Here is a 67,500-nt window from a genome sequence, read left to right as displayed (position 1 = left end):
AATCCCCTGTGGACTAACCTTTGTACATTCTCTCTCTCTTTCTCTCTCTCTCTCTCTCCCTCTCTCTCTCAGATGCGCTCCACGCGGAAGGTCTCGGTCTGGCCCGTGGCGTTTGTGGGCGGCCTACGCTACGAGTCGCCTAAGGTCAATGCTGCTGGCAAGGTCTACGGATGGAAGACCGTGTTTGACCCACACCGCCCGTTCGCCATCGACATGGCCGGCTTCGCCATCAACCTGCGCCTCATCCTCTTCAAGCCCCAGGCCTACTTCAAGCTGCGGGGAGTCAAGGGGGGTTACCAGGAGAGCAGCCTGCTCCGAGACCTGGTCACCCTCGACGACCTGGAGCCCAAGGCGGCCAATTGCACTAAGGTGAGTGGGACGCTGGGAGGAGGGAACGGAACGGAATAGGAACCAGGACTCTACTGCAGAAAGTGTGTTGCTGTGTACCTGAGACTTTATGAGACCTGACCGCCCTCGACGGTGTGGAGCCCAAGGCGGTCAGTTGCACTAATGTGAATGAGGCAGAGAGAGAGAGAGAGAGTGAGAGAGAGAGAGGGCTGGAATAGAAACTAGGCTCCGGCTGAAAGTGTGACTCCTGTGTACCATAGACTTTATGAGACCTGACCGCCCTCACCACCACCGAAGGCGGGCAGTTGCACCAAGGAGAGCAAGACAGAGGGAGAGAGGACTGACTGAAATAGAAACAGGACTCCGTTTAGAAGTGTGACTCCTGTGGACCTGAGAGTTTGGTAGTCAGGTGACGGATATCGGTGTCTTATTTACGGATGCCGGGAGAGGGATTAACACTGAATTCTTGTGTCAAATAGCATTTTCATAATGGTATACTACTTTTGGTTATCTCCGTTTGAGATTAAAAAAAAATTTCAAATTTTATTTGAAAACACTGGAAGGGTTGACAGTGAGAGGAAAAAATAGCAGTGACAAAGATAAAACATTGCACAGATACAGACCAGATATAAATATAAATATACGTATATCTCTGTATCTGTATCTGTGTATATATATATAGATATATATCCTGGACATCTTAAGCTAAAAACAGTGCTGTAGACCCTGTACCAGAGACTATAAAAATCAATCGAGGTCTCATAAACCACTTTTTTATTCAACTGGAATAGCTTGTGAAAGAAACTTAAACACAACTCCCTGAAAACTTTTACAAACTTGGCAGAGTGTTATATATATTCACTTTCCCCAAACTATTTTCCAAACAGCTTAGTTTTCAAAAGATCAATAGCACACTGCTCAGCTCAGCACAGTGAAGTACAAAACCAGGCACCACCTACATGCTGGCATATCTTACCCGACGAAAGGGCACTGGTGGGCTATTCTGCATCACTGCCCATTTCTCTCCCTGCCTGCCCATTCTGATGACTCACTCAGTGGGCATTAGGGTGGCACAGATGCCCAGTTTTATCACCAGTAACGTGTATGGTTCTGATGTACGCTAGGCTAGGCTACATACGCACTCACAATCGTTGATCCTCTAATACAATATGAATCTTTGTTGTGGCACACTTACTAAATTCTCTATACTTGTGTTTGTTTGTTATACAAAATTTTAACTTCAAACCATCTCACCAAAATACTAATGTTCACCACTAAAGACTACATTGTGATTACCAGCTTATTACAGCTGTAATGTATTATGAAAGTTCAAAGTACTGTACCTGAATCATATCCTAATCTGGCCCCTGTCAATTTACAACACTATAAACTACAAACCCTACCTTTAAAGTCTTTGTTATTTATCATTATTCATTAAAACATTAGTTCATTGGGTTACACTTTACTTGACAGTGTCGACATAAGAGTGACATGCATAAACAAGTCATAAACGTTTATGACATAACGCTTCTGTTATTAAGTGACATTTGGTTTTTGTCATAACAAATTAGGATTAGGGTTAGGATTAGGTTTAGAGTTAGGGTTAGGTTTAGAGTTAGGATTAGGGTTAAGGTTAGGTTTCATGTGTCATGACAGTGTCATGTCACTCTTATGTCGATACTGTCAAGTAAAGTGTTACCGTTCATTTTTACAGTACTTATGGACACTGAATTTAAAGTGACAGACCACTACTGTACGCAGTGAGGCCGAGCGGAGCGCAGTGTTCTCTGTGGCGGAGGGGCGGTGGTGAGGAGGTGCAGAGGGACGAGCGGGAGGGGGAAACTGGGTCACAGAAGTCCCCTGCGGGGCCGTCCGGGCTGGGCTTCTGCCGCTGCCCCTCCCCCCTGCCCTCATCATGGAGCCAGTCTGGATGACAAGCGGAGACTGTTAACCTTCCTCTCACCCGTCTTAGTGGCAATGGGCCGCTGCCGGGTCTTAAATGTGCCCATGCATTATTCAAACCTCAGACCCACAGCAAAGGGAACGCCAGGCAAGGCGTGGGAGGGGAGGGACAAGGGGACAGGGAAAGTGGGACAAGAGGAAGAGGAGGATGACGAAGATTATGATCATGCTTATGATGATGATGATGATGATGATGACATTTACATTTAGTAATTTTAGATGATGATGACGTTTACATTTACATTTAGTAATTTTAACACTTTTATCCATAGCAACTTACAACGATGAGGAATAACATTCAAGCTACTAGCTACTAGGTATTAGCATCATGATGGTGATGATCATAAAGATAATAAAGATGATGATAGTGGTGATGGTTATGGTAAAGATGGATGAAGATGAACATAGACACATGTTGGTCTGTATTTTGTCTGTGTATTTTGAGTGTGTGCTGTTTTATGCTGCTGGGTCGTTCTGGGAGCTCACGCTCACTCAAAAGTTCAACTTTATTTATTTTTATCTCTTCATTTCAAATCTGTCACACGTCAAAGACACATTTCAGTGCACATGTCCATTTATAGAACACCTAGGCTATATCAATACCTCAAAAAGCAGAGGAGAAATGATCTACCGTATATTTCAACTGTCTTCTAGTTTTATCTCCCACACAAGATGGATATGAGGTACACAAAAATACTAGCCTGGCTCCGCCTGTCTATGTACTGACGCTCAATTACATTTCCCTACTGTACAGAGAGTCTGGTATCTATCCAGGCTACAAAAATACCAACTCTTGCGTCAAATGCAACCTCAGAATTAGTGCTTTCACCGCAGTGTTGTGCTGTGTGTAGAAAGTTGCCCTTTTGGACCATCCACTCAGTAACTCAGTAACCCATTGACTCAGTAACTCAGTAAGTCAATAACTCAGTGACTCAGTAACTCAATAACTCAGTAACTCATTCTCGCCTCTAAATATGGAGCAAACACCTTCAAAGAGGAAGAAAGAAATGGGAGGAAAAGTCATCAGCAAGAAAATCAACATACTTGTGTAGATTAGGAGGTGTGTGTGTGTGTGTGTGTGTGTGTGTGTGTGTGCGTGTGTGTGCGTGTGCGCGTGCGTGTGTGTGTGTGTGTGTGTGTGTGTGTGTGTGTGTGTGGAGAGACAGCATTACAGCAGCATTACAGTGTGTACCTGAACCCAATGCTAAACAAACTAAGAAAAAGTGTTTTAGTTTCGAGAAGCTCTCAGTGTTTCATACAGAATCTCAATAAGTCTTCACTACAGCTTGTTCTTTTTAATTTAACATTTTGTATTATGTATGTAAATTCATTTTACACATTAGTATTGTGTCTTCTCTGCATATTCTACACATCCACTGTGACAATCGTAATGTTACAGCAATTAATTGTCCTATTCTTGTGTTCTTGCAGATTCTTGTTTGGCACACCAGGACTGAAAAGCCGGTGCTCGTTAACGAGGGCAAAAAGGGATTCACAGACCCCAATGTAGAGATCTGACATTCGCCATCTCTAGCGATGGTGAGGAACCACACACGATGCCAAATATACAGAATAGTGTGCGTGGTGTGTCTGATACATTGACTGACTTCATTACAACTTCAAGATGTTGTTATTAAATCGTAGAAGCAAAACTCAATTCAGTTGATTTCTGATTAAATATTTTAATTCATACACAATATCATTACATATATGTACACATATTCTTGTTCTAAAACCTGAAGACATTTTATTTTGCTGCCGATTTTTGGAACATGCAGGAAAGAATACAGATGTTCAGTTCTGACGTCACATATTAAACGTAATCTGACACAGGAGGTGGTAGACTGTGTGTTAGCGTCCCTGGTCTCCAGAGGCTAATGTGATCACAGCCGCCTGGAGAGGCATCATCTGAGAGCCGCTGAAGAGAAATTAGCATAAACGCTCTGTTGTGAAGTCTGCAGCCAGACTAACAGAAATGTGGCAACTGAGTTAGCGCATGCTAGCCCAGACGCATCTTTGCTTTCAACTTTTATGAAATTTCAAACAGCTTATGTCATACCATTACATTTTTTGCCAAAGTACAAAAAGCAAATGAAAAATAGGAGAAAGGATTTATCTCAGAGCAGTGCATAAATCAGAAGTACCTGGTGTTCAAGCCACTGTAGCTGACGCCATGTGAGTTGGGAAATGAATGTTTCCTAAAGCATTCAACTTAGATTACTTAAATATGTAAACTACAACTTCTCTGACAGTTAGGCATTGAATGAAGTGTGACATGTAATTGAGAAAGAGAGAGAGAGTCACAGGCAGAGATGGGCAGTGGGTCAGATAATAAAGCGAGACAAAGACATGTTAGAAAATGTGAATAATGTAATAAGATAGATAGATAGATAGATACTTTATTGATCCCATAATGAGTCGTCTGTAAGGCCACTGGGTTTAAAAATTAAGCTTCATAGTTAGTGGTGTTCTATTTTGCTTATCTTTGGTCTTGTTTACACAAAATAATTATTTGTTTACTTGCAATACACACTAGGTTTCGCTTCCTCTCCATCCTCTCTCTCTCTCTGTCTCTCTCTCACTATCCTGGTTTTCAGGTACCTGGCTTTGGTAAAGCTTTCAACAAACTAGAGAGCACTCACCTCAGACTCACCTCAGAAACACAAGGACGTGGACACCGGACATATCCAGTTGTCTTTGACCTAGACTAAACTAATAACAGTACAAATGTACAGTATTTCATTAAAGCACAGAGTAGATGGCAATATTTATCAGGTTTAATGAACTACAAACAAACAAGCAAACAAACAAACACACACACACACAGATTCTAGGTACCACACGAGGACATGGAAGAGGAAAGGACCTTTTTTGGCACACCACCCCAACGAAAAAACTCCGCCTTCTGGCAGACAGCACAACGATGAGGGCCCAGGGCGCTCCATGTGGATGAACTTTGAACTCTGACCTGTGTAGAGAATATGACTGATCCCCAGCGAGTGGAATGTGTTCTCGGGCGACTGTGCAGGGGACATGTTGACGAAGACCGGGCCTACGTAAAGAACAAACAAACTTTCAACGTTGCTCTTTAGCAAAGCAAAAACTAAACAAACAGCATCAATAACGACGACAACAACAAACATTTGCATCACAACAATGGCCATTCTGAGGTGAAGAGAGAGATTATGGAGTTCTAGAACAAATCATCCGTTTAGATTGTTTTTTTTCATCCTGAAAACACTTAGAAGGGAAGAAGGTTTTATGTTTTAGTTTGTTACATAACTATATCTGCTTTTAACTGAATGTTTCGTTGTTTACAATCATTGTCTTGCTGTTTCAGAACTACTGATATTTACATCCATCTCAAACTCCCGTTCCCTGATGCGATTTTTTTTTTTTTCAGTGTCCTAAAAAGCTTGTAAGAGTACTGAAGCACGCCCACTCATATCAAGTGATAGATCCCTGGAAGAACACTTTGAAAGAGAAGAACCTAACATACTTCAGCAGCACTTAAAACTGTTACTCACCGTGTTCCTGTGTTGGGAACCCCTGTAAATAGGAACTTTTTAAAAAAAGGAAACAATCATAGGCTTCAACATGGAGTAACCTAAAAGAGCGAGCAATGTAACTACTGTATTTATGTAACTGGTAGGGGGAACCGAGAAATAACTATGAAAACACATTAAATCATTAAATACATACACATGAAATATTCGACGGAACGCCTTGTATACATAACGAGCCAAACTCCCACCGTGTGGAGGGAGCCATCCGTAAGGACGCAAGTGCAGCCATAACGACCCCCTGGTTAAGCATAGGCCAGAAGGTCAGAGGTCACTGTAGGAACCCCAGCACATTGAGCACCGCATCCTGTCACTGCACTTTGGCATAGTCGTGAAAGGAATGGCCAGCTCGATCATGCAGAGACTACATTTATGCTCATTCGTTTAGCAGACGCTTTTATCCGAAATGACTTACAGTACTTGGTACAGATGCATATTTACATCAAAACATATGTGCTTTCCCTGGCTACCAAACACATGGCCTTGGTGTTGTGTTAGCACCACGCTCTTACTCTATCAGTCGAGTCAGACGGAGAGGCCTTCAAAAGCCAACTGCTCTTGTGAATACTCAGTTGTGAAATATGTCGAACGTAAGCCATGGGATTTGCTTCGCACGTCTATTCATAGTCATCTCCCTCAAGGATGACGTGCGTACGCCAGGAGCTTACGACAATAACACCAGTGTTAATACGGCATCTACTGGATCTGCACGGGATCTAAACACGGAGGGAGGGAGCCAGATGGAGAGAGATGGTCATTTTCAGCCTTCACGTGGATTCCACTAGGGGGCGCTCCATGTGGGCACCTCCAGACAGGCTTCCAAAACAGTTCCACATCCCTGTTCTGACCAGCGCATATCTTGGGCCATGGCAGTGACCGGTTATCCTCACGCAGAGTTAATGAAGGTGTCGCATGTGGATGCTGAGGGTCAGGCAGTCAGTGTTTCCGTTGTGCCCCTGGCTGACCACCGAGACGTAGACGCTGACATGAAAGCAAAGCTGTTTTCCTTGTTCATGATCAATCCAGTGTAAGTTGATCACCAATATGCTCATATACCATGCATTTCACACAGCATTTGGTCTGGTTAGGTTTTTTTTTTCTTAGATCCACAAGTTGTCTTATGGCAGTTGAGCGTAGCCTGTTCATCCAGTCATTAAAAGGCCATCTCTGCTTTGTCTGTGCCCAGGATGCAGTACGTTCCTACGGGTAAAGGTCACCTCTGTAGTTCATGTGGAAGTTAATTTTGTTTGCTTGTAAGGGGCATACCGTATTAGTCACACAAGCACAAAGACATGAGAGGTGTGTTCACTGACATATTGGGCCAATTTTAACGGGGCATTGGCATATTGAAGGTACTGAACTATCACAATGTTAAAATAAGCAATGTTTCGATGTGTAACATGTAATTGGCCCCTGATTCCTCTTATGTAAGTTTGAATGCACAATTCCCATCAGATCTTTTAAAGTAGAGACGTGACGAAAACCCTCCACACCCAGCAGTGTCTAGAAGTCAGAGTTCCCACCTTCAGTTTTATAATTAGAGGAAAAGTTTTCACCCCATTCTGCTGAAGCAACCCGCAAGGCATTTTTCAAAGACCCTTGGCATTACAGATGCTCAGTGTGTGTATGTGTGTGTGTGTGCTCCCGCTGCCTCTTGTTTGAGAGGCAAATGAGTGATGGAGGACGAGAGAAGAGAGTCGTAGGCAGGGAGAAATACGCCAGGCGATGGGCAAAGAGCTTTCTGCAACACTCTGTAAGAACACATTTCTCTTCATGTCTTCAGAAGGAAGCTTTTGAAACATGCATGGCAACTACAGTATATGTTCCTAACCTTTTGTAGAAAAAATGTGTTGCATTAATGTTTCAGCTGGGAAGTTGAAATGGTAGCCATTGTAGGACTTCTTTCTGTCTTTTTAAGTTTCTTCAGCAGTCTCCCCCTCATGATGGAAATGGTGCACAATGTCAAAGGAAAGGAATGATATATACATACCTATATAGGAAAGGAATGATATATATATATATACATACCTATATAGGAAAGGAATGAATGATATATACATACCTATAAAGGAAAGGAATGATATATACATACCTATAAAGGAATGTAATGATATATACATACCTATATAGGAAAGGGATGATATAAACAAAGCACACCCGTTACCTCCTCTCTGCATGAGTCCATAAGCATCTACAGAACGTTTTAGCAAATATGGCTTCCTTTCCACCCTCCAAACCCCTGTGTACGACTCCTGAAGACACTCCCTGGATGGCTAAAAGAGGACCGACTGTAACATTTATTTTTCCCTTGCTGTTAAACTTGACAATATGGCTGCTCCTTGCAACTGAGTTTAGATATGAATAGGGGAAATTGGGTGTCCACTTCCAGATTGCAGTGTGTTACTACTTGACGTATTTGTTTTCATCCAAGAGGAAGATAAACATGAAATCATCTTAAGTGTGATTACAAAGCCAGTCAATTGAGGCCAGGCCGAGCCCATAGAATCATCTGATGTGAGAAAGATGGGACTCACACCAAGGCTTTGTGAAAAGGGTTTACCAACATCACCACATGAATCACATGCTCAAAAATCCTGTCTTATTGTCCTGTAGGTTCAATGTCAACCCCACAGCCTCACCGGCACACACACACTCGCAGTCAAGCTGAGAGATGTGATCCGATTGCAGACTGCGATATTCAACACTGGACACAGTGTTAAATATCTCACTGAACTCGGTGATATTCAACACTGGACACACCTCATGTCTGGGTGTCCTCTCAATCCAGAGTCCTCGCTAGCCACGTGTATTTATTCCACATTAATATATTTATTTATATTATTTATTTTGCATCCTCTTGGCTTCTCAGTGATGCATTCCTATTCGTATTGGCACGTGGTGTGTGCTCCCCTGCAAATTGATGATATTGGTTCAGCTCGTTTCAGCGCCAGCCATCAAAAATCATCTCAAGTCTTTTTTTGGGGAGTAGTACATAAACTTGTCCACTTGCTTTACAGAGGTCCAACTGCTTTTAACTGGGGGGAAATGCAAAGCTCATGGCAAACAGTGGTAGGAATATAAACATTAGCATTTATGTAGGCCAATCTGTTAATAGGCTAAAAGTGCATAACGTTATCTGTCTAAGGTTCCTCACAGAGCTTACTATGTCTTCTCTGCTCTTGTGTTTTCACGTCTCCTACAAGTACACGACACCAACCATTTAAACCATATATCCCCCTCTGTTGTTTGGGGTTATGGGTCGACAAATGAGTTGCGTTTAGTTGTGTTTTTCTGGCCGTATCCTTTGTCTTCACATGGCATGGCGTATTGGGTCAAATAGTTCCTTGTTCACAGTCTTAAAACTTAAGACAATAAGAAAAGATTCACAAAGAATAACTGGGTCAGACATCGTTTCAACTCAAAAACTCTCGGAAAGGGATTTGCACCACGTTGTAGTTCTCTAGTGTTCCCCAGATAGTATAGGCTCAGTCCTTTATCTCCTCCCAGAAAGCAAACACACTAAATTGGTTCAGCTATTCTCAGCTAGAATAAAGACAGCACATGGTTCACAGAAAAAGAAAAAAAAAATGTCCCGAAGCAAACGAACAATCTCCACACCATTTTCACAAAGTTAAACACTTTAGTCAAATAGAGAACAGTGGAACACACACACACGGTACAATGACAACAATGGCGGAGCAAGTGTGTTCACATTTTCTTGTGAAATCTCAACTATTCCCATGTGAGCCATTAGGCCTGTCACAAAGTGCTTTTAACAGCTTGTATTGGTCATTTGGTTCATAGTGCCATACAAACAACCCCTCACCACCCCCACAATCCCTGTCCATTCTGCTTCTACTGTTTGTAATACACAACCATTATTCGCACCCATCCACCCAAACATACACATATAAATACCAACACACAAACACATACATGTGTACACACACACACACACACTTTGAAGTGATAGGCCAACCATGTCTGCATGTTTCTAGAATAAAGGTTGTTCTGTTTTCTTCACAATACCCATTTCGGAAATTAAATTAAATTAAACACGTTGGAAAATGAGAATGTTTACTGTCTTGAAATATATGACACTGGCTTTGTGCTCAGTTGCATACAAACACTGGTATTGTGTGTTTGCTCTCTCTCTCTCACACACACAGGCTAAAGGTACCATGATGTACTGTATATGAAAGCCCGTAGATCATAGGCTAAAGGGACCATGATGTATATGAAAAACTAATGGGGAAGTTGTTGTTCCTATACTTTACAGTAATGTAAAATGTATGATTGACTGTATGTTGCAAATGCATTGCCAATTGTATTGTGAAAGCGACAACAGTACATTTCAGAATGCTATAAATGTACCATTCAGTACATCAGTGTGTCAGTTTCAATTTTAGGCAATTCCTAATTCAGTTAGACAAGCAAAAAAGACATAAAATAAAACACCACCTTTCTTATCAGCTGAGACAAACAAGTGGTAAAGCACTGAGAGGTTTAGCACAGGACAGCACTCAGTGTAGAACAGAGAGACTCTGAAGTACAAAGTGCCCTTCTACACAGCACACCAACTCCAGTGCCCCAAATGGTTAGGATGGAACCTCAAATGATGAAAGTCCTACCACTCAATCTGTCAGAGAAGAAAACATCTCTCCTCACATCTAAAAGCCTTTCATCATAACGTCTACATCAAACTTTGCTTTTAGCCTTGACTGTAGTTTCAGCTACTTAATATGTATCTCTCTCTCTCTCTCTCTCTATCTATCTATCTATCTATATATATATATATATATATATATGTATATATACAGAGAGAGAGGGAGTTTTTATGATCAAAAATTGTATACAACTTAATGTAGTATGCATCAGTTAATATTATTCCCAAAAAGAGTGCTTGGAACAGTTTGGGATGACACAGTCAACTGAAGGTCAAGGAATATTGTGATTTTGTGTTTCTGCCACGTAAAAAAAACCCTGCCATTATCAAACTCAGGAGAGTGTGAAACACTTCTCTGGGCTGTGTGCCTTCAGGGGCCAAATGCTGAGTCAGCTGTATCTGCAGGAAACACAGCCAGCAGTCAGTACAGCACGGCAGGGCAAGACGATATTGAGTCAGCTCTATCTGCAGGGAAAACACAGCCAGCGGTCAGTATGGCATGGCAGGGCAAGACGATATTGAGTCAGCTGTACCTGCAGGGAAAACACAGCCAGCGGTCAGTACGGCATGGCAGGGCAAGACGATATTGAATCGGCAGCACGCCCAGCCGCAGCAGAGATTCATGGCAGGACCACTGGTGACTGACCTGTGCTATTCAATCGGAGGTCTTCGAGGGGAATCCAAAACTAAATTATAACTCTCAGGGAGCCTGCCACTTTATCAGATGAAGCAGCATATCCCCAAAAAAGGTGGAGGTTGCAGGGAAGAGTTTGATATTTTAGATAATGAAAGACACCCCTGAGAGATACCTACACTCTTAAAGCAAATGTGTTGTCCCAAACTGGACACAGAGATGTGTTTAAAAACAAGTTGTGTTGTTTTCAATACATTCGTTTTAAGAGTGTAGGAAGACATCCTCAGCATAGTGCAGTCCTGTAGACTTATCAGTCATTTCAGGCTTCAAGAAATGAAACTTCTTTTTTCATTTATCATTATTTTTATCATTGCATTGTAGAGGATCTATATAATGGCGTAAATATTATTCTCATCATCATTTTAAAGATGAAAGCATTGTGAAGTTTTGAACTTTCACATACATCTGAAGAGTGTATTTGGAAAAACAAAGACAAAAAGAAATTTTTATACAGATATTTATAAGTCATGTTTTTATAGTGCATTCCAGGTAATATCATTAACTGCTGTTAGGTTGTTTCGATCAACTAAAAAATACATCGAAAACAAGGAAACTGCAGTTTGATTGATATGGATAATACACACAAAAAAACAATAACAGAGATGTTTGCCACATGAGATGGTGAATGTTTCAGAGAGTAAAGGGTTAGAGGTGCAGTAAAGAGCAGGAGGGTTAGAGGTGCAGTAAAGAGGTTATAGGGGTGCAGTAAAGAACAGCAGGGTTAGAGGTGCAGTTAAGAGGTTAGAGGTGCAGTAAAGAGCAGGAGGGTTAGAGGTGCAGTAAAGAGGTTAGAGGTGCAGTAAAGAGCAGGAGGGTTAGAGGTGCAGTAAAGAGGTTAAAGGTGTAGTAAAGAGCAGGAGGGTTAGAGGTGCAGTAAAGAGCAGGAGAGTTAGAGGTGGAGTAAAGAGGTTAGAGGTGTAGTAAAGAGCAGGAGGGTTAAAGGTGCAGTAAAGAGCAGGAGGGTTAGAGGTGCAGTAAAGATGTTAGAGGTGCAGTAAAGAGCAGGAGGATTAGAGGTGGAGTAAAGAGGTTAGAGGTGCAGTAAAGAGCAGGAGGGTTAGAGGTGCAGTAAAGAGGTTAGAGGTGCAGTAAAGAGCAGGAGGGTTAGAGGTGCAGTAAAGAGGTTAGAGGTGCAGTAAAGAGCAGGAGGATTAGAGGTGGAGTAAAGAGGTTAGAGGTGCAGTAAAGAGCAGGAGGGTTAGAGGTGCAGTAAAGCGGTTCGAGGTGCAGTAAAGAGCAGGAGGGTTAGAGGTGCAGTAAAGAGGTTAGAGGTGCAGTAAAGAGCAGGAGGATTAGAGGTGCAGTAAAGCGGTTAGAGGTGCAGTAAAGAGCAGGAGGGTTAGAGGTGCAGTAAAGCGGTTCGAGGTGCAGTAAAGAGCAGGCTTTTAGAGAGCCACACCAGTGCAGAGTGAGCGTAGTCACACCTCCCCCAACACCACCGTCTCTTTGCGCTCTTGCTGTTGCCTTGTCTGAAAGCGTGGTGTCAGGTTTTTATCTCAGCAACTCTCCGCTTGTCGCACTTATCAGCATCTATCACCACCAGCCTACCATCACATCTGGAGCTGAATATTAACCAGCTGAGTGAGAGCGAGAGAGAGAGGGAGAGAAAGAGAGAGAGGGGGAGAGAGAGAGGGATGTTAAGCGGCATCTTAACGGTTGGATCTCTACAAACACTCATGGTATATTCAAGCCCTACACCACCTTAATCATTCATAGTTTTGTTTTTAATTTTATTTACAAAAGCCATGAATTTAGAATATCAATATAAATAAAACATCTCAAATATCAATAACGCAGCTGAAAAATAAAGTGAAATTCAGTAATAATGCTGATGTTTGACTGTTAAATGTCACATGAGTTTTATTTGTTGCTTTGACAAAATTATATTTACCAAAATAAAAGTATGAACATCAAAGACCATTTAAAAATTAATATCACAATAAAGAAAGCACACACACACAAACACACACAGAATCACAAAAAAGTGATGCCGATGTTACCAGTTTCTCATTAAAGCATCTCTCCTGAGACCCATGAAATGGGTTATTTCCTCAAAGGAGAACAAATTACAGCAATAGTGAGTGAATAATTAATGGGGTGCGCAGCTTACAGACACGCTGCATCTGCCCAGGAAGTGGAATAAGTGCTCCTGAGAGAGCGGCAAGGCAGCGGTACTGATGCGGAGGATGAGGATGAGGATGCTGTTGTTGCTCTCTTTGTCTGTGGAGACCCAGACAAACCTACACTCCTGGTCCTCACAAGCACACGGACCCCAGTGGAGTGTGTGTGTGTGTGTGTGTGTGTGCACCTGGGTGAGTCCTCAGCTGTTGCTATTATTACAAAGTGGTTGTGGGTAGCCTATTTAATAACCTGGGTGTGAAGTGTGATCTAGTGTTTTCTAACCAGGATACAGCATTACAGTGTGTGTGTGTGTGTGTGTGTAAGCACTGCATGTTTTGTTCTGTATTTAAGTCTTCATTATGCCCCATTACATCAGTGTTACAGACAATTCATCATCTTAGTGATCTTTGACCTCAAATGTATCCATTAAACAGATGATTTGATCAAGAACAACATGCACAGTATACAGTATATATATTGTAGCGTCGGTGGATGTACATGTCTAACGTTGAATGAGTGTCTCCTAGAATGCAGTGCGAGTGAATGCTATAAGGTGTAATGTTGATTATAATAGTTGTAGTTGCGTGTACCATGTTTTGTATTTGTTAGCGTGTTAGTCTCTTTGGTTGTACCTCATGTGCTTATCCCCGTGTTGATGTGTGTGGTAAACCCTTATTGTGTGTTGCATGTGCGGCTGAGACTACCCCTGTGTTGCCCTATCCTAGTAAGTCTAATTGTGTTTGAGTCTTCCTGTTCCAATAAATGGCCGTCCTGGCCAAAGGTGAATCTTGTCTGAGGGTGAGATCGCTACATTGGTGTCAGAAGTGGGATGGGCCCCTCCCGGGGCGCAAAGATCTACGCCAGATCAAGATGGAGAAGAAGGCCGAAGACCAGACCAGCAAGATAGCGGCGAACCTCAGCAGATGTTCCAATGGTCCTTTTAAGGACTAGCCAGCTCGCTGAGCTCACCATTGCGGAGGATGGAGGCAGTGGTGGAGGAAGTACTGAAACTCAGTACTTAAGTAAAAGTACAAATACACAGAGAAATATTTACTTTAGTAAAAGTAAAAGTACCACAATGACAACCCTACTTAAGTAAAAGTAAAAAGTACCTGCTTTTAAATGTACTTTAAGTATTAAAAGTAAAAGTATTTGCATAATGATTTATATACTATATTCTAAAACGAAAAATCAGTATGGGCTGTGGCATTTTAATTAAGCTAGTTTTAGGTTATACTCGACTAGATAGTTTTAAGCTAATGCAATTGTGCTTACCATCTGTGGCCCAGTTTACATTCTGACCTACAATTCTAGAGACTGTAATTCTGGTTATCTAACTAGGGTGATCTGCTGAGTAATATCAGTCAGCAAAACACGAGAGCTTGAAGTTTAACGGGGTAGACAAGGGAAACGTCGGGTGGATCGTAATGCCAATTATGCTGATTGAACAGAAAAGTTGCTGAGAAAGGTGTCTTTATGATTAGGTTCAGACGCATAGACATTGAATGAACGCTCACATTACTACCCCCCAATTGTAGGCTATGTATCTTTATTTGATCACACACAATTAAGGAATATTTCCTAATCTGGAAAATGTTACGTTTTTTTCCGGCCACCGGCTCATTAGTCTACCATTCATTTGTGCCGCAAATGATCAGACGTGTGACAGAAGCATGGGCATAGCCTGTAACTTCACTGTGTTATTGTTGCGGATGGCAATCTCATCGGAGAGGAGGCCCTAACGCTGCAGATAACAGACAGAGAAAGGCACAGAACACAGTTGCATGTACAGTGTAGCCATGGGTCTGGTGAATATAGCCTACCGAATGCAGATGGCTACAAGCTCACGCTTTGCCTGGTCTAGACTAGAAGCTTATGTTTCTAAGAATGCACGTAGCGCTCCAGAATCTTTGGTAGCAACCCCGCCCCCTGGTAAAACAAACGTGTTTGTCAGAGAGAAAAAAAAAACTGATCACAAAATGTATAGTAAAAAGGAACGATGGTGTTGTAGAAATGTAGCGGCGTAAAAGTACAGATAATTGCTGTAAAATGTAACGAAGTAAAAGTCAAAAGTATGCACTATAAATTTTACTTAAGTAAAGTACAAATACGTGGAAAATGTAACGAAGTAAAAGTCAAAAGTATGCACTATAAATTTTACTTAAGTAAAGTACAAATACGTTGAAAATGTTTAATGAAGTAGGCTATCAAACCCGTTTTAACCATGTCATGGTCCATCCATTTCAATAACCTGGCAGCTTTGAAAATCTAAGGCTGAACGTTCATAACATATTCTGTTTAGGTTAGGCTACTATGGTATAGTAGCTTAGGTTAGTAGACCTAGTTCATAAAACAGAGTAGGCAAACCTTTTCTAAATCGTCATAAGCCGATGACATAGGCTACTGTAGTTGTTTAACTAACCCAACTCCACACGTCGTTCTCTGTTTACAGTAGGCTACATTACGCGTCATTTCACTCAGTGGCCACACGCACAGCACGTGAATCTGCGAGACACCAGTTTGCTAATGGTGGTAGTTCACTGTGATAAACATTAAAATTATAGCCTGACAAGCCAGACTAGGCAATAACATATTTGCTGCCGCTAGGGTGGGTCTAGATTTCTAGGCTATTAAAATTAGCTTTGAAATTAATCAATAAGATGTAGCCTTATAGTCTATGATCTCTGTGTAGACAATAGCCTAATGAAAACTGAAAAGACCTATCTGTCTGTGCCCTGGCTACAGTAGGCCTACAGTACATGCACTCCTATTGAATTTTCAGAACCAAGGAGAGAAATTAGAAAAATGTGTTACAGCTCCGTCTGCTATTTACACCCATTCTTCTTGATAATGAATAAATATGAAAATGTATAAAATGTTTATCAGTACATTAGACTACTTTGCAAATTGCTAAACCATATAATACACTGTCCCACCATCATCACTGAAATAGCATAATACTAGAATTTAAATGCAAAAAAAGGTTCAGGTTCAGATGATTAAAGCTTTATAGGTTAGGAAATGTAAAACTTAAGTTCCCATTTACACCATTCAAATTGTGTGTATCTTTTCTAGCTTTTGTATGCATTATGTTCTATAAAACATGATATTATATTCTGCAGTGCAAAGATGCCCACTAAAGACAAGTTTTAAATAAAGTTAACACGTTTTCTGAAAAAATTGTTCCATGTGCCCTTTTTTTTAAAATTGAGCCCCTGCCCCTTCAAAGGTCTCTGCCCGCCCCTGTTCCTTTGTATTACAATGTAGTGCCCAATTTAATCGGACCCTGTCACACGTGATTGATTGGGTTGACATACACCTGTCTTGTCCTTGAAAAGCAGTTGTTGTGTTTCTTCCGATCCGAAGCGCTTCATGACTCCCGTCATGCTGACAATCAATCGTGGCCGCCGACAAAGCGTGCTCACTGCTAATCAGATGCCTGATATGAGAGCGCATCAGTGCAGTGCTGGGAGGGTGTGTGTGTGTGTGTGTGTGTGTGTGTGTGTGTGTGTGTGCTGGGAGGGTGTGTGTGTGTGTGTGTGTGTGTGTGTGTGTGTGCTGGGAGGGTGTGTGTGTGTGTGTGTGTGTGTGTGTGTGTGCTGGGAGGGTGTGTGTGTGTGTGTGTGTGTGTGTGTGTGTGTGTGCTGAGAGGTGGGTGGGGGATCGAGTAGGGAGGGGAGAACAGATGAATGGGAAGAAAGAAAGAAGAGTAGAACAGAGAGAATGTGACAGACAGAAAGAGAGAGGGAGAGAGAAAAAGAGAGATAAACAGATGAAGCAAAGGACTTTCTTTATCAATATGACTCCCCTCAGCTGGCCTAGACAGGATTACAATAGTGTTTGTTGAACTGTAAGGCTTAAATGCCTATTCAAAAGGATGAACAGAGAGAAGGAGAGGTGGAGAGGAGAGGCAGAGAAGGGCAGGGAGTGAAGGATAGAGTGTGGAGAGAGAAAGAGAGAGAGCTGATGGAGGAGGGGTAGAGAAAGACAAGGAGTGAAGGATAAAATACTGTAGAGAGAGAAAGTATATCATCAATCCAATGGAGAGCTGTGCAGTGGGAGAGAGAGACACAGGGGGCAAGGAGCAGGAGCAGAGGGAGCAGCAGGGCACATTTCTCAGAAGGTGTCTCCCCTCAGTGTAATCCCTCTCTCTCTCTCCATCTCTCCCTCTTTCTCTCTATCTCTCTCTCCCTCTTTATCCCTCTCTCTCTTTCTCCCTCTCCATCTCTCCCTCTTTCTCTCCATCTCTCTCTCTTTCTCCCTCTCCATCTCTCTCTCCCTCTATCCCTCTCTCTCTCTCTTTCTCCCTCTCTTTCTCTCCCTCTTTCTCTCCATCTCTCTCTCCCTCTCTCTCTTTTTCCATCTCTCTCTCTCTCTTTCTCTCTCTGATAATGTGCCGCTCTAATCTGCTAGATAAAGCCCTATCAGAGAGACCTGTGCAGCCCAACACCCTCCATGCATGTCTAATGGGTACCGAGTGAGTGAGTGAGTGTGAGTGTGTGTGTGTGTGTGTGTGTGTGTGTGTGTGTGTGTGTGTGTGTGTGTGTGTGTGTGTGTGTGAGTAGACATGCACAAGCACACATGCACAATCATACACACGCATGCTCACACATTTTTCACGTCTGCATACACACACACACACTTATTAAACAATGCACCTTCTTGCAGAAGAAGGCTGTCAGTATCCTGAAAACGCAGACATGTCATTCAGGACAAATGTATCTCTTCTGTGATTTGACCTCATCATCGCTTCGCTCTTGGAACTCATCAAATTCACAGAGATATGACTTTTTGGGGAAATGGCACGATCCTGCCATCTGTGTGCGGCGAACTCCCAAAGATAAGAAGCCCAAGATTGCTCCGGATCAGAGTTCAAGGAAAAGCTGAGGGATTGCTGTTTTAGCCCTGATAACTGCGTGTGTCAGTAGGCCTCCTTGGGATTAAAGCAGGGATTAAAACTTTAAGATGCAAATGAAAAATATGAGGGACCATAATGGGGGCCAGACAGATGCCCTGTTCGCCTTTTTCTGCAGCACAAACTGTAAGGGAAACAAGGCCCATCAGCAGCACATTTACAAAGGTAGTAGAGCCATCTAGTGGGCAAATAAAAGATTACACTGTATGTTACTCATATCAAAAGTGGAAGGCTGTCTTGAATTGACTGTATGCTGTTAATATTATCAGGAAGCAGCAGGGACGAAAGTTATATACAGTATATATATTTTTTAATGTGTCAGTCTTTCACCATCTTGCATTTGCTGGGCAAGAGGATAGATATAAAATGCATTTTGCTGGGCAAGAGGAACATCCAAAGAGTGTTATTTATGTGTAGCCCACCTGCTAGGCACGCAACGTTCAGCCAACAAGCAGCGTGAACAGCCGGTAAGAAACCAGGCTTAATATTACGGTCAGGGTTGCCAATTTCTCCATTTGTAGCAATCATGTGTGAACATATGTTTATTAGGATTCTTATTGTGTGTTAGCTTCACCTGAGAGCCTCGCAATCTGTTTCGTCTTACTTCTGATGTGGAAACACATCACCCTCAATTTACCAAGACATTAGCAGGTCCTTACCTGATTAGGCTGACCAGGTGCCACCTCACAGACCACCAAGCTAATCAGGCTGGGTGAGGAGTCCATGTGCAGTGCATGCAGGCACGGAGCACGGTGACATCATTCTGCAGGATGCACAGCTCCATCAGGTCAAATGAGCAATTACCACCTATAATGGCCTGAACAATTATACGTCATTTACGCAAACTGTCTGAATGATGAACATCTGAATGTTGTGTGTGTGTTTGTGTGTGTGTGTGTGTGTGTGTGTGTGTGTGTGTGTATGTCTGTGTGTGTGTGTGTGTGTGTGTGTGTGTGTGTGTATGTCTGTGTGTGTGTGTGTGTGTGTGTGTGTGTGTGTTTGACCGAATGTAAGCCCAGATGACAGCTGTGGCTGGAATGGACCCTGCCCTGATCTGGTATGAATTTGGACCAGATTTGGCCCAGAAGTGGCCTAGTGAGTTACCAGCCCCTGGCAGCCAGCTTTACCAGGCAGTTCCGCTCCTGTATAACAAAAGCTCGCTCAGTATTACGGGACGTTATGGTCAACACTTGCACTTATAGAACCATGAGCTGCTAAGAAGGCTGTAGAACCATGAGCCACTAAGAAGGCTGTAGAACCATGAGCCACTAAGAAGGCTGTAGAACCATGAACCACTATGAAGGCTATAGAACCATGGGCCACTAAGAAGGCTGTAGAACCATGAGCCACTAAGAAGGCTATAGAACCATGAGTCAAGAAGGCTGTAGAACCATGAGCCACTAAGAAGGCTGTGGCATGAGCCAGGGCAATATTAAACACAGCACGTTGTTGAAACGGCTTGGGGCATTGTCCGTCACCCAGTCGGCAAGACTGTAGTGTGTCCGGGGTTAGAAATAACTGTAATTGTAAATACACCCCCACAAATGAAGACAAATACACACAGCAGAAACAAACTATTTCTCTCACTTTACCTCTCACTCTCACTTTACCTCAGACACACACACACACACACACACAGAGACCACAAATATATGTCTACGGAGAGACAATAATATCTAAAATGAACACATATACTCACACAAATGCACACCTCTGGAAACACACACATTTGGTGTGTTTGTGTCAGAGACCTTGCATTAGTCCTTAGATGTTCTGTGGGATTACGTAATAAATCCTCTCAAAGACACTCGACTGCCTAAGCACAGCAAGGACATCATTTAGCACTAAGCCCCAGTAACTGATTTAATGATGTGAAGATTTAGTGGCTTTACAATGTAAACTGAATTATAATCGCTTTACCCATGCAGAAAAAAAAACACAACGGAGATTAAATGACAACATAACATTCTTATTATATGCCATTTTAAATGACAACATAACATTCTTATTATATGCCATTTTAAATGGATGACTTTGAAAGCCGTTTGAATTTATGTGACATTATTTATGCTATTACTGTAATATATATTTATATAGTATAAGCACACTTAATGTGTCAATCAAACTCTGCCCAGAATGCTACAATGTATTTTTATGTAACGCCGACCCATAGGAACATGTCTATTCACAACGCGTTGGTCTTCAACTTAGCTTTTCATTTAATCCAAAAGTCTAATGAGTTGGACCGACAGGATCAGGTCTCTTTTACTTTTGTCTGCTTTCTGACAGAAATCATTTTAGCTTTGATGTTTTGACCAACAAGGAAACCACAGTATTGTGTTCCAGCTGAAAAATGAAACTATGTAGTGCCTGTGTGTGTGTGTGTGTGTGTGTGTGTGTGTGTGTGTGTGTGTGTGTGTGTGTGTGTGTGTGTGTGTGTGTACAAGAGAGAGAGAGAGAGAGAGAGAGAATGCATGTATATTGTACACAACTACACACACACACACACACACACACACACACACACACACACACACACACACACCTACACACACATACACCTCAAACAAAGCCACACTTTGTTTGTTCTGCCGTCAATAGTCCTCTTGTCCTTGTTGTGTCCGACCATTCTAGAGTGTGTCTCATTTATCTCATTCTGGTCTTTTTGGTACCAAGGCCCCAGCCCACAGCACCACTGGCTTCAACCATATACAAGGTAAAGTTCAAACAACGTATTCCATTCCAATTATAATGTAATTCCTAATCAGATGCACTCTGTCTTTTAATTATTACATTTTTGAATTATTCTATTTTGTGTACTTTACTTTTTAAAGTTGTTAAACTGTTGCCCTTTTATGATTTTGTTTACTATTATTCTTTGCTTTTGTTTATGTAAAGTGCATTAAATTAATCCTGTGTATGAAATATACTTTATAAATAAACTTGCCTTGCCTTGCAACTATCTGCCAAAACTTCAGTCATGCCACAAGGTAGGTTCTCTGCTAATGTGAAATTGTCTCAGAGGCTAGTAAAGTTGACACAATGACTGATACAACCATGTGAATGAAGCTACAGTTGTGTAAAGTATATATTATAAAACAGATGTTTGTGGACCATAGTTAAATCACTACATTAGGATTGTATGATGCTTAAGGTGATGTTTGAACACCCACAGGAATTTCTAGTTACATATTTATTAAAGGCTAAATAGAGCTGAATAGAGGACCAGGGGCCAATAACATGTGTGAGACATCCTCATCAGGTCATCCTGAATGTGCCATGATAAAATGAACACATATGTTTGTTTTTTCTCTATTGCTTTATCTCATCTGTTACACAACAAACAAACAATTAGCAGACAGGCTTAGTGTAATAGAAGCACTCTGGCCAATATGACACAATTTGTTTGCAAAACAGGTAAACTCATCTGTTTAACTTGTATTTAGCTAATACATTCTTTCAGAGTTGGTTCTATATGTTCATAGTTATTATTATGACCGTGAAGCGGCGGTCATATAGGTTTAGTCAGATTTTTTTTTTTCTTTTTTGCATGTCCAAATTTCCGTCAAGGATTCCCGGGACACTGTAAGACCGGGGTACACGAAACTTGGTGGGCATGTAAGCCCACATGGATAGCATGGAACCTCCTTTTTTCGCTTTGATCTGTAGCCCCCCGCTGGACTGGACCCCCTGAAAGGAGGGTAGGGCAGACACAGTTTTCTGTGAATATCTCGAGAACTGTAGGGTTTTGCACTTGTATGTTGATCTCAAAGGGCCATGTCAACCCATTCCATAACCACTCATTTCATGTATAGCGCCACCTTGTTAAACACAAAAAAGTAAAAATGAGGTGTTGTAATCGCAGGTATCTGTGACCTAACATAGTCAAAACTGCACGAAATTGGAAGTGTAGGATCATTATGACACCCTCTGAATGCACACCAAGTTTCGTGGAATTCAGTTCATGGGGGGCCACACAATAAATTAATTTATGTTACTATACACCAACTGGCTGTAGGTGGCCGGAGACAGTTTTTCTGTGAATATCTCGAGAACCGTAGGGCCTAGGAGGTCCACCTTTTTTTGTATGTTGGTCTTAAGGGGGCATGTCAACCTACCCCATAACCACTTATTTCATGTATAGCGCCACCTAGTTAAAAATTAAAAAGCAAAACATTAGGTGTGTTCATCACAATATCTCTGGCTGACATGGTCAAAACTGCACGAAATTGATCAGTGTGGGATCATTATGACACCCTCCGAATGCATGCCAAGTTTCGTGGACTTTCGTTCATGGGGGGCCTTACAATAATATAATTTATGTGTACATTTAGTGACCCGGGACACTGAAAGACCGGGGTACACGAAACTTGGTGGGCATGTAACCCCACATGGATAGCATGGAACCATCGTTTTTCGTTTTGATCTGTAGCCCCCCCGCTGGACTGGACCCCCCGAAAGGAGGGTAGGGCAGACACAGTTTTCTGTGAATATCTTGAGAACTGTAGGGCCTAGGATGACCAATTTTTTGCGTATGTTTGCCTCCAGGGGTCATGTAATCCCATTCCATATGCACACATGTGCATAAACAGATACACACGCACACACATACATTCACAGTAATCCTACAGTGGGCATCGCTTTCAAATGACCACTTCATTCGCGCATTACGCTGAGTGAAGTTGCGTGAAGCTTTAGTACCACTTTCAGCCACTGTGCGTCGCTCTGCCACTGTACATTGCTCTGCCTGCCGTCCCTTACATAATTGTTGCCGAGAGTAATCCCAGCCTACGAATTCAATAACAAAATAAATCATGCATAATTAAACATGACCTCGATTTAGGCTACTTGGGTATGGCTTAAGGCTTGACTACACGAAAATCGAAATCGAAATTTGCTGTCTACATTATTGTCAGTGTTGGGGTTAACGCAACCTTCATAAATCAAAACAGTGGTGTGATAATTGAGCCAGTAGAGAAATAACTGTTCAGAATTAATCTGTAGCCTTGGGTAGGCTTCTGCAGAAAACAATGTTGTTGCCGATTTAATACTATCTGGCGGCGTTTTTATCAGGCTATGCAATAGAGGCTTAGACAACTATGACCCGTTTTGGTTTAAGTAAATTAATTTGCCTACTTCTTGACTGCAATGTAGTCAATTGACTGCTTGACATGTCATTTTTATTTTTCTGTACAATAAACAATTGCATCTGCTTTATGCCGCAGAATTACATTCATATTTGGCTGACTGCAGGCGCCCACTTCCCTCCCCATATTCCAAGATTAAGATAGTATGAAGTGCTTTTTGTATAGGCTACTATCATAAAAAAATAGTTAAAACGAATAGCTATTTGCAATTTCACAAAACACTGGTCCTCATTTTGCAATCGCGAGGACGATATGAGCCTGTTGCAGTTAGTTAGATGTCGAGTCCGCGCGCAATGTTTGAAAACCACTGGCTCGTAATCACAATAATTTAACACACGACAGTTGGATAACCTACTTCATCATGTCCCCATGTCTACATTTTTGTGAGTAGCATAGAGATCGTTAAAAACAATAAAGTATGGCTCTCCGTTTGGGACATCGAAAACTTATATTTTTAATAGACTACCGTCGAAGATGCTGACTTGCAAAAGCCTCGGGATAACACGTTATCTCCACTATCATCAGTCATGCCCCTTGATCAAAGTGGGGAATGAAATAAAAGTTTGAGAACCACTGGCTTAACAAGTTACCTACAGTCCAGAACACAGAATCTGTTGCAATATGCTGATGATCGGCGATGATATCGGCAAATGTTTGTTTTCCAAAGTAAGAATTTCACTTCACCATGCATCTTCGACAATACCTGGCCTACCTGGTATCATTACAAACATTATTCTGTGTCCTAAAACTGGCATATTTTATGGCATTGTGTCATGTAAATTCGTTGCAAAATCTAGAGAAATGTGTGAGGTGGTCAGCGGGGGACAATTGAGACACACATTGGATTGTGTTATTACTTGAACATTCCACACTATCCACAGCTGTGGTAGGCCTATCAGGGGCAGAATAAAATTCTTCAACAGAAGGCCTCGAATGTTGTCTTGTTTGTGGAGCGCTTTGCTTCGCTTCTGTAATTTCGGCTTCATTGAAAATGAGGGCTTCCCTCAATGACCCTCGAGGGAATAAATAAAGGTTGAATGAATGAATGAATGCAGGCTTGCCCAAAATAAAGGCATGTGGTTTTCGCAGCCTACAGTAAATAACAGACCCGCCAGAATGCGTTATGATGCTTTTTACGAGCAAGATGTTTTTTTGGTACCCTACGACACTGCATGTTCTTAAATAACAATGATCATCAGTAATATTCGGCCATTAATTTGGGTAAATGGGCAAGCGTGACCACCTTGATTGGCTGATTGGCTGATGATTGTAACGCGGGCATGATTCCAAACACCTCCCTTACGATGATGAGTGACAGGTCTCAGAATGCTTGCGCTACACAAGAACGGAAGATGATGAATAACTGGGGCCGTAGGCTATTCACAAAGGCTTTTATCTTACTACTAGGAGTAGGCTACTCCTAAATCACACTTAAAGATTTTAGATTGGAGTTCTCTTAAAAGTTATTCACAAAGCCTTTCAGACAACTCCTAAACTAGGAGTGAGTCTTCGTGGCTATGGATGACGTCATTACTCATGCACGAGCTTGACTGAAGTGACCACCTTGATTGGCTGACGATTGTAACGCGGGAATTCCAAACACCTCTCTTCCGATGATGACTGACAGGTGACAGGTCGAGAATCGTCTTTACACACAAGTAGTGCAAAGGACGGGAAAATGATTAATAACTGAATAAAAAGGCCTAGCCTAAATGAATAAAGAGTAAGGCAAAACAAATAGCTTAGTAGCCTAATGAAACATAGGCCTATGGATTGATGCAGTAGCCTACCTTTGCAACATTATTAAATGAATCTGTCACCATATCCCTAGGCTACGTTTGCAAAGAGGAGAACATTTTAATTTGATTCACAATGAAACGTTACATTTCATTTACATGTTAACAATGAGTAGTTTTGGTTGTTGTTGGTGGCGTTATTGCATCCCTTTTATGAATGCAAAATTGTTCCCTTACGATTGGAAGCTCCTGTTGTGCATAGGCTATTTCAAAACATCATAGCGTAAAATGCCACAAAAAGCTGTTTATGAATAGGTCTTAGTGAGTTAGGAGTCCTCTCGACTTAAGTTGTCCCAGACTTAGGTGCTACTTTTAGGTCTAAAATGCTTAGCGTGAATTACTTTTTGTGAAAAATTAGAGTCCTAAAGTTAGGAGTGACAAGCCCATTATTTTTAGGAGTTGCTCTAAATTAAGCCAGTTAGGAGCTACTTTTAGCCTTAAAATTCTTTGTGAATCGGCCCCTGAATAAAAAGGCCTAGCCTAAATGAATCAAGGCAAAACAAATAGCCTAGTAGCCCAATGAAACATACAGATTGATGTAGTATCTTTGTAACATTATTAAATTATTCTGTTACTATGCCTCGTTAAGCAAAAGAACATTTTAATTTGATTCACACTAATGTTACATTTAATGTACATGTTGACAATGATTAGCCTAGTTTTGGTTGTTGTTGGCTGCGTTATTGCATGTTAGTTATGCCTACAATGCAAAATTGCTTCCTCGCGATTGGAAGCTCCTGTAGCTGCATAGGATTTCAAAACCGCAGGTTTGTGAATAGGTCTGTGAGTAAGGAGTCCTCTTGACTTCTTTTAAACTGTCAGAGGTGGGAAGGTGTGATTTTTTGGGGGAAGGGCCGGATTAACTGGGCACAATTACATTACATTACATTACATTACATTTGGCTGACGCTTTTTAATCAAAGCGACTAACAACATGGTAAACAGTAAGTTTTAGAACAATTCTCACAATTTTAGGACAGTTTAAAAGAACATTAGAGTACAGTAAGAATAAGTGCGTCGGTGAGTGCTGTTTTTAACAGTTACTTGTCAGTTTAAAACGGCTGGTGAGTGCTAGGATCAGTAAGACTTGTTGTAAGTGTTGCTATGAGTAGATGTTCTCTAAAGAGCTGGGTCTTCAGGAGTTTTTGAAAGTGGAAAAGGATGTCCCTGCCCTTGTAGGAACTGGAAGTGTGTTCCACCAACGAGGAACAACAGATGAGAAAAGTTTGGATTGGCTTGAGCGTACCAGTGGTAGAGCTAGACGTCGTTAGATCAGAGGGCCTTGGCGGTCTGGAGGTAGTGTAAGTCTGTAAGAGGGCATTCAAGTAGGTGGGAGCAGAACCGGAGACTACTTTGTAGGCAAGCGTTAGAGACTTGAATTTGATGCGGGCACGCCATAGGTAGCCAGTGTAGCTGGATGAGCAGCGGGTAACATGTGCCCTTTTGGGTTGGTTGTAGACCAGGCTGCCCGCCCAGCGTTCTGGATCATCTGAAGTGGTTTCACTGCGCGGGCTGGGAGACCTGTCAGGAGGGCATTGCAGTAGTCGAAGTCGTGAGATGACTATTGCCTGAACCAGAAGTTGGGTAGCATCTTGAGTCAAGTAAGTCCTGATTTTCCGTTATGTTGTAGAGTCGAAACGGCATGACCGGGCGACTGAGGCAACATGATCTGAGAAGTTTAGTTGGTTGTCAAGAACAACTCCTAGATTTCTTGCAGTCCTGGTCGGTAAAACAGACAGGGAGTCAAATTTGATGTTGATGTCGTGGTGTATGGTAGGTTTAGCTGGGATGACCAGCAGTTCAGTCTTTGAGAGGTTCAGCTGGAAGTGGTGTGCCTTCATCCATGTAGCTATGTCTGAAAGGCAATCCGAGATCCGTGCTGAAACCAGGGGGTCGTCAGGTGGAAAGGACAGATAGAGCTGTGTGTCAGAGGAGGGGGCCCAGCACTGAGCCCTGGGGGACCCCTGTGGTGAGATGGTGAGGCGCGGATAGCTGACCAAGCCATGATACGTTAAACGAGCGTCCTGTGAGGTAGGATTCAAACCAGGAGAGAGCAGAACCGAGATTCCCATGTCAGCGGTATAGAGAGAAGGATACGGTGATTAACCGTGTCAAAGGCAACCGATAAGTCAAGCAGAATGAGTACTGATGACCGGCGGTCGCCCTGGCTTCTTTAAGGCTTCTGTTACAGACAGCAGAGCCGTTTCGGTAGAGTGGCCGCTTTTGAACCCAGACTGATTTGGATCCAGAAGGTTGTTCTGTGAAAAGGAAGTCAGAGACCTGTTTGGAGACTGCTCGTTCAATGCCTTTGGATAGGAAAGGCAGTAGTGAGACAGGGCGGTAGTTCTCGACTTGAGCAGGGTTGAGAGAAGCTTTCTTAAATAACGGTGTTACCGGGCCATTTTGAACGCTGTTGGAAATGTGCCAGAGGTTAGCGAGCATTGATCACATGTGTGATAGCTGGAGGCGATGGTCGGGCTGATGGACTGAAGTAGGCTCGTAGGTATAGGGTCCAGCGAGCATGTGGTAGGACGGCTGCATGTCAGGAGTCTGGACACTTCACTCTCGGAGAGAGGCGTGAATGCTGAAAAAAGATGTTCCAGTAGTCCCTAGAGGTTGTAGGAGTGCGGTATCTGAGTCAGATCGTTGAGTGGGCATGTAGAGAATTGACTGCTGATTGCCGCCACTTTGTTTGTAAAAAAAAAATGAGGCGAGGGTATCTGCAGTAAGGCTGGATGGAGGAGGAGGCAGCTAGGGGTTGAGTAGCGATTTGAAGGTTGAGAAAAGTTTTCGAAAGTGTCTGTAAGCTGTTGATTTTGTCATGGTAGAAAGCAGTCTTAGCAGCAGTGATGCTGGCTGAGAAGGAGGTCAGGAGTGTCTGGTAGTTTTTGAGGTCATCAGTTAGTTTGGATTTGTGCCATTTCCTCTCCGCGGCTCTGAGTTTGGTGCGCTGCGATCGGAGGGTATCAATTGTCAATTGTCTGATGCCCCCCCTTCCCCCCAGCCAACGTGAATCGGGTGGTTAGTTAATAGGCCTATCGTGAAGATTTTTCCTGCCATCTAAGGCACGCAGCATCTGTGAGGCCAAGCCTCACCAAGTAGCTTCGTTTGTTTACAACTAACATTCCATTTAATTAAACTGCTTTATAGGCTATGCCGAAATCGTTTTCAACATTTTGAATATTAGTGTCGGGTGAATTTAAATGTTCTCAAAGTAGCCTTATGGCTGAAAGCTGCTTGGGACCCCCCCTCAAGCAATATAACCATACAAACGCGCTTCCTGCACTCATTGTTTCAAAAGGAGTAATTTTGGCTTTGTCAGAACTGAAGAGCTGTGGACGGCACGGCACGGTATGCCCAATGCTTCTCTCACGGCAGTCACTGACAGTAACCTAGAATAAATGCATGGGAAAAACACTTCCCCATGACAAAAAAACATTGTAAAACACTGAAAGTTAATATTTTGTCACTAGCAACATTCATCTGTCCTTTGTCAAATGTATTATGTTCCAAGTACCCTATGCGTAATTCTGCTTCATAAAGTTGAACAAATACATTTGCTTATTTCACAGAAAATTCTAAATAGCCAGTCTACAGTGCAGAGTTGGTAAGTTATGGTAGGCCAACCTGCAGTGAACATACAAACAGGGGAAATTATCTATCTTGCAGCTGAGTAGCCTCAGGTGCGCGAGTGGGCATAAGGCCGAACATGCAAGCCAATGAATCGTGCTCTCCACGACAATCAGCCCGTTAAACTTAAATAGGTTAACATCACTCTAAGTTCGCCTTCAAGCAAGGAAAACGATGATTTGAAGACATCTGTTTTAGTTGGAAGGGCAAGGGGTAGCAACAGGGCAACACAGAGACAGGCCCGATGGCAGGGCTGTTTTGAGAGTATTCAAATATGGGATATTCTACGGGAAAACATTAAAACGGCAAGACAGCGGGGAAAGTTAAAATACGTGATAAACACGGAAAAAGTTGGCATGCATTGTTTCGGTTCCCGTGCACAGGAATTAGTTGTCATACTATTAATCACATATGATTATTTGTGAAATTGTGCAAACAGGCGCAACACATTTGAAAAGGAAGGACTGGTAGCATGCAAGCTCACGGGAAAGATTGATTTAAGAACGTTATCACAAAGTGTGTGGCTGTGGCGCGGGCGGAAGACAATTGGCAGGGGAGGGTCATGTCTTTTTTAACAATTCCGTCGGAGGGTCATTGAACAATTTCTAGCAGGCAAGAGAGGGTCATGCAACTTCCAACTGAAGTACTCAAAATTCCTCCGGTGGCCCCTTCAATAAATAACGATCAGTCCCTAGATTGCTGCTGGGCTATATGTCTTGGTTCTGTTAACAACTCATTGTCAAACGCATAGCCTATCTCGCGGTTGCATCCATTACAAACAAACATGCAATGTGAACGTCTGGGATTGGGGAGAGCACTAAATGCTCTACTGAATAAGCACGAAGTCAAACCTTTAAATGAAAAACACTCTTTAATAATCCAAAAAAAATAAACCGCTAATGAAGTAAACTTGTGACCATCAAAAATCGCTTATCGCTTGTAACTCCGCGATACCAGGGCGTAACAGGAAGGCATTTGGCTGAGCAACGGAGGTTAATATGCTCCATGTTTTGTCCAAATGATGACTGTCTATCATCGTTGCACTCGGAAAACCGGAATGTTTCATTCGTCCCGTTTCAATCGTCCGGTTGTACCTACTCAAAACGCAGATAGAACCTTATTATTCTAAGGTAGCGAAATAGCGTTCAGCATGATTCATGCCCAATTAATTCCCCTGTTAAAGTGTTCGCCTTTGTAGTTTGGTTTCGTGATAGCCTATGATAAACGCGGCTTATGGCCAAATATGTGAAAACGTTAAAATACAGTAGGCGATAAACCGGAAAAAAAGTTGACAGTGATTTTTCATAATCACTTTGGAGGGTCATAGAAAAATGTATTGCTGGCGAGGGAGGGTCACGTCTTTTTGGACTAATGCTCCCAAAACTCATCCGGTAGCCCCTTAAATAAATAACGAACAGTCCCTAATGAAGTAAACTTGTGACCATCAAAAATCGTTTATCGCCTGTAACTCCGTGATAACAGGACGTAACCGGAAGGTATTTGGCTGAGCAACAGAGGTTAATACTCTATATTTTGTCCAAATGATGTCTGTCTATCATCGTTGCACTCGGAGAAAACCAGAATGTTTAATTTGTCCTGCGTCTCTACGGCTGCAAACGGGATTCACTTGCAGTTAACCAAATATTTCTTTATTAGGGCAGGGCAGGCATATTTCTGGCTATTACATTATTTCTAAACCAGTCTGCTAAAGTCTGTAGTGAAGTCTGTGTAGGGTTTTCCAGGCTCCATTTCTTTTTACGAGACACCCTGCTCAATTGAGCCATCTACCGGTTGTTTGGGTTGTTGCAGCGTCTCACTGGAAAAATACAAATTAAAGTCGCGTGATACCGCGTGATCCCACGCGCGGACCGCGAGTGAAGCTGGCCAAGTCGAAGCACTGCCCACTGTACGTATGACACATACTCACACAGTAGACATTTATACGCATGCATGCACATGCACACACACAGGCACATAAACAGGCAAACACACAAGCACATGCACGCACACACACCCACCCACCCACCCACACACACACACATAAACATAAACATGTACACGCACACATGCACACAATTCAAGAATTTCTCAGAATTATGAACAGGCAAGATGGGGGTGGGGTTGTATAAAATGTATTTTACATGTGAAATCTATGAACTAATCATGTTTTGGTACTTGTTGTCTAGCAGAAACCAGTGAGAATTGAGTGTGCATAATGCAATTCAGTGAGACAGTTAGAATCATATATGCCTTTCAGCGTGACTTATTTTTGTGGAAAACATGTGCTGGACTGGGCGGCAGTCATATTTTGTACCACTCTGCGGTACATCTAGTTATGTTGGTACTTGGTCTATCACTAACATTTGTATTTTTGATTTAGGCTATATAACTTTACTTTAAAAAGGTCACTTTGGACAAAAGTGGTAACACTTTACTTGATAGTATCGACATAAGAGTGGCATGACACTGTGAACCCTATGAACATGAACCCTAACCCTAATCCCACGTTCATGACAGTGTCATGTCGTTCTTATGCCGATACTGTCAAGTACAGTGTAACCCAAAAGTGTCTGCTAACTACGAACATAAACATGAACATAACATATGTTAATAGTACATCACCTAGGCTTGGAGTGGGATGTGGGGTTGATGTGCCTGACCATGTGCTTCTCCAGGGGAGAGAGCCATGGCAGAGAGACAGGGTCTGAGGGCCGAGTCCTGCCACTTCACCCTGCAGGGGGCGCCATTCCGCATCTTGGGAGGATCTATCCACTATTTCCGTGTGCCCAGAGCGTACTGGCGAGATCGGCTGCTGAAGATGAGAGCCTGCGGAATCAACACACTAAGCACGTAAGAGGCAGCAGTACACTTCTCTGAAAAATGGCCTTTCATTGCAGGATACAACCTTCCTGAATTATGAATTTAAGAAACTGAACTGAACTGAATAGATGAAGGTTCATAAGAGTCATAGCATCATGATATTCTCGCTATATCATGTCATAGGTATGTTCCTTGGAATCTACATGAACCAGAAAAGGGCCTCTTCAATTTCAAAGACCATCTGGATTTAGAGTGAGTGTTCAGTTAATTTGTGGCATCACACTGTGGCCTAATTTTGTAACACTGCATACAGTGTTTGTATTGTTGCCTACAGAGACAGACTAACAAAGACACAAACTGTGTTAGCTTAGCTTAGCTTAGCTTAGCTCAGAGACACTGTGGAATGGCTGTATAGTTGGGGAGGGAAATAATCAGTCAGTCTTTCTCCAGGGCTTTCATTTGTCTGGCAGAGGAGCTAGGGCTGTGGGTCATCCTACGGCCAGGGCCCTACATCTGTGCTGAGTGGGATCTGGGGGGCCTGCCCAGGTGAGTTGGTGTGGATCAGGCTTGTAGTTTGTGTAGTGCCTTAGTGTGTGTGTGTGTGTGTGTGTGTGTGTGTGTGAAAAGGACTTCACCCATTTTAACACTCATTAATACTCTTTGCACTATGTTCCATTCACAAAATGGAAAAACGTTCAGTCTTGTTCTGTAAGTCCTGTTTTTCATTCACATTTCTCCAGTTGGCTCTTACGTGACAAAGACATGAAACTGCGAACAACCTACTCTGGCTTCATCAGCGCTGTCAACTCCTACTTTGACAAACTCATGCGCAGAGTCGCACGGCTTCAGGTGTGCCTAGCAACATTCACGGCTTCAGGTGTCACTAGCAACATTCACGGCTTCAGGTGTGCCTAGCAACATTCACGGCTTCAGGTGTCACTAGCAACATTCACGGCTTCAGGTGTCACTAGCAACATTCACGGCTTCAGGTGTCACTAGCAACATTCACGGCTTCAGGTGTCACTAGCAACATTCACGGCTTCAGGTGTCACTAGCAACATTCACGGCTTCAGGTGTGCCTTTTCACCATTTGGATTCAGCTGTGTTATCAGGAACATAATGCATAATGCAAAACATAATGCAAACATAATGCAAAACATTGCACAGCAATAAAGCAAAGATAGGACAGTGGCTTATACCACACGGTGCTTAGGATAAAGAGACTGCATATGTATGAGAAAATTATTCATCACATGCGACAATATCATTTTACATCAATCACATCATAGTGGTTACAACAGCACTAATCATTATGCCAGTCCAATGGCCTTCCAAACAAAGGCCCTATTGTGCATGGGTATAATGAATATTAATCATGTTAACTGTGAAGAGGCAGAACATGATCTTAAACGACCTTGTCAAAAAGAAATGATACAATAGCATTTATTGCATTTTTAGATTATCAGATTTGGCATTATGCCCAGTAGACTTCACAATGCACAGACTAAAAACACTTGATATGTTATGTGAGACTATTATTATCATTGATATTGATTCAGTGTTTTTGTGTGTGTGTGTGTGTGTGTGTGTGTTTATTACTGTAGTTCAGTAATGGAGGTCCTATCATTGCAGTCCAAGTAGAAAATGAGTATGGATCATATTTCAAGGACGACTCATACATGAAATATATCAAAGAGGTAAAAAGCATGATGCGAGGGATTCATTAATTTGCACAATGACTGAGTATCTGTCGACAGTAAAAATTATAGCATGTCTACCTGTCTCCTCACAGACATTTGAAGTGAGCACAATTAACCTTGAAGATCCTTTATAAAGAAAAGAAAAACACTGTATACAAGGACAGCTGGTCAGCTTTTATGTTTATGTTTGTGGGTGCGTGTGTGCTGGTTTGTCCTAGTAGGCTCTCATGTCCAGGGGAATAACTGAGTTGCTCCTGACATCTGACAACAGGGAAGGCCTTCGGTGCGGTGGAGTGGATGGAGGACCTATCATAGCTAGCTTGACGTCTGCATTATATATAATAACATAACAGAGTATTTTATGCAGGTGCATGAAATTTGTAGCCTCTTGAAAAGTATAACATTAAGTTATCTGTATCATCACTGACTGTGAATGACAAGACTGCTTGTGACTTGATTTAATATACTGTAGAGAGATGCTAGCATCAACATAATAATTAAGCTTGCATGCCACAAAAAGACCCGAGTAAATACTACTCTGTAAAATGACTCCCATTTCATCCATCAAAGTATTGAAAACGATCAACCTCCAGAAACTTTCGTATGGAGCCATGCAGTCCTTGGCTGAGATGCAGGTACTGTAACGTCTAGTTTGGAATCTATACCATTCAACCACATCCAAATAAAAAATCAGAACCTTATTCCTCTCCTGTTTCCTCCTCTCCACCCATAGCCTGAGAAGCCCTTGTTGGTGATGGAGTATTGGTCGGGGTGGTTTGATGTTTGGGGCGAACCACACCACATCTACCCAGCAGAGGGTATGAGGAAAAAAACCAACCTGAGATTCTAAAAAAAGAATCACAAAGAATGTATAGGAATAAACAAACATCAATCAATCAATCAATCAATCAATCAATTAATTAATCTATCTATCTATATATCTTTCTATCTATCTATCTATCTATCTATCTATCTATCTATCTATCTATCTATGTTCAGAAGACTCACAATTCCCATAATTTAGTCTGGGTTTAAGGGTATAGATATTAAGTATGGGGTCGGGTTTTTTGCAGGTGAGTCTATCCAAGGTGAAACTATGGTAATTTGATCTTCTCTGTGATTCTGAAGTAATTCACTGTGTAAAAGGCTGACTATTTTCAGGACAACTATCTGATCTCTCTTTCACACCGTGATCACAGAAATGACTGCTGTCGTCTCAGAGCTTCTAGAAAGGGGTGCTTCCATCAATCTCTACATGTTCCACGGAGGAACGAGTTTTGGTTTCATGAGCGGGGCAGTGGATTTGGGGATTTATAAACCTCAGATTAGCAGTTATGGTATATTACTATTATATTACCAACTTTTTAAAACTGTTTATTATTCATTTTAAACTATTGCATTATTTTATTTTGTAAGTGGCTTTGGACATAAGTGTCTGCTAAATTCCATAACCATAAACATACAGTATCCTTTCAGAGAAATGTTACAAATAACATATGTTACATGGTACATATAACTTCAACTTGTATTTCATGATCTGTTAAAATAATGTTCTATCTTCCCAGATTATGATGCCCCTTTATCCGAATGTGGAGATTATACCCTAAAGTATCACTTGCTCAGGAGTCTGCTGACAAATTACCACAGTATGTAGGCTCTATAACCACCTTACTCATAGGACAAGGCTACCAGTACCAACCTCCAGACCTTTTATTAGAATGAAACAAATTTCTAAAGCTTGTTTTTCTAAGAACCTCCTCCTACGCTCACACTCTCTGTCTTTGTTACTCTTTCTCTCTCTCTCTCTCTCTCTGCCTTTGTCTCTCGCTCTCAGGTGAGCCTGTACCTGAGCCCCCTCCTCTCCAGGACAGAGCAGTGTATGAAGCTGTGTTGGTCTCGCAGCACATGTCACTGTGGGATTCTCTGCAATATGCTGAGAAGGTATGCTGCCGCAACCCCAGAGTATGGCATAGAGGGCTAACGTGCCTCGTTGCAATGTCTCAACCTTGACCTTTGACCCTGTGACCTGGAGTACTTAATCAGCTCATCAAGCCCTTCTAGTGAGCAAATGGGCAAAGTCCTTCAAGCTGCTAGATAGATAGATAGATACTTTATTGATCCCCAGGGGAAATTCAATTGCTCTTGGATGTTGTGTAAATACTATGGTGTAAACTTGTCATTTCAGTGGGCCTATTAGACACCTGGACCCTGTGTGTTTGTGTGTGTCTCTCTCTGTGTGTGTGTATGTGTGAGAGTGTTTAGTCAGCCTGGACTAGGGTTTGGATTACATTTACCCCTCTTTGAAACCCTTACACACACACACACACACACACACACACACACACACACACACACACACATGTACAATCACATACATGCACACTCACATTTTCACTGTAAATTGTCTTCCAGTATCAAAAACATTCCCTTCCACCTCAGTCTGCACTCTCCCTCTCTTTCTCACCCCCTCACCTAACCATGCACACACAACTGGACAACCAGTAGGCAGTATGCCTCCTGCCTATAGCAGGCTGAGGCAAAATACTTCCTCTTGTATCTAACCTAACGTCTCCTTAAATAAAACCTCTTGTGGTAAGTCGGAAATGATTCTATTGGCTACCCCATCTCCCCCCCATAGCCTTTCAAATCAGAGGATCCAATCAGCATGGAGAATCTACCTGTTCACAATAGCAATGGCCAATCATATGGCTACACACTTTATGAGACGACCATCTTGAGTGGAGGCAGCCTGAACTCTAGAAACAACATTCGTGACAGAGCCCTGGTAAGCCCTCTCATCTATTCACAAGGTGTATCATTTTACTATGCACAAAATATTCACACTTCTTCATATTTTCCCACTGCAGGTATTTGTGGACAGGCAGTTTGTGGGCATTTTGGACTACAGAACACAAGAACTGGCTTTGCCTAAGGGAAAGGTATAATAGTCTAATGGAGCTCTCAGACAGGGCACCGTGCTTGCCACTAGGTTCAGCGTAAAATAGTTATCACCACTGTGGTGGGCGTGAGGGCTAGCTCAGCTAGCTGAGCACTGCTCTCCCATGCCCACATCCACGGCTGAAGTGCCCTTGAGCAAGGCACCTAACCCCTCACTGCTCCCCGAGCGCCGCTGTAGCAGGCAGCTCACTGCTCCGGGTTAGTGTATAAGTATAAGTATAAGTATAAGTATATATACTCTTTTGATCCTGTGAGGGATCTCTGCATTTATCCCAATCCGTGAATTAGTGAAGCACACAGTGAGGTGAAGCACACACTAATCCCGGCGCAGTGAGCTGCCTGCAACAACAGCGGCGCTCGGGGAGCAGTGAGGGGTTAGGTGCCTTGCTCAAGGGCACTTCAGCCGTGCCTACTGGTCAGGGTTTGAACCGGCAACCCTCGAAGTTCCAAGTCCGAAGCGCTAACCAGTAGGCCACGGCTGCCTTCACCTCACTGTGTGCTCACTGTGTGCTGTGTGTGTTTCACTAATTCACAGATCGGGATAAATGCAGAGACCAAATTTCCCTCATGGGAGTATATATACTTACTTATACTATAACTGTTCCTGCATCATGCAAGCCATTGAAACGAATGGTTTTCAGAGTGCAGTGGTGCCATTGATGTATCCTATCTGAAAGGAGCTTTAATATACACAACAAAATAATGACCAATACTGATCATGCCAAAAGAGCCTCTCACAATCATGTGGAGGTATAGTTTAACCAAATGTTCAAATAAATGTTTTCTTGATATGATGATATGATGATTACATCATCAATAAGTTAAAAGTAAGCAGATGGGGTGTTTGTACCTCAAGCCTCAAACCATAAGAAGCGCTCTCTCTCTCTCTCTCTCTCTCTCTCTCTCTTGCTCTCTCTGTCTCTTGCTCTCTCTTCTGGTTAATATTCAGTACCAGATGTGATGGTAGGCTGGTAGTGTGCTCATAAGTATGACCGACTGAAAGGTGGTAGATGGTAACATTGGGCCTCTTTGAAAAACAAAAGGAAAACACACACACACACACACACACACAGATATACATTTCTAAAACTGATAGTTCCGGCCCTTGATTGTTGTCGAATCAGTGTAACCTACGGCCTCTCTGGGCTTATTGCTTATATATATATATATACACACACACACACACCTTGTAAGTGCATTTTTGTAAGTGCTCTGTCTGTGAACCAAACACCGTGGAGTCCATTATCCCGCTTATATACCACTGTTGCCACTTGCGCTGTGTTCATTTGCTGTTAATGTAAAAGTTTTAATCGCTAAAACTGTCTTGTTTGTAGAACTACTTCTTTCCGGCACATATCAACTCATTTCTCAACTTGCAGAACAAACTGCCATTACTAGTTCTAAAATATAATTTGCTCCATCTCTCTCATTGTCAAGCAGGCATAAGGATTCTGATGAACCTTAACTCTATTTAGCCTACTGTCATGTTATTAGTAAAGCCACCTTCATCATATGCTACAGTAATGCTCTGATGCAACATGACAGTTCATTTAAACTTCACAAGTTCGGCAAATTACAGTACATGAATGAACATGGCCAAAAAAGTGGAGCTACTTCATACAGTAGGTGTGCAAATAGCCTACTGTATGGTTATTACACGTTCTAAAGAATGCATGACAATGGGAAATTCAACCAAGCAGTACCAGATATATATGGCGGTATTTGTTGCTTTAGCAATGTTATGATGACCATATATTTATTTAATAAATGCTCTAAATGCCTAAATGCTCTCGACACCGCAGCATCAGTTTTAGGGTGAGCCACAGTCAAGTCAGCATCTGATCTCCAGACCCCCATAGTAGCTGGATCTACCAGCAGCCTCTGGCAGGCCAGGCATGGCCGTCAGTGGCCAGGGCGGGGAACAACAGCTCCATCAAGAGCTTCCCCCTTGGGTTAGTGGTCATTATAACACTGCTAAAACAAACATATATATATATATATATATATATATATATATATATATACTGTAGTGTGTGTATGTGTGTGTGTGTGTGTGTGTGTGTGTGTGTGTGTGTGTGTGTGTGTGTGTGTGTGTTTTCTATATATGTACAGTTTATATACATTGCTGGAATAAGAGTGATTATTTATTTTAGGTTGTATGTGTTTGTTGTTGAACATGACACTTATATACAGTACATAACACACATGTTATTACACACATGTTCTATATCCTAAGACTAATCGATCTTTGGCCTTCCTTGAAATTGACTTTTTTTTTGAATGACAAGACATCCTGAGCATAAATATGGACTTATACCCTTTAGTTCTATTCTATGTGGTCTGTCCTACTACCATAAATATGGACTTACACCCTTTAATTCTATTCTATGTGGTCTGTCCTACCTCAGGATGCTAGAACCCTGAGTCTGCTGGTGGAGAACTGTGGCAGGGTGAACTATGGAGAGGCTTTGGATACCCAACATAAAGGTAAACAGTAAGTGAGGGAAGCGAGGAGTACTCAAGTGAAGTATTACCATAATTTAATGAGCTCTCACACCAAGCCGAATGAACTGCCATCCAGTGAGCCGCTAGAGCTTATTTAAATTCAGTGCAACGCTGGCTCTACAGACACGAGTCATGCAGGTGGGCTATTGTGTCGAGCAGTGATTGTTCCAGTCAATTAATGGCACATTGAATATGACCATATTATTTAACTGTAAAGATTACTAAAAGAAAAACAGAAAAAACAGTTTGCATGTAAAATAGGTTTGATCTCAATGCAAAAGGTATTTGAGTGAGATTGCACGTTTGGTTTGCACATAATGACATATGTGTGTGTTCAGGCCTTGTTGGAGATATTTTACTAAACCACACTCCTCTGAAGAGATTTGCAGTGCACAGTATGGATATGACACCCAGCTTTTTAAACCGGTTTGTTTACTTGCTGTTAGTGACATGGTGACATAGTTAGCTAGTAGGTAATAGGTAACTAGTTAAATATTTGTATAAATAGTTAGGTAACTAGTAACTAGTATAGGTAACTAGTTAAATATTTGTATTTTAATACACATTAAAATGATATCACTTTAGAATGTTCATATTGAATAAATCATGATAAAGTTTGATCATTACTTTCATGTGCAAAATTTTGGTTCATGACTATCACAAAGCTTATGCACCAAGCCATAGTATGTGTATATTTTCTACTTGAAAAGCTAAGCATACAAGAAATCCCAGAATCTTCTAAATTGAATTGACTTTGCTACCTATAATCTGGTCATGTCATGCCTTCTGTGGTGCTTGTCAGTTCACACTCAGGGAAGTGGAACTCCATGACAGAGAGTCTGGTTTATCCTGGATTCTTCAAAGGCACCCTGCATGTAGATGGTGAACCCAGAGACACGTTCATCAAGCTGCCAGTAAATATGGAACTACAAGTGTTTTTGTTAGCGCACTCATTACATGGATGATGGAAGTACTATATAATATATAATATAATATAAGTACTATATAATATATAATATAATATAATATAAGTACTATATAATATACTATATAATATAATACTATATGTATAAAACACAGTAACTACATAAACGGAAAGCTATTTCATAATTCACCCATTGTCCTGCAGGGATGGATGAAAGGAGTGGTGTTTGTGAACGGGAATAATCTTGGACGATACTGGTGTATTGGTCCTCAAAAAAATCTCTACCTTCCTGGTCCTTGGCTCAAGACTGGAAATAATCAGGTATGGTGAAGACAAATTATTAACCTATAATTACTCCTTGGGTGTCATAGGAGGTTAAACCATGAAAAAGTCTTCATTGCTATGTCTTCCTTCAGTTGAAAATATATTTAAAGTAAACATATTGCAGTCAATGTATTTCCTTTCTGTACCCAGATAACTGTATTTGAGGAGCAAAGGGCAGGTGGCACAATTGTTTTTGCTGAGAATCCAGAGCACGGACGAACGATTGATGTGTCAAGACATCCATTCTGCACCATCATTTAGAATAAAAAAATGTTTTTAACGGTTTGCTCCAAAAAGCAGCAATGAAAAATAATGTTGATCTGTTCTGTAGCCTACTAATTTATTTATCTTTCAAGTGTAACCAGGAATAATATCCAGTTGTAACAGTGAGGCTGTCAGTCATTTGTCTTTTGTCCTTGAGGCACAGAAACTTTATATGGCCAGGTTTTAAGTAAATCATGTTCATTTTCAGTTACATGAATGCTATGATGGGCACAAATCAAAATTGTATTTTTGGTTCAGATAGCATAGTTTGCTATTTCAGCATGTTTAACATTGTGTTACCTCTGACATATGGCCAACTTATGGCCTGTTATCTGTTATTTCTCAACCTGGGGCAGATATAAAGACCATCCATAAACAAGGATTTAACTACAAAGATGTTTCTTCATTGTCCGGCCTGTGATTCTTTACAGTAATCAGGTTACACAACAACGCTGCTATGAATTTACTGTCAGTCCACAGTTGTCAATTCAATTAATTTAGTATTCAGTAGGCCTAATGTCACACTGTTAAATATTTGCTCCAAGTAAAAGCCCCAAACACTATACATTTCTGCAGGTTTAGTGACCAAAGTCCAGGGACGGGCTGCATGGGCTTAATTGCATATAGAGCAAAAGTCATCAGGCCTTATGTGACACCTTTGTTGTCACCTCTGAAGGGGTCACCTCAGCTCTCTCTCTCTCTCTCTCTCTCTCTCTCTCTGTCTGTCTCTCTCTCTCTAACTCTCTCAATCTCTCTCTCTAGCACTTGGCAGGAGCCACAAACCAAACATACAACTTAGCCAAGTGTAGATGTTTAGGAGCATGTAAAGACTTAAGAGTGTGTCCATGAGAGGACCAGGCGGGGGTGACACATGCTACGTCACCGATTTTGATGAAACTTGGACAGTTTGAAGGGTCCACCTAAAAACTCAAAAAGCCAAAAGAGTACAAAATTTGAAACAACCCAGGGGTAGTTAGGCCCCTGTCCTTGTTTTAGGCCAAAAAACCTCAAAAGAAGGCCCAAAATTGCATGTTGCAATGTTGACATCCCTCCTGCTGTCAGATTTAAACACAGCAAAGTAACAATCCATGCCACCAAAGGTCCATCCAAGGTTAGTTTAAAACTGGAGTTACAAGGCGTAAGGTGTGACTGGTGTCAGTCCAGGACTGCACGTATCCACTATGTCACATGCCTTTTGGCGAATACCCCAAAAATAGCAATATTCAGACCTGAATATCTCCGATGAGCAACCTCCTTTTTTCAAAATTCTTTCTGCACATGAAAGGGCCATCTGTGGACTTCATAAATCAAAAGAAAAATGCTTGGCCTTTTTATTATTTTTGTCATTGTAACCGCCTAAATAGTGTGATCCAGCCAGTGATTTCAAATACATATCTATTTTAATGATTGGTTGAAACATAATGTTTAGGTCATTTATGGTGGACAAATGGAGATATATTATCATCAATCATGTCTACTGATCAAATCCAAGCTAGATTTAAGTGCAATATATTAGTCACTTGGATTCAAATAATAACTTGTAACATTTTGGTAGCCAAAGGTCAAGGTCAATGTATATCCCTTTGTGGTGGATAAATCTAGAAAATTCCTGACATAATTTCATATGTGATACAAATATTCACTTTGACTCACAGATAACAAATATTTGAATCTGGTGGTCAAAGGTCGAGGTCAAGGACCTTGCATTCTTGAGAAAATTGTATATCATAAATGCCTGTAGGGATGTTTTTTCAAATTTGGTACAAATATTCACTTGCACTTTTGTCTTCGTCATTCATCGGTGACCTCCAGAAGGCTCAACAGTGGTATCTGGCATCTCAGACCCAGCTCCCTCCACACTCATGATAGGTTGTCTACCAACCAATACCAACACATTTTTTGTCTTCTTTGCTGTGGCAGTTTATGATCTGATCAGCAACACAGCCAAGCAAACTGCAGTCCTCTGATGTGGGCACCCACAAATACCAACAAATTCTTCAGTTAATCATCTTTTTTGCTGTGGTCATTTATGATCCCATCAGCAACTATACAACAAACAAAACACCAACCCTTAATGAGGGCACCAAGAAGTACCACCAAAGTCTTTGGTCATTTCTCTTCTTTGCTCCCACAGTTTCTGATCCAATCAGCAACATAACCAGACCAACTGTAAGCCCTTGATGTGGGCACCCACAAATACCTACACATTCTTCAGTCAATCGTCTTCATTGCTTTGGTGGTTTATTATCTGATCATTAACATACCCAGTCAAACCGCAAGCCTTTGATGCAGACACCAACAAATACCAACAAATATTTAGATACCAACTACCAACCATTGTCACAAATTCTTCATTGTCATTCCTGTTTGTTGCTATGGCCATTTATGATCCGATCAGCAACATACCAACATACCAAGCAATATCATAAACTCTCCAGTCAATCCTCTTCATTACTGTGGACACTTATGATCTGATCAACAACATACAGTACACAGCCGACACGCAAGCCCTTGATGTAGGCACCAACAACCACCACTCCAAAAACACAGCAGCAGCGTCTCAGAGTCAATTCAGGTTACAACATGACCCCAAATAGCATGTGAGTGCCATAGCCATTGGCTTGCCTTTTCAGCAGCCTCCAATATTTGTTACAGCTCCTTTCAGTTACCGTCCTCAAAAGAAGTCTAACAGAAGTTTTGTGGCTGATTATATTTGTGAACTATTTCACTATTCACTAAATTATATATATTATTATAAATTATATATATTATTCACTATATTTTTACAACTTGAACATGGTATCCTGGAAACACAGATTATTGTTATTATTGTTATTATCACATGATAATAACATTGTTATTTTTCATGTGATAAATGGTTTTAACATTGGAAAATGTTAATCTAGCTTGGCATTACTCCATTAGCATTGTTCCATTAGCCCAACACAGCAGACAGCGGTCATATGCAGGACTTAAAGTGGGAGGAACGCAGTTCCACCACCTCGGATAATTTAATAATAAATATATTCTTTCATACCAACGATACAGCGCGATTATATTGTTAAAATAATTGGGGAGTTAACTTTCGTGTTAACAGAGGTGACCCGAAAAGCTATCAATTCTTGTCCAAAAAGTATTGCTACACCACGATACTCAATATGTTGTCCAACAGTGAGTCATTTTTCCCCGTTGCACCGACACTGGATTTTAGGGTTCCCCCACCTGCCAAATCCCACTTTATCCACTGGTCATGTGGCATGCAATGGAAACAGATTCACAAGTAATGTACATTATCATGTTTTCAATGTTTCAGACAGATTTCCATGAAGCTAGGTGGTATAGATACCATATCAGAGTCTCTGCTTTAAAACAACTTGTACTAATAAGCAGGTGGTATAGATACCATATCAGAGTCTCTGCTTTAAAACAACTTGTACTAATAAGCAGGGTCTACAGACATGTTTTTACGATGGATGGACATCGAGGTACAGTAGGCTACAAAAGAAGTAAATCCCAGGAGAGTACTGACTGACTTGCTATATACGAACACCCAATACCCATCCATAGTAATCATCATGTCCTTGTCCACGGGGTAACCATCATGTCCTTGTCCATGGGGGCAGCCGTGGCCTACTGGTTAGTGCGTCGGCCGAAGGGTTGCCGGTTCGAACCCCGACCAGTAGGAACGGCTGAAGTGCCCTTGAGCAAGACACCTAACCCCTCACTGCTCCCTCGAAAGCTGTTGTAGCAGGCAGCCCACTGCGTCCGGGATTAGTGTGTGCTTCACCTCACTGTTATGTGTGTTCACTGTGTGCTGTGTGTGTGTTTCACTAATTCACGGATTGGGATAAATGCAGAGACCAAATTTCCCTCACGGGATCAAAAGAGTATATGTACGTATATACTTGTTTGTAAAAATCTCCATTTTGGATGTCCATAGATCCAAGTAAACCAGCATTCTCTTAAGAAGGTTTTAAAAAAAATATCTGTGTGGGCTAAAACACTGTTTATGTGTGGACGAAAGACCCAAACATAAAATATCTGGTTATGTGTGTACAGGGCCTAAGTTGGGCTAAATTTGAAATAACTCCCTCAAGGTGTTTCCAGGATATTGTAAAAATACAGTAGGCCCATGTTGTTTTTTTGAGAGGTCACAGTAACATTGACCACTCAAATCTAATCAGTTCATCTTTGAGTGTAAGTGACTGTGTGTGCCGAATTTGAAAGAAAAAAAAAACTTCCTATAGGCATTCCTCACAAGAATGTGAGGTCACAATGACCCTGACCTATGACCTTTGACCATCAAATTCAAATTAATTTGTTATCTGTGAGTGAAAGGCCCTTTCCGAAACTAGCTACACTCTCTCCCTAGCCACTTGCACTCCTAACCAAGTGTTAAAGGAACACGCCAACATTTTGGGAAATTATCTTATTGTCTCTGCCAGAGTTAGATAAGATGATACATACCCTTCTCATCTGTGTGTGTGCAGTACCTCAGTCTGAAGCACCCACTGTTAGCATAGCTTATCATAGTTCATTGAGGTGAGCAGTTCCAACTAGCCTATAGCACCCAAAGTGATAAAAGAACGCCAACATTTTCCCATTTACATGGAGAACTCGATTTAGCTGTAAGGGTGATTCCCACCTGATACATGCACACCGTAACTTAGGGGAGTTGGTAGGGATTGGTTTCAGAAAGGGCCAGTGTGAATGTTTGAATCACATTTGCAATTAGGCCCTATGTCAGGGATTTTTAGAGGTTTATTCACCACAATGGGATGTACATAAGGTCACAGTGACCTTGACCTTTGACCTTTGACTATCAAAATCTTACAAGTTATTATTTGAGTCCAAGTGACTGTTTCTAGCCCAGAGATATGTTGAAGATATCACATTTGCAAAAATTAGACCTACGGGTATACTGGTGTATGTCACCCGATGATATCATTTTGAGCTACCTTAAGGAATATATTACACTCAGGACATTAAATGTAGCTTGGATTTGATCAGCAGACATGATTGATGATAATATATCTCCATTTGTCCACCATAAATGACCTAAACATTATTTTCAACCAATCATTGAAGTAGATATGTATTTGAAATCATTGGCTGGATCACACTATTCAGGCGGTTACCACAAAAAAAATAATAAAAAAGGCCGAGCATTTTTCTTTTGATTTATGAAGTCCACAGATGGCCCTTTCATGTGCAGAAAGAATTACGAAAAAAGGTGGTTGCTCATCGGAGATATTCAGGTCTGAATATTGCTATTTTTTGGGTATTCGCCAAAAAGCATGTGACATAGTGGACATGTGCAGTCCTGGACTGACACCCGTCACACCTTACGCCTTGTAAATCCAGTTTTAAACTAACCTTGGATGGACCTTTGATGGCATGGATTGTTACTTTGCTGTGTTTAAATCTGACAGCAGGAGGGATGTCAACATTTTATGGAATTTTGGGCCTTTTTTTGAGTTTTTTTGCCCTAAAACAAGGAGGCGGTCCTAACTCCCCCTGGGTTGTTTCAAATTTTGTACTATTTTGGCTTTTTGAGTTTTTAGGTGGACCCTTCAAACTGTCCAAGTTTCATCAAAATCGGTGACGTAGCATGTGTCACCCCCGCCTGGTCCTCTCATGGACACACTCTTAAACACTAACTTCTTCACAGTCTACTACAGCATCAACACTTCAGCTGGAACCTTCCCCGACCCAGGAACCAGGAAGCGAAAAGATGACACGCCCCCATAACTACCCTAGCGTCTGGATTGGACAATTGACTTGTATGTCATGATGCTCCTTCCATTCAAGTACTATTCACAACACAGTATACGCTTACAAAATCTGCGTATCAATCGCAAATCTCGGTGTGTTACGGACATAGTGGATCTTCAGATAGCAGAGAGCTAGCTAGCTAGCTAGATAGAGTGAAGACACCGGCGAATCTCAAGTTGACATATCGCTTTCTTTTGTGAGGCGACGTGTCATTGTTGCTACTTTGGCGTTCTTTTAGACAATAATATTATGCGACTGCTTATGTAGAATAGTAGCCTACGTAGATATAGTATTTAAATACATGTAGGACTACCTGAAAGGAACTTGACAGTTTGCGTGCGTTCGCGTGCCTTAGTGTTGTTGTTGGGTTTGTGTCGTGCTATAAATTATTTAACGTTAGCTAGCTACCTAACTAAGATTAAATTGCACGTAAATGCTATCCCCTCTTGCAGCTCCAAGGTTTTAGATCAAGCTGTTTTTTGGAGATATGGATATTGACATTGGTACCGTTTTAGGATGCTCTCTTGGTATTGTTTTGGGGGGACTTGTACTTGCTGCTTATAAACTTGGTCTGTTGTATCAACTCTTCCACAAGGTAGGTGCCTTTATGTAGGCTACAGTTCATACCTCAGAGTAACCTGTTTGAATAACGTCACTCACACCCTGCAGACATGAATGCATGCAACAATTGATCTGTCACTGAAATGTTGACTTATGGGACAGCTATCGTTACGATTACGACATGAAAATGTCTGTAGGCTAATTTTACAGGCCAGGCCAATTGACAACCTGTCGCTTTTGTTTTAGTTTGGGCTACAGCACAGCAGCCATGATTCTAAATGAAATGTAAAGATATGTACTGTAAGCTGTGTGGAAGAGCAGAAAGGACTGTTAGCAAACACTCCCTTATGTCTGCATCTGTAGGAGATGGATCAGACTTAACCCCAAAGGACACATGGACTTAGGTAGTAAACTTTGAACGGTCTCAGATGCATTGTGCAATACACTAGCTAGTAGCACATGGCCAATGCACTGAATGCAGATCAACTGGACAAGCAACTGATTTAGCTCCACATTTCACACACTGCCTACGCTCACCTCGAAATACAATTGCTACACATGTGTTGCTAGTTTAAAGAATGTATGGAGCCCAGTCACACCTACTGATCTCTCTTCCAGGTCTGAACCTTTTTGCAACAATTTACAGGTTAATCTAAGTCATTTTATGCCATCAAAGCATACTGTAGGCCTAGGATTAAGTTAGTGTATGCTTCACCTCACTGTGTGTTCACTGTGTGCTGAGTGTGTTTCACTAATTCACAGATTGGGATAAATGCAGAGACTAAATTTCCCTCACAGGATCAAAAGAGTATACCTATACTTATACTATACTTATAATATACTTATACTATACTTATACATCTGTATCCTCCTCTCCTGGCTCCTCCCTCAGACAGAGACCAAGAGCCCTCGGCATGGCGGTGAGAGTGTGGCCGAGGTGCTGCGTGCCCACGGGGTCAAGTTTGTCTTCACCCTCGTCGGGGGCCACATATCCCCCATCCTGGTGGCGTGCGAGAAGCTGGGCATCAGGATCGTAGACACCAGACACGAGGCCACGGCGGTGTTCGCTGCTGATGCCGTGGCGCGCTTGTCAGGTATGCGCATCATGCGATCAGTGCCTCAGTGTGGGCCACCTGTGGAGGGATTTTAACCACCCTGTTCACCATCAAAGTAACATTATGCATTTTAAAGGCTACTACTGCTGCTACGAGGGACGGTCAGAGTGGTGTTCCTCTTTTTCTAACCGACACATTTTGGATCACACACTTTGGTTTATCAAAGTGAAATTACAGAGCAGGTGTCTATATTCATATTCACTAAATAGTAATGTTTTAAGTTCTCCGCAAAGCTCTAAACTCTACAACACTCTACCATGTACCCTAATGGCTCATCAAGTTGAAGCTAATGACTTCAGAGCAGTTTGTAAAAGAATCCTGGATCCATGTTTCATTCTCTTGGGTAGAAGAATAAGAATAAGAAGTAAAATAAATGTATTGTAAATCTAAAACTCTTGTCTTAAATGAAACTATGGACCCTTTCAACAATAAAAACAAAAACAATTCTTCTACAACGTTCTTCTTCAAACAAACGTTCTATTTGGGCCCCAATCTACTTCCTCTGCGTTAAGATAACATATGGAATGTTAAAACGGAAGTCTTGTGGGGCCAACTATGATGCTGATAATGGAACTCTCTTGAAAGGGTCTATAATAAAGACATTGCACCTTTTGTCCAACTCCTGCACCTTTTGTCCACAGGTACTGTAGGGGTTGCCGCGGTGACAGCGGGCCCTGGCCTCACCAATACGGTGACTGCAGTGAAGAACGCTCAGATGGCTGAATCGCCACTGCTGCTGATCGGGGGTGCTGCAGGCACCATGCTGCAGGTCAGTCTCTCTTTCCCACAATCCCTTGTGTGCTCGTTCCAGGGGATTCAGACATTTTGTTCTGCAAAGGGCCTTCAGACAGTATCAGTTGTTCTGTAAAGTTACTTGAGACAATACTACCAGTAATTGTAAACGCTGATATAATTAAGAAATCTTGTAGATGGTCATATATGAAAGAGTATTCTTAACAACAATGGGGGTGGGGTCAATCTAAGAAAACCTATAACAAAGTTGAATTGGAATGAAAACACAAACTATTTTGATAAGATGACTATTCATTGGGCTCCAACAAACATAATGGACGTTCAGAAGATTTGCCTTGTCTTCTGTAGTCAGAATAGTAATGCAAAGCTCTACAATGGACACTAGAGAGCACCATTGAGTAAAAAACCGACACTGGATGGCTTATAGCAGCATTGAAATATCTGGGTATTATGTTGACTTTGAGGGGCTATTGATAAAACTGAAAGCCTGCACTGCCAAGTAAATGTTCTTGTTTGTCTTCAGTTCTTGTTATCTTAGTTCTTGTTAAATTTTGTTATCAGTCCTTTGTAGTTTTGCTGTCGCAAAGTTTATCTTATATGTTGTATACTATGATGCCACACCCATACCATGATCCTGTTCCCGTTTGAACTTCAGTAAACACCAACACTGACAAACCATGTGGGTTAATAAGGGGTAATTCCCCAAAATATGTGACCAAATATATTTATCTAAAGCACATGTGTGTCTTTGAGGACTTTGTAATAGAAGGGAATTGAAAAACAAGCCAGATGATGACGCTCTAGTGTTTGAAGCATCATTTGCATGAACCCTAGCCTGCAGGAGTAATGAAAACAGTGGTGTGTTCTCTCTACCATTTTGATATCAATTTGAACCTTTTATTTTTGCAGGGCAGAGGAGCATTGCAGGACATTGACCAGATGTCGCTGTTCAAGCCTCTGTGTAAGTTCTGTGCGTCGGTGCGGACCATAAGGGAGATCGTGCCTATCGTTAGGAAGGCATTGGCCATCGCACAGTCTGGGACTCCTGGTAAGCTTGGACACACAACACTGCCTGTTCATGACAGTCACTCATAACAGGAAGGAGCAGGAGGCATCTCTGGGGTTAACCCTTAGGAAAAATAACTACAGTAATACTATAAGATTCAGTGTTTCCCACAGAATTAAATTCTATTTGTGGTGGTAGGTTTGCAGAATTAACTTGAATGCAACAGTTTTTAACAAATTAGCGCAGCGTGGTTATGATGCTAACCCGATTTAAGCACAATTTAGTCCAACCTGGAAAATCATTGTGTGGTGATCAATGTTGATATTGTGGTGGGCCGCCACAAATAAGTCAATGTATAGGAAACACTGAGATTCTTTATAGTAGCTCTATGGTAGTGTACAACTCTTCTGTGATGTTCTGTAATAACTCTATAATATCCTCACAATAACATGTGAAACAGGAGGTGAAGAGATCTAAAGACTATTATAATAATAATAATAATAATAATAATAATACATTTTATTTGTTGCTTAGCGCCTTTGAAAGCACTCAAGGCCACTTTACAGAGTAAACACAGTGAAAAATAATAATAATCAGCACATGAATGAAAAAAAAAAATACTGGTAGTAAAAGGCACATAGTGTTCAGTGTCCCACCGGCGGGACGGTTACCCCCCTCCCCCACCTTCCCCAACATTCTAAATCAATTGTATGCACCATATTGCTATGTAGCATAGTAATGTTATACACCATTTCAAAGCTTTGACTCTTGGGAATCCAAAATGACAACTTCTTTCATGTACAATCTGTACAGTGCTTTACATTATCTGATTAATCTTATTATGTCTCAATTAAATTTGATCCAAAATGCCCCCCTCCCCCTCCTCCACTTTTGGTGCTACTCTGACCTCTGGCTGATTCCATAGAAATTGAATCCTCATGTTGTATTATCCAATATTAGTTGTACAGCTGTATAGTCTATCTTATACACACTCATTGAACCAACAAAGTAAATGCAACAATAGAGACTTTTTTTGTAATTATTCCATATTTTGTGTAGTCAGTCTATATCAGAACACCTGACATACAATCTAAATAGTCCACAAGAAACCTCAAAGTGTTACCTTTCATTTGAGACCAGGATTATGCTTCTACACAAAGGGGTTCATGTGCAATAAGAATTTGATTGTCAGTATGCATTTTGGATAACCAAAAGTCCTATGGGGAGTTTCCATAGGCATTTTACAAAACGCATGAGCATACCTTGGCAAATAATGGTCTAAAGCACTCATATTTTCATTCTATATTGATCTACTTTTGCACACAGCTTCACAAGACCTGGTGCTAGGGCTCTAAGTGATGTCAAGTGACCTAGAGGGCTAAAATGTGGTCAGTTTAGAGATGCTTGTAATCCGGCAGAAAGAAAAAACTATATTCTAACCTCTGGAACTCTGTGTGAGTACATCACACAGTTATTTTGACTGTTTCCTACGACTGTTTCCTACGAAAACTACAGGTTCTCAGCCTTCTACAGAGGTCCAACATTTGATGGTAGGCCCCAAAAGAGGTGGGAACGATGCCCTTGTAAATAGGCACAGTGCAATTTCAGGCAAAAAATTGAAAGTTTATGGATCTCAATACAAATATCTTGAAAAGGTGATGGACTATAGATTCCCTCTTTGTTGTGTTTGTGCCCGGGGTGTGTGTGTGGTACGTGAGTGTGTTTACCCTGTGCCCGGGGTGTGTGTGGTACGTGAGTGTGTTTACCCTGTTCCCGGGGTGTGTGTGTGTTTGGTACGTGAGTGTGTTTACCCTGTGCCCGGGGTGTGTGTGTGTGTGTGGTACGTGAGTGTGTTTACCCTGTGCCCGGGGGGTGTGTGTGTGGTACGTGCGTGTGTTTACCCTGTGTGTGTCTGTCTCATGTGCTCTCTTTAGGCCCTGTGTTTGTGGAATTCCCCATCGACACACTCTACCCCTACCACCTGGTGTCTAAAGAGTTTGGCGTGAAGAACCCACCTAAAGGCCTCATGGGAAAAATCGTCACCTGGTAGGTAGAGAGCAGTCTAATTCTATTCGATCCTATTTGTGTGTGTGATTTCTAGAACTGAACATTGTTATAGGGCATATTGTGTAAAAGGTGCATTCCAGAAATGTATTCCTTTCAACAACTGCAAGAAAAGTTAGATTTACTTTTTGAATTAACTAAGGTACCTGCAGAATCACCTCTCAAACCTGTTTGCTGGTGCCTGGGAATCCCGTGATGTGTCACCTTTACCTGTCCAGATCCCACAGGCCACAGATGACCAGGTGAGACTTTCTGTCCGCTAAAAGCTGGCAGAGGTGAGACAAATGTCTGTAACTGTAACTAATAAATTGACCCCAATTATGGTAGTTACCGGTACATCTAGTTGTTTGTAGCTGAACGCTAACCCTTTATTTAGTCTATTTTGTTTAAATTGAGAGTCAATGGTGACAGATGTCAGTGGAGGACTTCAATCTTAAAGCACTGATTTGACCAAATAGTGCTGTATTTTAGTCGGTTGTGTTGAATTTCCCCTGGGGATCAATAAAGTATCTATCTATCTATCTATCTATCTATCTATGTATGAATGAGACTGCTTGAATGCCCTCTCTCACTCAGTGGTAGTTGCATGTCTCAGGTTTGACTGGTTTACCATACAGGTTCAAAGATGCATAGAGCTGGTCAGCAGAGCCAAGAAGCCCGTTATCCTTCTGGGTAGCCAGGCCACCCTCCCGCCGACACCCGCGGAGGACATCAGGTGAGGCTGCCCAAAATGGCACAAACCAACTCCCAAACCTTTTAACTTGCATAAAACACTGTCCTGCGCCTTATACACAATGTGGCTAATACACAGGAAATTACTCTACAGTTGTGCCCTTGAACAAGGCACTTACGGTAATCCCGAGTTGCTCCAGGGAGATTTGCCACTGCTGTTGGTATCAGGAAGTCACTTTGGATAAAAAGTGTCAGATTAATGAATTAATTAATGAACGAATGAATGACCGAATGAACAAACAAACAAACATGCACTGCTGTACTGTGTGTGACATTTTAATGAACAAATCAGCCTAAACCACTAGCATGCAAAGCTGTCAAATAACTGTCTTAATCATGCATGAATGTTTGGGCTATTTTCTGTCTTCAGGAAGGCCTTGGAGGCCTTGGGTATCCCATGCTTCCTGGGTGGAATGTCCCGAGGCATGCTGGGAAAAGACAGCCCCATACATATCAGACAGAACCGCCGTGATGCCCTGAAGGATGCTGATCTGGTGGTGCTAGCAGGTAAGGCACAGAGAAACCATAAAGGTGCTGATCTGGTGGTGCTAGCAGTAAGGCACAGAGAAACCATAAAGGTGCTGATCTGGTGATGCTAGTAGGTAAGGCACAGAGAAACCATAAAGGTGCTGATCTGGTGGTGCTAGCAGTAAGGCACAGAGAAACCATAAATGTGCTGATCTGGTGGTGCTAGTAGGTAAGGCACAGAGAAACCATAAAGGTGCTGATCTGGTGGTGCTAGTAGGTACAGTAAGGCACAGAGAAACCATAAAGTTGCTGATTGGGTGGTGCTAGCAGGTAAGGCACAGAGAAACCATAAAGGTGCTGATCTGGTGATGCTACTGTAGCAGGTAAGGCACAGAGAAACCATAAAGGTGCTGTCATCAGTTCAACTTGCACCTAATTAATTAATTAATTCTCTTACAGAGTTGTGGTTCGTATGTTTATGTTTATTGTTAATATGAAAACATTATGTTCATTGTTGATATTTAATATTGATATTGTTGTTATTATTACTATTACTATTATGCTTAATGTAGGCTTTTCAACTTTATTTGAAACTATTTTAAACTATTTTTGTAGTGTATATTGTAGTGAGTCCGTTTGGACAAAAGTGTGCTTATAGTGACTACAATAAACACGCACTGGCAAGAAACGTTTGGGGCACGTCCAGTTTGACTTGAATGATAATGGTGATGCAGTTCAACTGTCATGTTGACATTGCTCACTCTGCTCTGAATCAGTCATACGTTTTTCCACTTCTACCATCTCCATTTTTACTGTTTGTTATGGAATACGAATGTCTTACTACTCATTAGTTTAACTGACGTGTATTACAGGGACGGTGTGTGATTTCCGCCTCAGCTACGGCAGAGTGTTGAACCGGCACAGTAAGATCATCGCCGTCAACCGAGACAAGAGCCAGCTCCTGAAGAACTCCGACATGTTCTGGAAGCCCACGGTGGCTATTCAGGGTGAGCCCTACAAACCGCATTCTAATGCCCATTGACTGGAGCATTGAAGAATTGACGTTGCCTGCTGACTTATCTTGTGTTGCCATTCGTCAAAAGATAAAATGGCTGAATTAGGACAGAGAATGAGAGAGAAGTGCTTGGAGAGCTAATACGAATACATGACATGCTGCCTTGGGGTCATTGCCTTTAAGCAACAGAATGCAGGAATTTGTCTTATATTGTTTATGGGTTAATATAATTTTCTTTTTCGATTTATTTTGATGATATATGACCACGCACAAGTCATTCATACACTAGCTGACGAGTCTAAGCACAGTGTAAGTAAGTAAGTGGTTTGTATGTCTCTCTGGTGCAGGAGATGCAGGGTCTTTCCTAGATCGTCTTTCCAAGGGGCTCAAGGGGTACAAGTGTCCGGAAGACTGGCCCCAAAGCTTGAAACAGGGAGACATCACCAAAGAGCAGACAAACAGGTAACAGACTTTTCCTCACCTCAAAGAGGCTGTGTGTATCATTCTGTCACCTCAAAGAGGTTGTGTGTATCATTCTGTCACCTCAAAGAGGTTGTGTGTATCATTCTGTAAAGAGTTTTTTGGTTTGTTTCATAAAAGAGCTACACATAGCAGCTTGACATTTATATGGAAAAAATTCTCTTAAGAGTCATTCAATTGAAATTTAGAGTGTATTTAGAGTATCGTAACACCCCCAATTATCACCACTTTTGTTCAGAAATTCTAAAACAACGATGTTTTTTAACACTTCAAAATAACATTTACTAAATGAACCTTACATTTTTCAGTAGCCATTGTTGTGTAGATTTGAACAAAATCTGGTTTGGTTCTTAACGGGAGCATTTACTGCCTGAAATATCCGATTTTGTTTACCACGCTCGGAGTTATAGTGCCTGATGGGTCGCCTATTTACACCGTTTCAACGGCACATGGATGGTTAGACCGAGAATTCTCGTCGTGAAATTAAAATTCCACTGTGTACACACAGCCTTACAACACTGTTTACAGCTCCTCGAGTCACGGTAAAATGTCATTTTTGGTAGATAGCTAATTTAGATACACCCATGTTGTGGGTGGTTGCGTTTCTATAGGAGTCCGCTGTCTTGGTTTGTATAGAAATGGATATTAAGTGACACATATACGCAAGACGGTGGAAATACGGGACCGGTGGAAATAGGGGGAGTTCCGATAGAGTTTTTATTTTTAGTTTAGTTTGTATGGCCCTATGTCTCCCTCCTCCTCCACGCAGGGCGAAGGCAGATGAGAAGACCGAGCTGCACCTCAACCCTCTGGGCGTGTTGCACCGCGTGGACGAGCTCATGGCCGAGGACAGCATCATCGTCGCAGACGGCGGTGACTTTGTGGGCAGCGCAGCGTACATCATGAGGCCGCGTGGCCCGCTGCGTTGGCTTGATCCAGGTCAGGGGTCAGGACCTGAGACCACGTCCAGGCTTTACAAATACCTACACACACACAGTCAATGTTTTATTATTGTTAGTATTAATAATATTATTACAGGACTTGGGGAACATTGATTGGATGTGTCAGTTTAAATATTATTATTATTATTATTATTATACTATGGGAGGAAGATAAATAGTAGTAATAAAACGGGGCTTTAAGTTCTCAGGCACTCTGCCTGAATTCAGGTGTGGGCCAGGCTGCTGAAGATTTGAAAATAGATAAGTATAGGTAATGGATTTAAGTGTTTCTGAGAACTTCATGCTCAGGAGTTGTCCTTACTTTAAGCCCTGAGTAAATTCATTTATTTACTACTTTTAAATTAGATCAGATTCGTCCGTTTTAGACATTTTTGCACGGGACTGACCGTATGAGAAGTCAGAAACGGAGAAAAAACATCAGTTTGCATTACTATTAAATTCACATCATTTATAGAATGTAAATGCAGCCCAGTTTAGCGTTAACCCTTAGATCAATTCAAAGACAGACACTGGAACAGAAGAGGTTATAGAAGGTGAAACAAGATGCTGTATATCATTTCTTTTTTGTGATCAAATGTTTATTAAGAAACTGAAAAAATCATAACATTCGCATCACACATCAATCAAATCTTAAAGTCTAAAATGGAATAAACATCAAAAGCCAATTTCTGTATGGAGGCTGTATGAATACTTAATCAGGATTATGATGTGCTGAATGAGCCCTCAGTATACTCTGAGTGCTGTGCGGATGCTTTTTAAGTATGTCTCACTGAACGCTTCCCTTGTGGTTTCCTAGGAGCTTTCGGGACGCTGGGCGTGGGTGGAGGATTTGCTCTGGGAGCAAAGCTGTGCCGACCTGAGTCAGAGGTGAGGAGCTTCATGTGTTCATCACTTCACCTCATTAGCTTCATCTCTTTACCTCACTAGCTTCATCTCTTCACCTCACTAGCTTCATCTCTTTACCTCACTAGCTTCATCACTTCACCTCACTAGCTTCATCTCTTTACCTCACTAGCTTCATCACTTCACCTCATTAGCTTCATCACGTCACCTCACTAGCTTCATCACTTCACCTCACTAGCTTCATCACTTCACTTCACTTCATTGAGTCAGATAATTGCTCTTCCTTAAGACGATCTGCTCCTTCAGCGTTATTGATCTTTTTCAGATTAGCAATGCAAATCAGGATTTGATTTGTTTTGTTTGTCTCTACATAAACATACTACTTTACTCACTACTAGTGACTACTAACCTTAAAAAGCACAGGATAAACATATTTTTAACTCCGCAACTGTGGTTTGAAACATAAATCAATGGGATGGGTAATTTTTCCTCAGCTTGTTGACTGATTACATTTGACTTACAGGTGTGGATTGTGTACGGTGACGGTTCCCTTGGCTACAGCGTTGCAGAATTTGACACCTTCACCAGGCATAAGGTGGAGGGCTTCCTTCACACACAAACCACAAGAAACACTCAAGGCAGCTTAAAGACCCTTCACACACAAACCACAAGAAACACTTATTATAGAGGCAGCTTAAAGACCCTTCACACACAAACCACAAACCACACGAAAAACACTCATTATAGAGGCAACTTAATAATAAGCTTAAAGACACTTACGCTGTCTGAGGTGATGATGCATTCAGAAAGTGATTCTTTTCTTATTACGTTATAGTGGGAGGAAGTTGTCGTTGTTTTTTCCCCCAGTAATTTCTGCATAGAAATGATAAGTATATCAAGTTTTCCTAAAGAAATACTGTACATTGTATGACTGATAGACACTGAGGTAATTCCAATGTGTTTTTTAATATTAATATTTAAACCCACTCTTGTTACCTCTGCCAGACTCCTGTGATCGCTGTGGTGGGAAATGACGCCTGCTGGAGTCAGATATCCAGAGAGCAGGTGCCCATGTTGGGCAGTAATGTGGCCTGTGGTCTGGCCTTCACAGGTGAGTGCTGAAAGGCACTGAGGGGAGTGGATGGGCAGGGGGGCAGACACAACACGTTATTTCATGAGGGAAGTGAAATAAAAACTTCTATGCACATAAAATGTTTATTTCCCTCAAATTGCGCTCACAAATGTTCTAAAATCTATATTTTTGTTGAGCATAGCTCAGGTAAACACTCTAGTAGTAAGGTACACTCCTCTTTGCTCCCAAGTTGCCTTTTCTGCTTGGTCAGTTCCATTTCATCACAGGCAAACTACTGCTGCTGTTGTTGGTCATGTTGACATATCACTGTGTTTCCTGACCCTGTACTGACTGATGCTGTACTCTACTGTGGGTTTGCCTGGACGATTCAGGATTCTGTTCTCTTTCTCTCCTTTGTCCCCATCGTTCAGACTATCACACTGTTGCCGATGGCTTCGGCGGGATTGGTCACCTGATTGGGCGAGAGAATGAGGCGCAGCTGGATGACATCATCAAAGAGGCACAGCGTCTGAGCAGGGAGGGCCGGGCAACGCTACTCAATGTCCTCATTGGGAAGACCAACTTTAGAGAGGGCTCAATCTCTGTGTAACACTACTCCTAAAAAGTACAACAATACTCCTCCAGCCAGCCAAAGGAAATGACCACACAGGAAGTGTCTCTCTTCTGCCCTGCTCCTGGACTGTGAGCTCTACGTGAGCGTTAAGAGAATCATTCCAACTTAACCTTACTCATGTGGCTGATCAGAGACAAAGTGATTTAAGGGATACTGTAATAGTGAGATGGTTGGAATGAAAGTAAATATATTATAGCTTAGCGCCCCCTGGGGGCAGGGAATGGAATGCTGTTGAATGCTGTGCTCTGCTGCTTGACTCCAATGTACTGCAGGTTCTATAGAAAAGGGAATGATATTGATGGTCATATCTGTGGAAATCCTTTCCTCCAGTTAGCAGTACTCCAGCCTAGCATACTTTTTAAGTTCATTGAAGGCCTTATGATTCAACTATATATTTATGTGTTGATATTGGGAAATAATTTAATTGCACTTAATTATTATTATTATTTTTATTTTATTTGTAAGCATCTATTAGGAATTGTTGGAGATGCCGTTTTTTCTTACAAAATCAGAAAACCATTAACACAAAATGACAGTATAGAATCGACTGATTCAAATATTAAGTCCATCCTGACAAAAACATGTTACTACGTTACTAACGTAACTGAATACACATTCACCTGTAATGTCTGAATGTAAAATATCATATCTTTACAAGCAAGTAAGTATATCACTTGGGCGTTCTCTGTGAAAAACAACTGCAGTAAGCAGAGCACTGACACAACATCCGATTTAATGTTTAAGACCACTTCAAACCTGATCAATCAACAGTTCAGTTACATGAAAGCAAATACTATTATCTTATCTTTGTATGATTTCTATAAAGAATTGCTATGGAGCATTCACCTTTATGCCTCTAGTGGACACAAATCAGTCCATTCATCTATTTGAAAGGCAGTGCTGAATGGGATTGGGGAAATGAACATGTTTGATGTTGCAATAAAGACATGAACTCTTCCACGTTATCATTTGTACAATTTCATTATGAAATGGTTGATGAAGGGACAGAGATCACCTCATATCTCACTCACTGCTATTTAAGCAATATAGCACGAGTGAGAGTGGGGTTGGTCATGGATATTCCCACGGGTGTTCGGCCGAGGCCGAGGCCGAGTGGCGCAGGCAACAACATGACCAATGTTGGTCCATGACCAATCCCACGATCACAAGTGCTATATTGCTTTTATACAACAATTCTACCACAAACTAAATAATCTGAAAACACCCCAATATTGTTTAAAAATGTTAATTTCGACATCGCTTCTTAATGCATCAAAAACAGTTCCCTTTTCAATAGACAGCGCCTTGGTAGCTAGGTAACCAACATTCCAGATCCCTCTTTACGGGTCTTTGTGGTTTACGTGTCTTCTTGAAAGAAATGTTGAAAGTCGGGCTGAAATCACATTTCATATCTAGCTTTGCTGCATGCATGTTACAAGGACACTGGGCCATGTTATGTAAGGGACATGGTACTGCAAATAAACGGAAACATGGCCTACATTGCAGAACCACTCAACTTTATTAATTTATGGTGAATAAATGTTACACTACTGTGCACAGCCCCATATGTTTTTCTGACACGATGCTAGCACGTTAGCAGTGGTTAGCTAACTATGCTAACGTTAGTTATCTACAAGTCTCCTCCAAGTGGCAATCATATTATAGGCCCTACACAATGCTGGCAATGCTGAGAACAATTAGCATCCTCGTTTATCTTACTTACATTGAGTTGACTGTGTAGCTTAATCCACAGATGTGGTGAAGCACTGTTTCGTTATGGTTTGCTAGGGAGTAACCCATTGCTTAAAATAGTGGAGGGCTGGGATGAGAACATTGTGTCAAATCTTCGCATTGTATCGCGGAGTGATTTATTATTAGCTGTGCAAAGTCTGAGTTGAAATGTCCAGGGATATTCCAACTCATGGAACGTCTCTCGGCCAATCAGAAACAAATAAATAGTTCCATAGAACCCAATTGTTGTATAAAAAGAAAATATATCATGAAGCCTGTTCTCATTTTATTGTGACCCTTTCAACAATAAAAACAAAGCTTGAACGTTCTATTTGGGCCCCAATCTACTTCCTCTGCATTAAGATAACATATGGAATGTTAAAAAGGAAGTCTTGTGGGGCCAACTATGATGCTGATAATGGAACTCTCTTGAAAGGGTCCATAGTAGAGGATGGCTGAGGAACCCAGAACTGCATTGATTGGCTGTTAACCTGGTAGCTTATGATACATAATGCACAGTCCTCCTGGTAGCCTGAAAACCAGCGCATTTGTATTTTCTGTGTTACACCTCACCTTTACGTGGCCCTTTAGGGGTGAATAAAAACCCACCACTGACCCCAAATCCTAATAAATAACAGTAACACCTTTTAAAATATACCCAACCAGTGGGATTTATTACATCGAGATAAACCATAACAAAATACTACATAGACATGACACAAAGTCCAAATCAAAAGACAAGACAAAATCCCAGGCTGAGAGCCAGCAAGACAGCCAGCAGTCCCCACACCAAAAGCCTCTCCTCAGGAACTGGATCCTGGAGCCTTTAACTCCCAATCAATCACCAAGCCAGGTGCTGCCAATCAAGGTCATTACAAGCACCTAAGCAGAGGTAGAGAGGAGGGGAGAGAACAGGGACAAACAGCACTGGAACAAACAGACATCATAGGGAACACATACAGCCGTAACACCCCCACCCTTAAAACAATGAATAAATAGTTTTACATAGGCTGCAACTAAAGGTGTATCAAGGTTATCACAAAAGGTCACGAAAAAACAAATTAGCTGTGACTAGACACACAAAAACAGCAACACACAAGTGACCTAACCAAAAGTGGACTGCAACAGCACGACACAAATGGGCCACAGTGTAGTCAACCCCTACACCAAAAATGTTACAAACTTACACCTAAGCTGCAACCAACTAGTGACCCAACAAATGTGGAGTTCAGTTACCTCAAGATCACACAATACAAGTTACTGCCCACTACAGTCTATCACAGCTACACAAACTTGCATAGACATTACCTCACCTCATAAATGGTTTTATCCCGGATGAGCCCCCATTAGTTACACCCCACCTTTACGTGCCACCTTTACAACCTATACATCTGTGAGATCTATCGAATGACCCTCTCCCATTCAAGCCGATTTCCAAACTCACCGAAATCCCAGGAACTAATCACAACTACTTATCCGCCAGGGGGCGGGCTTTATATGATGACAGGACGGTTGGCATGGCTTTTGTACACAACTAATGGGTCCTGTTACGACCCGGTGGGTCTCTCCTAGCATTCATGGGCTTCGGAAAAACCTTTCTCCGAGTGAAAACATCATCATTCCGCGTCATTCACGTCACGTAATGTGTGAGTCAGAGGTCGGAAACTGGGGCTAGATTTTGCTAAGAGAGTTGCCCAGTTAGGGGCTCGTCATCACTTTTGTCGCCACGCTGTAGTTCGCTTGTAGTCCATGTGGCCTTTCATGTCCAACAGTTTTAATGTGAACTTGGGAATTTGCCGCTTTTGTCACTTGAAAGCTGCATATCTTTCTTTCACGAGCATCTTACACTATATTTTCAGCAAATACAGTTGTTTGTTTAGGATTAGTGAGTGTATGTTTTAACCTTTGTTGTGGCATCCGTGTTTGTCACACATTCCGACGGCAAAGCACATGAACACTTGCTGTTGGAAAAACAAAGTAGCCATGGGGGCGGTCCTTGTCATTCCGAAGTGCCCTGAATGCACCCTTTGTGTGGTTTCTCCACCCCTATTGTGCTACTGCTATTTTGTCTGTCTCCTACAGGCTGCTGAGTACAGGGGTGACGCCTCCTGGAGTTAATTGCCGTGGCCATAAGAGGGCCGGCTCTGGCATGATGTCGCTCTCTCACTCATTTCCCCTGGCCTGCTCCGACGGGAGAGCTCGTTAGGAGCTGACATGACTTACTGCCCTTCTGGAGATCTCGCCTCCTTCTGCGTCTCTGTCGCATTATGTTTAGTTTATTCATCTATCCCTAGACACACATTGCACAATACTTTTACTTTTGTACCTAAACTGACATTCTCTATTTTTATGTTAATAAATATAATTTAAAACGTTACGCTAAAGTGTGGTCTCCCCTATGTTGAGTCTGCCTGGAGCCAAGCGGTCTTAACAGTCCGCAGATGGCATCGGTATTAAACAATGTGTTTTTGAATTTTCTTTGAAGGTGAGTAAACAACTGTATTTAAAACCTCTGTTAAAAGAAAGATGTGTGTTGTATTTCCAATTGCCAGAATTCTCCTTTAAAGGAGAGGTTGGTGATTCAAAGGCAACATTTTTTATTATTATTATTTCCGTACACAGTCGTGGCTTGGGAAAATAAATGGGAAAAGAACACAGGGATGGACCCCCACACAAAACATCAATTCCTGCCAGTTTGCAACAGGTGGCTTTAGTGCTGGTTCAATGGGCAGTGGGAAGGCTGAACGATTGCAGTATCACAGTTTTCTCAGTCGCTTTAGTGCATTTCTCGAATGATAATAATCATTCGCACAACAGTTTGTGCATTTCTCAAAACAATCGCTGCAAACTGCACCGCATAGTGGATAAGCTACAAAAGCGTGTATCTTGCTGAAAATGCTTAGTTTATGCCTCAAAAGCAAATAGTTATTAGCTTAGAAATCTAGACGCACCCTAGCGGCGGCAAATTAATTTGCTCAGCCTGTACGTCTAGTAAGGATAAGGATAACCATAAGGATTTATATTGGCTGATGCCGTGGACGTCATCCTATCTCAGCGCTCTATTTTGTTAGAGAGTCTTAAGGCGGGCTTAACAGGATGACGACAGTCCTGCAACGGTGAACAACAAGGAAGGTGGCTATGGCGAATGAAGAGCGGTTGTTTGAATCAGCGTTGGCTTCAACTTTGGAGGAGTGCTTTTCTTTGAAAGTTGAGCAACACAATGCACTTAAGTCATTCCTTTCGAAGAAGGATGTATTTGCCGTTTTGCCGACCGGCAGTGTTGTATAAAGTACTAGAAAGCAATACTTGAGTAAAAGTACAAGTATCGTACTAGAAAAAGACTTTGGTAGAAGTGAAAGTTACCTTTTAGAATATTACTTAAGTAAAAGTCTTAAAGTATCTGATATATACTGTACTTAAGTATCAAAAGTATTTTTCTGATATTTAATGTACTTAAGTATTTGAAGTAAAAGTAAAAAGCAATTTTTATTTTGAACTTTTATTGTGAACTTTATTTTGGCTTTCTTATAGTAAAGCATAAAGCATATTCAGGGTTCCCATATCTTCTTTCAAAGAAAAAAATCAAAACAAAATTTCACTTTTGTATGAACTTAAGGTAAAAATGAAAAATAAATAACTTATTTCTTTAAAAAAAAAAATGACCTGCTGGTAGGGAGAACATTTTGGTCATGTGGTATAAGCATTTCTAGGGCTTGCTCCCCAGGTCACCATCTCACTCTCACACACAGGCCACACTATGTCCAGCAGCTACTAATATGCCAGTCATTAGTTGAAACTGAAAAGGTGTCTGTTCATCTTCAAAAAGAAAATGGTTTTCAAAGTTGCCAGAATTCAGTGCCGGGAGTTTCAGGCCCAAGACCGGCCCACGTTTTCCATAGTGGTGGAAATTGGATAAATGAAGCAACATTTCAGCTCTTACTATCCTGTAGTTTTTATTAGTACCATGGTTCAACAAATGTGTAAAGGTTATATAACTAGATGTACCGCAGAGCGGTACAAAATATGACCGCCGCCCAGTCCAGCACATTTTTTCCACAAAAAGAAATCACGCTGAAAGGCCTATATGATTCTAACTGTCTCACTAAATTGCATTATCCACACTCAATTCTCACTGGTATCTGCTAGACAACAAGTACCAAAACATGATTAGTTCATAGATTTCACATGTAAAATTCATTTTATACAACCCCACCTCCATCTTGCCTGTTCATAATTCTGAGAAATTCTTGATTGTTTGTGTTATGTTATGTGTGTGGGTGTGTGTGTGTGAGAGTGTGTGTGTGTGTGTGTGTGTGTGCCTATGTGTGTTTGTGCCTGTGCATGCAAGCCGCACATATGTCTACTGTGTGAGTATGTGTCATAATGCATGATTATTGTGAATGTATGTGTGTGTGTGTGTGTGTGTCTGTTTGTTTGCACATTTGTGCACATGAAATGGGTTAACATGACCCCTGGAGGCAAACATAACGAGGAAAAAATGGTCATCCTAGGCCCTACAGTTCTCAAGATATTCACAGAGAAATGTGTCTGCCCTACCCTCCTTTCAGGGGGGTCCAGTCCAGCTGGGGGGCTACAGATCAAAATGAAAAAATGATGGTTCCATGCTATCCATGTGGGGGTACATGCCCACCAAGTTTTGTGTACCCCGGTCTTTCAGTGTCCCGAATCCTTGTTGGTGTATCGCCACTAAATGTACACATAAATTATTTTATTGTAAGGCCCCCATGAACGAAAGTACACAAAACTTGGCATGCTTTCGGAGGGTGTCATAATGATCCTACACTTTTAATTTCGTGCAGTTTTGACCTTGTCAGCCAGAGATATTGTGATGAAATTGCTTTTAATTTTTAACTAGGTGGCTATACATGAAATAAGTGGTAATGGGATGGGTTGACATGCCCCCCCTAAGACCAACATACATAAAAAGGTGGACCTCCTAGGCCCCACGGTTCTCGAGATATTCACAGAAAACTGTCTCCGCCACCTACAGGCCAGTTGGTGTATAGTAACATAAATTAATTTATTGTGTGGCCCCCATGAACGGAATTCCACAAAACTTGGCGTGCATACAGAGGGTGTCATAATGATCCTACACTTCCAATTTCGTGCAGTTTTGACTATGTTAGGTCACAGATACCTTCAATTACAACACCTCATTTGTACTTTTTTGTGTTTAACTAGGTGGCTTATACATGAAATGAGTGGTTATGGAATGGGTTGACATGGCCCCTTGAGATCAACATACAAAAAAATGGTCCTCCTAAACCCCACGGTTTTCGAGATATTCACAGAAAACTGTGTCTGCCCTACCCTCCTTTCGGGGGTCCAGTCCAGCGGGGGGCTACAGATCAAAATGAAAAATGATGGTTCCATGCTATCCATGTGGGGTTACATGCCCACCAAGTTTTGTGTACCCGGTCTTTCAGTGTCCCGGGAATCCTTGACGGAAATTTGGGCATGCGAAAAAGAAAAAAAAAAAAAATCTGAAAAACCTATATGACCACCCGCCCAAGGCTTGGCGGTCATAATAATTCACTTTAACTGAGAAGTTAACAAAAAATATTCCACTATTCCACAAGTTAACAAAAACAGAAAGAAAGAAAGAAAGAAAGAAAGAAAGCCTTTAAAATGTAGCCTATCCCACGCTTCCACAAAGAGGCATATTGAACTAATGTTTAGGCTACATGTTTTTTTGCATGGGTAGGCTATTGTTGTTTGGTGATTTAGCCTACTTCTTTACTACACCCTCTTCTGAGAAAGCAAGGCATAGGTTTATCATGTAGGGTAATTGCTCTTTCTTACATTAAATAACTTTAATTTATCCTCTCTACTTGTCCCTGTAATCATGGCCTCATCACTAATTTCGGGCTCATCATTTTCAGTGGTCGACTGGTTGATCTGCTGCTCAGTCTCTCCTGGCCTCTTTCTACCATCCATCCTTCCTGACGCTTGTGTCTACTGTAGGGCCGGCTCGGCTATCCATATCTGAGAAAACGTTTTGGAAAAGACGGGCTATATGGACCCAACCCACTCTTTTTGGGAGGGGAGAACTCCCTCACGTAGGCTACAACACATGTAGAGACATTGCATTTGTGCCATGCACAGAATGCGGAACGTGTCCTACTTTAAGAAAAGATAGACTAACGTGACAAATGTCAATATTTTTTTTTCCTCGACCGGCCCAAAAGTGAAGCGGCCCCCCCGGGAATTCTCCCGATTCCCCACCCCGGGCCTGATTCAGTCTTACTCTTCTTGGACTGAAGACAAGTCCTGCGATGCTAAATAGCCTTTAACAGGCCGCTGAGGCAAGTAGCGGAGTGTTTAGCTTCACAGAAAGCTGCCAATGTACAGAAACATTTCTTGCAAATACGGCCACGGGTGTATGACGTTATCTTCACCGCTACTGTTCACCGAGTTCACCACTATCGTTGGGGTGGTGGTCTATGATAACGGGAGGTCCTCCAGTAGGTGCTCGTGCTTCCATGGCGGTTTCAGTTGTGCGTCCTCCTCCTCTAGCAACAAACAAGCGCTGAAATAGAGCGCGCAGCGTGCGTAGTGCAATCTAGGAGCAGTGATTCGCCAAACCTCCCTTATTGCAGTCGCACACATTTCTTCTAATTTTATGTTTTAGTAACGAGTAACAAAGATGCTTAGTAGAAATATAACAGAGTAAAAGTATACAGTAAAAGTATACATTTTATCTAGGAAATGTCGTGGAGTAAAAGTGAAAGTTGACATACATTTAAATAGCGAAGTAAAGTACAGATACTTGAAATTTCTACTTAAGTACAGTAACGAAGTATTTGTACTCCGTTACATTATTACAACACTGCCGACCGGATACGGTAAAAGTTTGATATATCAACTTGCTCCGCTTTGTTCTGATTGGTCGTAGCGCTGGCCTATTGCATGCCTAGGCAGTTTGAAAGACAATTCTCTGCCCGCCCTTTGGATTAAGCGAGGTGAATGGGTCGATTCCAGACTATACATTTCAATGATATAGGATGGCCCGCCAGGCTAAATAGTTATACCAATGAGAGGAAATATACCAGTACATCAGGAGAGTAAAGTCCAGAGTGAAGAAAATCACCAGAGATCCCAGTCACCCCAACAACTGCCTCTTCTCTGCCCTCTGGGAAACGTTATCGCTGCCTGAGGGCCAAAACAGAGAAAATGCGAAAAAGTTTTTATCCCCAAGCTATCCGGATACTGAATGAGGACTCTAGCAGGAGCAGCATGTTGGGAACACCTCAGGCACGCACTTTAGACATTTCTTCTTCTTCTCTTCTTTTTCTGTTTATTTCCTTATTTATTTACACATTGCACAGTCATGGAGACACTGAGCAAAGCATTTCACTATACTCTATAATTGTATGTGACAAATACATTTCAATTTGAATTTCAAACGGTCAGTGCAGTCAAAATGACAAGTCATGTTGCCATTGTTCATGTCGATAGTCAAACTAATTTGTCTTGTTGTCAATGTGAAGTTTTTTTCTGATAACAGACATTGTGACAGTATAAAGAAAACAAAGGTTTTTACAGCACTGTGCAAATAAAAAATGGCCAATATACAGTAAAACACCCCTAGGCCTACATTACTGTATGTCTACATTCTGACGTTCCTGTCTGTCAGGTCACATATGTTAGACAGACTAGGACAACTAGTTATGACAACTAGTTCAGTTCGTTCTATGGGGTAGGACTATTCAGCATGGAACCAGTATAGTGCATTTTGACTAACATGAACATGGTATGGGTGTTGTAACCAGTTGAGCCACAGCGTCCTCCTAATATTATACATATTAACTTATTTTGTTATTTATAGGCTACTCTTTGTAGAATACCATTTCAGCATCTTCTTTCAACTGATATCTGTCTGGAATTGTGGTGGCACTTCCGTTCACACAGCTGGAGGGAGGGAACAGGG

General features: G+C 41.7%; 3 protein-coding genes and 1 long non-coding RNA gene across 9 annotated transcripts in view; 3 read left to right on the top strand and 1 right to left on the bottom strand.

Annotated features, from left to right (window-relative positions):
- Window positions 1-8,851, top strand: part of LOC125308051 (galactosylgalactosylxylosylprotein 3-beta-glucuronosyltransferase 1) — an 83,254-nt gene extending 74,403 nt beyond the window's left edge. For 3 of the 4 annotated variants that reach the window (XM_048264267.1, XM_048264263.1, XM_048264265.1), the window contains 3 exons: window positions 73-369; window positions 3,742-3,849; window positions 4,908-8,851. In XM_048264267.1, the coding sequence (XP_048120224.1) occupies window positions 73-369; window positions 3,742-3,828 (384 nt within the window). In that variant the 3' untranslated portion in view covers window positions 3,829-3,849; window positions 4,908-8,851. The other variant, XM_048264264.1, reaches the window with a different exon arrangement.
- A 12,085-nt stretch (window positions 8,852-20,936) lies between these two features.
- Window positions 20,937-40,703, top strand: glb1l2 (galactosidase beta 1 like 2). 2 transcript variants are annotated; one of them, XM_048264747.1, is made up of 19 exons: window positions 20,937-20,985; window positions 31,518-31,692; window positions 31,846-31,914; window positions 32,113-32,208; window positions 32,403-32,511; window positions 33,267-33,359; window positions 33,584-33,665; window positions 33,933-33,997; window positions 34,096-34,180; window positions 34,562-34,699; window positions 34,928-35,008; window positions 35,197-35,303; window positions 36,001-36,147; window positions 36,230-36,301; window positions 38,729-38,807; window positions 39,164-39,251; window positions 39,628-39,739; window positions 39,955-40,071; window positions 40,225-40,703. In XM_048264747.1, exons 2-19 carry the CDS (start codon window positions 31,529-31,531, stop codon window positions 40,333-40,335), a joined length of 1,815 nt encoding a protein of 604 aa, XP_048120704.1. In that variant the 5' UTR covers window positions 20,937-20,985; window positions 31,518-31,528; the 3' UTR covers window positions 40,336-40,703. The 2 variants fall into 2 exon arrangements, with proteins under 2 accessions (XP_048120704.1, XP_048120705.1); XM_048264748.1 differs by lacking the exon at window positions 20,937-20,985 and adding an exon at window positions 21,935-21,970.
- Window positions 40,704-46,232: 5,529 nt separating this feature from the next.
- ilvbl (ilvB (bacterial acetolactate synthase)-like) lies at window positions 46,233-58,783 on the top strand. Of its 2 annotated transcripts, XM_048265443.1 has the most exons (15): window positions 46,237-46,708; window positions 47,567-47,768; window positions 48,431-48,558; window positions 49,452-49,590; window positions 51,483-51,594; window positions 51,755-51,854; window positions 52,230-52,327; window positions 52,715-52,851; window positions 53,685-53,819; window positions 54,175-54,289; window positions 55,077-55,246; window positions 56,066-56,136; window positions 56,636-56,707; window positions 57,118-57,223; window positions 57,616-58,783. In XM_048265443.1, the coding sequence occupies exons 1-15, from the start codon at window positions 46,601-46,603 to the stop codon at window positions 57,792-57,794; spliced, it is 1,872 nt and encodes a 623-aa protein (XP_048121400.1). In that variant the 5' UTR covers window positions 46,237-46,600; the 3' UTR covers window positions 57,795-58,783. The 2 variants fall into 2 exon arrangements, with proteins under 2 accessions (XP_048121401.1, XP_048121400.1); XM_048265444.1 differs by lacking the exons at window positions 57,118-57,223; window positions 57,616-58,783 and adding an exon at window positions 56,948-57,108 and having other exon boundaries at window positions 46,233-46,708.
- On the bottom strand, window positions 56,631-57,195 carry LOC125308837. The gene is made up of 3 exons (XR_007195991.1): window positions 57,109-57,195; window positions 56,893-56,985; window positions 56,631-56,719 (listed from the first exon to the last, which is right to left on the bottom strand). It is a non-coding gene; the product is annotated as an uncharacterized LOC125308837 (long non-coding RNA).
- Window positions 58,784-67,500: the final 8,717 nt, after the last annotated feature.

This window comes from Alosa alosa, chromosome 15, assembly GCF_017589495.1.
Source record: "Alosa alosa isolate M-15738 ecotype Scorff River chromosome 15, AALO_Geno_1.1, whole genome shotgun sequence".
Classification (NCBI taxonomy): Eukaryota; Metazoa; Chordata; class Actinopteri; order Clupeiformes; family Clupeidae; genus Alosa; species Alosa alosa.
This window is presented reverse-complemented; position numbering and strand designations above follow the sequence as displayed.

Coding starts and splice junctions, on each gene's coding strand:
- glb1l2 (XM_048264747.1), top strand. CDS start 31,529: ATGGCAGAGAGACAGGGTCTGAGGGCCGAGTCCTGCCACTTCACCCTG. Junction 31,915..32,112: donor AAAGACCATCTGGATTTAGA/GTGAGTGTTCAG, acceptor GTCTTTCTCCAG/GGCTTTCATTTGTCTGGCAG. Junction 36,302..38,728: donor TGGCTTTGCCTAAGGGAAAG/GTATAATAGTCT, acceptor GTCCTACCTCAG/GATGCTAGAACCCTGAGTCT.
- ilvbl (XM_048265443.1), top strand. CDS start 46,601: ATGGATATTGACATTGGTACCGTTTTAGGATGCTCTCTTGGTATTGTT. Junction 54,290..55,076: donor ACCAAAGAGCAGACAAACAG/GTAACAGACTTT, acceptor TCCTCCACGCAG/GGCGAAGGCAGATGAGAAGA. Junction 57,224..57,615: donor CTGTGGTCTGGCCTTCACAG/GTGAGTGCTGAA, acceptor CCCATCGTTCAG/ACTATCACACTGTTGCCGAT.